Source organism: Etheostoma spectabile, chromosome 2, assembly GCF_008692095.1.
Source record: "Etheostoma spectabile isolate EspeVRDwgs_2016 chromosome 2, UIUC_Espe_1.0, whole genome shotgun sequence".
NCBI lineage: Eukaryota > Metazoa > Chordata > Actinopteri > Perciformes > Percidae > Etheostoma > Etheostoma spectabile.
This window is the reverse complement of record NC_045734.1, coordinates 2,422,614-2,494,702: the sequence shown is the minus strand read 5'-3', so window position 1 is coordinate 2,494,702 and position 72,089 is coordinate 2,422,614. Positions and strand designations below refer to the sequence as shown.

Genomic DNA, 72,089 nt, shown 5'->3' with positions numbered 1-72,089 from the left:
TTTATTTAAATATTTTCTACTGTCCAACCAGTAGAGCACGTCCTGTTCTGTAGACATGGTCCTTATTTATATATTTTATAACTTTATTTATATATTTTGTACTGTCCAACTAGTAGAGCACGTCCTGTTCTGTAGACATGGTCCTTATTTATTTATTCATGTTGGACCAGTCCAATATGACCGTCAGTTACCTTTTGATGTAAGAAAACTTTTTGGGGGGAATTTTACACATGTTTAAAGTTATCAGAATTTACATAGATATTGCATTATTCATAATCAATATTGAAATATCACATTTTGTCAGTATCGTGCAACCCTAGTATGTGTGTGTGTGTGTGTGTGTGACAGAGAGGGAGACAAATATAAAAAGCTTCAAGTAGACCCTAATAATATAATCATATTGTTTCTTCCACTCATTAAAATATCTGACTTTACTGCCACTATCTGTTTCTGCTTCTCTATCATATTTATATGTGTGATTCATAGCCTACATCACATAAAAAACTACCTCTGTCCCTGTTCTGTTTTTAAAGACACAACGTTAGGTTTTTCAATCAGATTGATTGTCAAACTGGAAATGTCCCCGTGTTTCTCCCTCTTCGGGGATTATGTTCCCAGTTTTGATCTCGGACGTCTGGTGACTTGATATCATATCATATTAATGTTAAGCCCACTATGAATAATAAAATATGCCTAACCATGTGTACTGTATCATTGCTACATGCATGACCTTTGCAGCAACAAAAACAAAACGTGTGAAAATCGGTTGAGTATTCAGTGAGGGTGATTAATCAAATGCGCTGACAGCCAAACACGTTCCACTGAGTGGAGCGGGTGACCGGTCCAAGATGGCGGCCCCACGGCGCGTCGGCGCTGTAGGCAGTAGCGGTCGATGCGCCGTCTACTCTTCATGTGTCTATGGCCTGTCTGTTGGTCTAGGTGTTGCATTCAAACATGACCCCCCCCCCCCCTACAAAAGCGGGGCCTTTAGGTACCGTTCACTGCGTATTACAATCACACTGTGTAACTGCATCTCTAAACAACAAATACAGGTTTAGTAGCCCTATATTTCATATGGCTTACACCAGGGTAAACTGCAACAATAACCCTTATTAAGATGGCTTAGTTTAAACTTTGGGCCATGTGAACTGTTTTTTCACACTCATAAGTAAAGACAACAACACATCATGTGGTCCAGACACTAGGGGTGCCAGAAAAAAATGGGTCATTTTGGAAGGCAATGACAAACAAACCAAAAATGTTGTGTAGTTTTTGTCTTGTAGGCTATGACCTGATGTTTTGTTTCCCCACAGCAGAAGCAGGGAATCTCAAAGGAAGCATTACGCCAAGCAGAACGTTGTTCTGTAGGTCATTCATCACTCCCTGTGTAGGAAAAGCCTTTTGTGTTGCTCTTCTAGACCTAGTGTTGCACTTTTGCATGATATTGTACATTTGCATGATCATCCGTTAAACTACTGTAATTCTAAATCTAAATCACATACAGACCTGTGTGGACCTTTAATTTGAAAAGATGATGAATGTAATGTGTTTCATGTTGTGGGTGACTTTCTGTCCTGCTGTGAGCTTTCCAGGATGTCAGCTGTATTGGATAAGGGTGCTGTAGACTTAACCTTCAGCTGTACCAAGAAAAACCCCAATCCCCTCAATGAGTGTCCCATTGAATATTATTTACACAGCATGCATTGTCCTGTGTGCTCTCTCTGTAGGTGGATCCTCTAAGATCATCTGATGCTCTTAAAGGGTCTGGATATTGCGTGGTGTTTTTAGCCTCCCTGCGGCACCAAAGACAGCTCAAGGACTATACGTTAAAGGGCGAGATCGCACGCACAGACACAACACAACACAACACAAAGTAGCATAGTACACACTACTCTGTTGCCAAGGAGGTTGTGTTGTTTTGAAGGTCAGCGGCCTGCTGTGCAGTGTGTCGCCACATGCTCACTTTCTTTCCCCTATACACTTGTGTCAGCTGTGATTTTTAATGCTGGTGTGTGTTTTCTTAAACTCCCTTGGCTTTTCTTAATTACCCTATGCATTATGTATCATGGTCCTTTGTTGAAATAAGATTCCTCAGAATGAGCCATTTCTGTGGATAACACATACATTTTGTTTTATTGGGACCTACAGTAAACATATGTAGATATAAATAGTTTGTAGGTAACTGACAAAGATTCAATATGGAGATGAAACAGTTTATACATTTCATATCACGATTGTGATGACCAAAACTATCAGGGTTTATCACGGCCTGAAGTGTTCAAAAAGTACTGACACACACAAAATCATCAGTTCACCAAGTTTTGAATTGAATTGTGTAAAATATAGTATTTTCAACATTATGCACTATCCTTTCAGATTTCCTTTAGAAAAAGCTGAAAATCTCTAGAGACTTGTCACTTCCTTCTGCCAAACCCACACTGCATGGAGGACTTGTTGAATGAGGTTGATGGTGGACAGTATTAACGGTAATACCATTTAACCGGTGTTTATCATGAAACCAATGAGGTGTCAGCCCTAATTCAGCCATAAACATTTCTATAGTTATATCTGTGGTCATGCCATAGAGACTGGGGAAGGAAGAGACAAAGTTATTTTCATCCTGACAAAAGCCTGTTGGGATGCTAAAATGGCCCGGTTACACCAACCACCATTAAAATGGCCCGGTTTACAACCAACCACTATTAAAATGGCCCGGTTTACACCAACCACTATTAAAATGGCCCGGTTACACCAACCACTATTAAAATGGCCCGGTTTACACCAACCACTATTAAAATGTCCCGGTTTACACATACCACTATTAAAATGGCCCGGTTTACACATACCACTATTAAAATGTCCCGGTTTACACATACCACTATTAAAATGGCCCGGTTACACAACCACTATTAAAATGGCCCGGTTACACCAACCACTATTAAAATGGCCCGGTTTACACAACCACTATTAAAATGGCCCGGTTTACACATACCACTATTAAATGTCCCGGTTTACACATACCACTATAAAATGGCCCGGTTTACAACAACCACTATTAAAATGTCCGGTTTACACAACCACTATTAAAATGGCCCGGTTACACAACCACTATTAAAATGCCCGGTTACACCATACCACTATTAAAATGGCCCGGTTTACACATACCACTATTAAAATGGCCCGGTCATACCATAAATCCGTACCATACACTTAAAATGGCCCGGTTACACCAACCACTATAAAATGGCCCGGTTACACCAACCACTATAAAATGGCCCGGTTGTCAGCAAATTCATAGCTAACGTGGTATGTAATAGCCCGATCATTAACTAAACCCATGTAGAAAAATTAATAAACGGTCCAGCGTGGGATTATAACAAAGTGTGTCTGTGTGTGAGTCAATTGTAGCAGTCTAAAAAATGAGGTCATCACTGCAAATTCTGATTTGAACCCAATTTAATGATGTCATCATAATGACGTCCCCACCTTGCCTACTGCTTTAGTTGATGTGTTGAGGTCATGAATGACAGACATCAACTCATGTCAATTTTCTGATGATTCCTAAGATGAAAAGGAATGAAGAATGCAGAAATCATGAATGAATGCATGCATGAATTGATAATTCATGTACACTTACCATAAAGGGTTGCTATGCCTATAGCAGCAGTTCCAAAGAATTTGTTTAGTGCCATGCAATAAATATATAGTTATATATTGTTTTCACATGTTCAGTGGGGGCATTTTCCAAAAGACTGCTTTAATTCAGAAAAATAAAGTCGGTCCCACACAAAACTCACTCAGTGTCTTAGATATGTAGCCTACATACCCAGAAAATGATTCAAATCTAACTGTAATATTTAGAAAAGAATGCCATTAACACCTTCATGACAACACCCCTTCTGATTGGACTACCTGTAGCACAGCAGTGATGACATCATCACAGAGAGAAAAAAATACTTTATTGAAAAACAGATTGAAACACATCTCAGTTAATATTACAATTCATAAAATAGATGATTTGTCAAGGACATCACACAGTCTGACCAATAGGAGCCTCCGGGAGGAGGTCAGGGCGTAACCTCTAAACCCCTCCCTCGTTTGTAGAGGTCAAAGGTTGAGTGGGCAGGGCGTGGTGAGGGGTGGGGCTTGTAGTTGACAGGCTCCTCCTCCAGTGGGAGGGGCTTCTGTCTGAGGAGATCAGAGGTCATGAAGAGGAGAAGGGAGGGGCCATCTGCTGCCTGGTTGCCACGGCAAGGGGGGGAGTGTGGGGGGAGCCGAGGCTGCAGCAGCTGGCTGATCAGCTGATCCTTCTGCACATCCACACTGACCAATGAGGTGAAGAGAAGCTGAGACCTAGAGACGTTCACTTCTACAGACACACAGAGAGAGAAACTTAACAATGGTAATATGAAACAGTTATGGATGTACTTCAGGTGAAAGTGAAAGTATTACTACCACGGTTCCTGATGATCTGTTGCTAATTTTAATAAAAGAATGGAGATGATCTGTTGCTGATATTAATACCAGACTGCTTGATGATCATTAATATGACCAGATTTTGTCTCTCTATCAGCCCTACACTACATGTGTTCTGTACAATACAAGACTTTCATTTTCAATTCAAATCCCTCCATTTGTAAATCAATAACAAGTTTATATAAAAGGTCATCACGTTGGCAGATTGTGAACCAATTAGCTGTTTGATCAGCTGAAAGCCAGCCGTTTCCCATCATGCCCTGGTTCTTGCAGTCGGTGAAGAGCAACTGCAACACCTGCCTCTCACAGCTGCCCCCCCGATCTCGTGAGGTTACCAGTGCACGTGTGTGAATGGTGTCAGAACAAGTTGGGATCAAGTGGGACAGAGATCTACCCAGCAAGCATTGGGGGGAGTTGGCCGCTGATGGAATCTGAGCAAATCTGCTGACGTAGCTTGGCCCCGTGTGTGATTACCTTCAGTAGCTCTGGTGTTGATCAGGTTTTTGGTCCTCTCAGATATCCGTAGAGTCTCCTGAACGGCCTTCTGGGAGTTAAACTCCGCCCCCTGCAGGAAAACAGGCCGTTACCAGGATAACCAGGTGGCGCCCGGCTCAGTGTGGATTTATTGAGAACTTAATGATAAAGAGTGTGGACCTGCAGGGACAGAAGCTTCGCCTTCAGAGCCAGAGTGGTGTTGAGCTCCGGCCTCTCCATGCATCCTGGGCCAGGATTGGCTACTGCAGCAGGACGCTCCGCCCACTGTCTGGGGGCTCCACCAAACAGAGAAGGAAAAAGGGTTTTATTGATCAGAGTAAGCAGCAGAAATAAATACAATAAACTCCTTTCCTGGAAGAATCTGAGTTGTGTTCTCACTCTATCCCAAATGTTCAGTCCATAGAGATAAAACATATTATAATAAAACAAGTTACTGCTGTTATTTCTTTACCAGCATGAAGCATTAAAAGGACCTATTTTTAGATCGTCACTAATCACTTCCTGTTCACAATGACAAGGAAAACTCTGGAATCCTAATCTTATTTATCTATTCAGCTTTATTTTGTGGATGTATAGGGCGTTCTACTCTGGTTACCAAGGCGACATGCTCGGCTCCTCCTCTGACCTTTGATTGGCTGCTGAGGCGGGGTGGATGTGCTCTGCCCCGGTGTTGCCGTGACAACCACAAGCTCTTCAAAACCCACCTGCAGGAGACCAGACACAAGGATCATGTTATTATTAACCCAGCATCACTATGGAACGCAATTATATTGTTAGCAAATCAAACGTCGATATACAGAGGCTTTCTGCTTTGGCTAGCACCTCATAGATGTTACATTTGGCTTAATGAGGACATTCTCTACTTTAAACTGATACAGGACTGATATTTGACACAAATGGTATTCAGTATGTGATCATCTTCGATGCCAGTCCTTATGGGTGTGTGTGTGTTGTGTCTATATTGTCCCTGTTAGTGATGGCGTTGCATAGTCTGTCCACCGGAGGACGCTCTACAGCGTCCCTGTTGGTAAGGGCTTTGCATAGTCTGTCCACCAGAGGACGCTCTACAACGTTCCTGTTGGTGAGGGCTTTGCATAGTCTGTCCACCAGAGGACGCTCTACAACGTCCCTGTTGGTGAGGGCTTTGCATTGTCTGTCCACCAGAGGACGCTCTACAGCGTCTCTGTTAGTGTTGGCATTGCATAGTCTGTCCACCAGAGGACGCTCTACAGCGTCCCTGTTAGTGTTGGCTTGCATAGTCTGTCACCAGAGGACGCTCTACAGCGTCCCGTTAGTGTGGGCGTTGCATAGTCTCCACCAGAGGACGCTCTACAACGTCCCTGTTAGTGTGGCGTTGCATAGTCTGTCCACCAGAGGACGCTCTACAACGTCCCTGTTTGGTGGGCGTTGCATAGTCTGTCCACCAGAGGACGCTCTAACAGTCCTGTTAGTGATGGCGTTGCATAGTCTGTCCACCAGAGGACGCTACAACGTCCCTGTTAGTGTTGGGTTGCATAGTCTGTCCACCAGAGGACGCTCTACACGTCCCTGTTAGTGTTGCCGTTGCATAGGTCTGTCCACCAGAGGACGCTCTACAACGTCCCTGTTGGTGTGGGGTTGCATAGTCTGTCCACCAGAGGACGCTCTAAACCGTCCCTGTTAGTGTGGCGTTGCATAGTCTGTCCACCAGAGGACGCTCTACAAAGTCCCTGTTGGTGATGGCGTTGCATAGTCGTCCACCAGAGGACGTCTCATACAGCGTCCCCTGTTAGTGTTGGCTTTTGCATAGTCTGTCCACCAGAGGACGCTCTACAGCGTCCCTGTTAGTGTTGCCGTTGCATAGTCTGTCCACGAGGACGCTCACAACGTCCTGTTGGCAACTTTTTAAGGATTGTGTTTTTGTATAAAGGACTATAAGTTTCATATCTTGAGTTTGTATTTTTATACATCTTATCTATCAGAACTTAAATATATTTAGATGTTCCTCTGTTATGTTGTGACAAACCCAATTATCATAATACTGTTTTAGTGATAACTACAAATAACTATTGAAAGGGAAATCTGTTTATTTTTTGTTACACGTTTGTAGATACATTTTTTTTTTTTAAATATACTGGATATCGGCCATATATCGGAATATCAAATTTTTAAATAACCAAATATTTGTATCGGCCTTAAAAATCCTTTATCTGTTGGGCTCTAATTCAGATATCATTCACACACTGTGGCCGAGGCTGCCGTACAAGGTGCCACCTATTCATCAGATACACACTCACACACATTTACACTCAGACAGCACAAATTTAAACATTCTAACAAAGTGAGAGAAGTAACGTTTCAGATTCATTGAATTGATCAAAACTTATGTCATTACAGATTTGTCATTTTGTTTTAAGGATGTTTTTTGGGGTGGGGGAGCTAAGTTAGGGCAACTTTTTTAATTTAAAGAACCTGGTCCGATGCTGTGCTGGCCTTTCGGACTGTGTGACTCCCCGGGTGGTTTTTTTAGGTTCCCCCCCACCCCCACCCCCCCACACCTGGCGGTTCCCCTTTTTCCCCCTCGCCCTTGGGGCGGGGCCACTTTGCTACTGGTCTTTTAGTGGGCGGGGGTCCGGGGTGGGGGGAGTTTGGGGGGGGGGGCTCGGTGCTGACGGTCGAGCTCGGACGCGATCAATGGGAGGAGGAGGGGGGGGGGGGCAGGGGGGGGAGAAGGGGGAGGAGAGAGGAGGGAGCAGGAAGTCATCCTGACAGGAGTAACAACAGTTACAGTTCAGTTATTAATAGATTTAGTGCACACAGTAAATGAATGGCCATGTCTCAAATACAACTCATGGGGGGGGGGGCATGTAGAAGTACATAGAGTAGCCCAGGTAGGATTGGAGCTGGAACACAAACATACAGCGACTTCCAACATATATTTAGTTAAAAGCAACACGGCTGCTGCTGCCAAAGACAGAGATAACTCTCGGGAGAGACAATTGCAGCTTGAGTCAATGCGTAAGTTCACATTTAGCGTATTCATTTCATATTTAATCACAGGTATGTCATTCCTGGTGAAATCTGGAGACACCATATGGTTATGTACATATCCGACAGACTGAAGAACAACGATACGGATCAAATAGGGAGTTATCTGGAAATTAAAGGTGTCAGGGCCTCAATATCATCTCCCGCCGTAAGTTTAACTCGCTTTGAAGTAAAACAGCTTCTTCATCAGCGGGGTCGTCGACTCAAGGACACGTCCTGTTAGAGAAGAAAACGTTTTATAGTCTCAGTCTATAAACCAACCCTGTTTTTTTATTCATGCAGATAACAAACTGCTCTAAAATGCTCCTGATCCAGACTGAATGAGGAAATGAAAGAGTCCTGGGTCAGTGGGAGGAGACTGAGAGAAGCTCAGTTACCATAGTAACTGACTCTGAGGTTAAGTTCCCTCTCTTTCTAAAAACGAGCTGGAGTTACCATAGCAGTTTTGTGACCGCCGACGCCGCCTGCTCTCCTGCCTCCCTAGTGTGTTTCCCTTTCGCACAAAAGAAGAGGTGTGGACGAGTTACCAAGAAAACGTCCAGCAAAAGACGTAAACATGTCAGAGCGTCCCGCCGACTTGTAATATTTTAACATCAATGTACTGGAACCATTTTTAACTCTGATCTCGCTGAAGTGGCGGGCGGCTGTTTCCTGTCGGCTCTCTGCGGGGGGCGGGGCTGCTCAGTTCCCCCCCGCGAGAGAGAGACACAGACAGACAGAACTATTCAAAGAAACAAACATCGCAACTTCATTGCAACAAACGTACAAAAAACATCTAAACTTTTATCGCAATTTTTTACAAAGCTCCATTTTGGGCCACAACAGTGATCAGTAAAGCCATCGTACAGCAGAGCGCGGTCAGAAGAGTTCTTTTCTTGTGAAATGATCATTCTGGAGGCTTAATGCTCTTTTAACCTGAGCAATTCTTTCATTGAGCACATGCAGTTGTCGGAAGTATATCCACAAAACTATCGCGATAACATGCGAGACTAGGGCGAGATCTCACTCATTCACTGTGTTACCATAAAACTTATAGTGATGAACAGGCATCATTATAAGACAATCCTAATACCATCTACATTAATTCAAACTGAAGACGGCTGTGGTGACAACCGTCGCCACGGTAGGCACACAAACCAAAACATACTGGACCCTGTTAAAGCTGGCCTACCTACTGCAGTGGTACTGTTATTTAGAACGGTTTCTTAACTCACAATGATGTCAGTAACCTGAAGAAACCGTAACCATTATCAACATCAGTAGCAACACTCCCACTGTTCCCACTGTCCCAACCCCCCCTAAACCGTCACTAGTCTACAGGTTAACGATCTTGGGGTCATCACAAGTGAAGACCATGACTTCTCGTGATCCAACTTGGAGAATACATCTCCTGGCTACAGGGCGGCGATTGAAGTAATGGGACTGTTTTGCCTTTTCCTGCTGGTTCTTTTCTTTCACAGTTGCTAAGCAGGGCCATTTTGGAGTAAGACTTTTATTGGCCTCCCCATTAACAACTGGGCTGGACTAAAGCCTGTAGTGGAGCAGGGAGTGGACCTATGGCTCATTAGAGCCATCACAGGATCTTCCTGTTTGAGAATTTTCTTAGGGATCTGCACATCTCTCTCACTCTGGGTGTCCGTTACCTTGCGGGTGATGAGGGCTAGACAACCATTATCACTCACTACTTCATCAAGAACGCCAAACCTTGCGAAGACTGTTCTTAGCTTTTGGATGTCCAGCCGTTGTCGAGGTCAGATGTAGCGATCCTGTTCCTCTTTTCACTGACAGAGACGGTCACTATCCACGCTTGGACACGGAGCTGACAGAAATCAAACGAGCCAAAGCTACTTCAGCGCGAGACTACAGCTAGTTGTCTGGAACACTATTTACTGTTAAAGGCACAAACACAATTAGGGCCGTTTCCATGGAGTACATAGTCACTAATATGGTCGGAAACTACCATTTTGAGAGGGAAATAAACCGAGAAGGCATGAACGGCTTTCTGGGGACCATCCACCAGATCAGCGGGCGGGGGGGGGGAGAAGCAGAAGAAGAGCCGCTAGCCTGGCTAATGAAGGTACCACACCCATCACAGGTACAAAGACTCCAACTCACCAACAGCAGATAGATCACACACAAAATGGATAAAAATGCTAGAAATAAACTCAAGGAAGAGCTTTGTGAGGATTATTAGCGTAGCCCGGCTGAACTCACTCACTCACTCACCCCAGAGGGCAGCTAGCTAACGCTAGTTAGCAGCTCACAGGGTAGCTGGGTGAATTTAAAACAATGTCGGAGTTGTTGTCATGTAAGGTCCATGTTCATGTTGCACAGACATTTTAATGCATTTTGTGTCTATTAAGAGGCATAAATACACTCTTTAGATTAAGCCCCCATAATTGCCATTTTAGCTAACAAGGAAATATAGGCGTTAGTTGCAGTAGCTCCATTTGCTAGCACCAACTCGGATCGTTATTTTCTATTGGCAACTCTCGAATAGTATTAGTTATCAAGATTACTTTAAAAACTGGCCTGAGTTTAATTTAATTTGCATCTGTCTGAAAAAATAGCCAGGCCTACCTGTATGGAGCCAGGGACTTCTTGGCCATGTAACACAGCTCTGTTCATCTCTTGTAAATTTATCGCATCTTCTTCTGATTATTATATTTTGGATTTTGGCAGTGAAGACGCTGTTAAGCGTGTTACTGCTTTAGACAGGTCAGATTTAGATCTAAATAATCACACACACACACACACACACACACACCACACACACACACACACACACACACACACACACACACCACACACACACACACACACACACACACACACACACACCACACCACACACACACACACACACACACACACACACACACCACACACCCACACACACAGGAATGATTCACGTTTTTGACATCAGAACAACACCGATGTGTAAAAAATATACAGCAGCCGATATATCGTGCACCACTAGTTACCTGTGATTAAACGAAAATGAATACACTATATTAGAGCTTACGCATTGACTCAAGCAGCAATTTTCTTCCACACCAATTCTCGCTGATCTACAGCAGCCATTTCTTTTTAATTTATTTTATAAACTATATACAGTACATGTTCAAACTCGCTGTACAATCCCCTCCAAAAGTAAAGGAATCGCAAGGCAAATTTCTTTGTTTTTGTTGTTCACTAAAGACATTTGGGTTTACGATGAAAAGATGAATATGGGACAAGAGTTCAGAATTTCAGCTTTTATTTCCTGGTATTTCCATCTAGATGTTAAACAACTCAACTACATGTCACCCTTTGTATTAGACCACATCATTTTTAGGTGAGCAAAAGTAATAGAACAAATGATCTTAAATTAAATAACATTTAATATCTGGTGGCATAACCCTTGCTTGCAATAACTGCCTCAAGCCTGCAACCTATCGACATCACCGAACTGCTGCAGTCTTCATTTGTGATGCTGCTCCAGGCTTTTACTGCAGCTTCTTTCAGTTCTTATCGTTTATTTGTTGTTGTTTTTTGTTTTTTTTTGGGGGGGGGGGGGGCATCTAATTCATGCTCCATTGGCAGTGTGCTTTGGCCAATTGTCTTGCTGCATGATAAACGTCTTCCCAATTAGTTTGAGTGCATTTCTTCGTAAATCGGCAACCAAAATGTTTCTGTACATTCTGACTTCATTCTGCTGCTACATACTCTGTGAATCATCAATAATATTATGAGCCTGTTCCAGAAGCGGCCCATGCATCCAAGCCATGAATTACCTCCACCAGCTTCACGATGAGCTTGTATCACTTGGTAGAGATTTTTGGTCTCATCAGTCCATAGATGGTTCCACAACTTTTCGGCTTATCTCTGTACTTTTTGCAGATCCAATCCGCTTCGATCTATTGCTTGATGACGGTTTGCTCTTTGGAAATGGCATTATTTGTGCTGTCCTATTGTCTTTACAGTGGATTGTGACTCCTTCACCCCGGCACTGTGTGGTGCTTGGCGATGTCAGTTACTGAGTTTTGTGGGGTTTCTTCTCACTCTGACCATTTCTGTCATGCTACTGTTGTTTGCTTGGCGACCAGCTAGACGTCTGGTTGTCGAAACCAGGGGTTTCTGTTCTTTTTCTTAGAGATACTTCAAATCGTTGGTTGCTATGGCCAATGTTTGTCCAATGGCTCTGGTCCATTTTCCTTCTTTTCGCCTTGCTTTTCTCCCATAGACAGCTCTCTGGTCTCCATGTTGGTTTCTCCTCTTTAACAAGAAACGCAGTCTTTACAGGATAGAAGCCTAGACTAGTCATGCAGAGATATTTAATGTTGAACAGTCTCAACCTAAAAGGCAACGCCTGGGCAACAAGAAACGTCTTTCAGTCACATGTTCCAATAGTTTGGCTAACTTGAAAAATGGGTGGGTTCAAACAAAGGGTGACATGTTGTTGAGTTGTTTAACACATCCAGATGGAAATACCAGGAAACAAAAGCAGGAATTCTGAACTATTGCCTTATATTCATCTTTTCATCTTAAACCCAAATGTCTTTAGTGAACAACAATGATATTGGCCTTGCAGTTCCAATACTTTTGGAGAGGACTGTATGTGGCGTGAGCAGTTTGTTTATGGTTGTTACCATGGTGTGACAGGGTAAATCAACTCAGAGATCAGGGGCCCTGGGGGTGTTCAACAATAACAGCCTCGTCTCAACCCGTTAACAGTGTTTTCTGTGCTGGTGACCTTTCAAGAACACAAGTCCATTCTTTGCATTCCTGACATTGTGAAAAAGTATCCAATAGTAATACTACCAAAGGATAGAAATACTCGCTCCTGCATTTTAAATCTTCTATAAGCATCAAGTCAAAGGAGTCATTATGCAGACTGGCTCATTTCAGATTCCTATCTTTATATTATTAGAATTAGTGACGCACCAATGTGTTCACCACTTTAATGTTGCAGCAGGATTATATCACTGCTGGGCATGAATCACAAGTTATTACTTTACACATTTAGTATTTTCAACCGAAATCTTCAGAACTAGTAACTACAGTTCTAAAGGTAACGCTCGTGCAGTAGTAGTACCCGTTCCTCTGATATTATAACGTGTTAACGGAGTACCTAACTGTTACAAGAGTGACGGAGAATACAATGAAATACGCCGGTACTCAATGTTACTTTCCACCACTGTAGGCCTACATATACATATAAACACTGTATATGAAATATTCCTTTCATTCAATCACGTGAGGTGGTTGTGTCTCTCTGTATGCTCACGTTAGCGTTAGCTAGGTCACCAGCTCTATAACACTGAAGCTCCAGTTAGCCTGCAGAGCTCTCTCTGGGTGTTACCATAGATACAGTCTGAAGGTGTTACCTGATGTGGTCCAGACAGAGCCGATCCTCTCAACGTCTGCTAACATAAACCTTTTAATATCCAGACTTTACAGTTCTCCTCTCCTCTTCTTCTTCTTCTTCTTCTTCTTCTTCTTCTGCCGCTGCTGCTGCTGCTTCTTCTTTTTCTGCTTCTTTTGCTGCTTCTTTTGCTGCTGCTGCTGCTGCTGCTGCTGCTTCTTTTCTTCTTCTTCTTCTTCTTCTTCTTTCTTCTTCTTCTTAATTTTATTGGCAGTTGGCAACCACCTTCAGTTGCATTACCGCCACCAAGTGGACTGAAGTGTGAACGAGAGCTGCACGCAGAAAAAAATAAACAAGAAAATAAAAAAAGAAACTCGATTATTTTCACTACATCAATTCCTCTCATGAACTTAATATTGTGATATGCCTTTTTTTGCCTTTTTTTGATTGATTGGTTAACAAAACAGTAAAATACCATCACACTATGGAATAACATAGGGAATGTTCTCTACAATACCATCACAGTATGGAATAATATAGGGAATATTCTCTACTCTACCATTCCAGCATGGAATAACATAGGGAATATTCTATGCCATCCCAGTATGGAATAACATGGGGAACAGTAACAATATCAGTCTGGAATAAAACTCTAATTTTCCTATTAATGCTGCGATTTTCTGTCCCATAAGGAGGCAGGGTTATTAATTAAATGTCTAATCCAGTTTATTTTGAAAGTGCTATTCAATGTGGTGAAATCTAAGTTCTTAGTTTATTCTAACAGATTTTTTGATATAATGTATTCTGTTTTTCCATATAAAGTTAAACAACATTGAGTCAAGCTACTTTCTACAGCTAAAGAGAGAGCACCATGAGTAAGTCTAGGTATACCATCATAGTATAGACTCATCAACAGCTTTCAAAATGAAGCCATGTTCAAGAGAGTCAAAGGCATTTATAGAAACATGAGGAAACTATTGTTGTTGATAAGATCGTTGTAGTCTAGCACATCCAAAAGCAGTTTAACATTGTTAGCAATATGACGTTTCCGCAGAAATCCAGATTGTGACTCATCTAGGACAGAGTCCAGAACGGATTTCATTCTGTTTGCCAACACTTTATAGTCATTTCATTATCTTTATTTGGCTTTGGAAACAGGGTCATGATACCTTGAATCATACTTGTTGGAGTAGCTTCATTATGAATGCTTTCTGAGAAAACATTTAGGTGCAAAGTTCTTTGTCAAACATTTTGTAGAATTCAGAGGTTATACCATCACACCCTGGACATTTTTAAGACTATCAATCGCTTTCAGAACCTCCACATTAGAGATGTTATCATCACATGCATTCCTCTCCTTGTTCTGATCTATAGATCACAGTATATGGATGTGTATGGATTGCTTTAGGATTATCAACTATCTGGTCATCCATTTGTAGTTGTTCGATCATAACAGGAAGGGATCTGTTTTTTATTACAATCTAAAAGAAGTAACTAACCATTTGGATCTAGATCGAAAGTGAGTTGGACACGGACTCAGAGTCATTGTGTTGCTTGTTGGTAACTTGGATTTCATGGTTCCATACACATCCCGGTTTGTTCTGATTCCTTGGCATAAGAATGCACTATGGAACACATATCTTCTGCTTCTTCCATGGCCCAAAAGATGTTTGAAAGAAATAAAAAAAATTGCACTTACTGAATTAGTCTCTTAAGAAGAAGTTAGGTCAGTTTGACTGCACAGAGGTAGCCGGTTGCTCCAATCTTCTGGACAACTAGCTAGCTAACTTGGCTAAAAACACTTGAATTAGAGGCTCTTCTGGGGAGTTGTCATCTTGAGAAGTTATTTTTCCATAAGGTTTCTTCTGTTCAGCCCTTAGTCATATTTAGGCATATTTCACCCTGCCAAGTCATGCAGGAACAATGTCACCGAGACGCCATCTTGCCGCCCTTCATCATGTCATATGTCCTGTTCCAGCGTGGCTCCACTTCCTGGTCGGTATCATCCTTATTTCTTCAAGACCCGCTGTCTGGTCAAAGCCTTTCTTCACAACCAGGTTTAAAGCCTAGGCCAATGCAAATGTGTCTGACTTGCAAAATACTTTGCTTTGCAAGGAACTTCAAGTCCCAGTGTCAAGTTTCTGTTTTTAGTTGGTTTCATGTGTTTGCTTAGTTTTCGATTCCCTGTTTTATGTTGGTAGTTTCTGTTTTTTCATGTCATGTCTTGTTTTACTCCCTGCCTTGTATTTTCTGCCCAGCCCTAAAGTGTTTCACCTGTTCCTGATCCCTTGTTTTTTTGGATCATTGTTGTGTTGTGTTGTGTTCTCTTCTCTGTCATGTTTGTCAGTGTTCCAGTTTGTTCCTGGTCTTGTGCTATCCTCTGTATTTTTGGAACTATCTTTCTTTTCGTTGTGTTGTACCCTTTGGTTCCATTAACGAGAAGTTTGGTTGATGTTGAAACATGCCTTCAAAGGTGGGTGTTTTTAAAATCCAAATCCAATCACAACATGGTCCAAAAGGGCTCACCACAACAACGGGTCAAAAAGCATCCCTCTCTGTTCTCCGTTTCGGTCACTTGGGTGTTTTTTTTTTTGGGGGGGGGGGGTTATTCTATGCAAAAGTAAATAAACTGAACAATACAAGGGTTAAAACCATATTTTTTGTCTTTTTGTCTTCAGGCTCCTCAAAAAAGGAATCCTCCTGTCAAACCATCTTCATTCAACTCTGTGAGAGACAACACATATCCAGTGTGTCACTCAGGTAATATTGAGCCATTCTGATGTAGGATTTTAAAATTAAAAGCTTGAATGTCCAAGTAAAGCTATATTTGAAAAATTTTTCAGGCTGTTAAAGGGACAATTTTAGTCTTTTTCAGGCTACTCTAAAAAGGAATCCTCCTGGGTGAGACAACACATATCCAGAGTGTCACTCAGGTAATATCAGACCATTCGGATGTAGGATTTTAAAATTAAAGTGGAAAATTTGAATTACAGTTCAACTCAATTTACATTTTTACAACAGACTAAGGCGTTAGAAAGTCAAGTAAGTAGGTGCTGAGCCTTGAAAATAGTAGAGCTCTTTCAAGTAACCTTGTCCACCATGGACAAGACAATTGTTTAAAGTTTGGTAATAACCATAGTTCATTGGAAAACTTACCATTTTTCTTACATTTGTTCTCCACATATCTGCTACTACCACTCTAATCATATTCTCTCCATCAATACTCCATAAAGAAACAAACAATAATCATCAATTACAGAGAGCATATGAAGGTAATTATTACTCTCTGTCAGCTTCTCGCTCATAAGGAATATCACAACTCATCATTGTGGTCAGCGAGATTAAACACTTTAGAATATCTCAAGTCCGAAACTCTAGAATTAATCCCTGAAAGTATAGTCTTGGTTTGACTGAGGGTGAAAACTGCATCTCATTCACTGCAGAGTGATTGTCACTCAGGGTTCAGAGGTACAGAAGCTAATTGTTACTCGCTCCAGATGACTCTGAGATGAGGAAATCTATTTAGATCTTTAAGAAGACCGATATGTAGATGGAATTAGATTTACAGTCACTGTTGTCTCAATACTTCAGTTTCAACCTTCTTATTTTCTACAATAAATGCTCCAGTTATTTCTTTGCTTTAATACTGATTCTTAACATTTCTTGAGTTACGACCAAGCTCTTCATTCACAGACCAAAGGAGGGTTGAACCTGCTGCATTTAGACTTTAGCTACTGTTTTAACCTCCACATCTCAATGAAGTGGAAAACACTTAAAGTTCCCATATTCTGCTAATTTTCAGGTTCATAATTGTATTTTGAGGTTGTACCAGAATAGGGTTACATGGTTTATTTTTCAAAAAACACCCTATTTCTATTGTTCTGCACATCACTGCAGATCCTGTTTTCACCCTGTGTGTTTAGGTCTCCGATGGCCCATCACCTGTGGGAGGAACTGCTTGGGTTGGGTGCGCTGCCCCGTGGGTGGCAGTGAAGGTTAGGGGCCTCGACGTCCCAGACCCGGGTGGCAGAAGCTGGCTCCGAGGACATGATATGTTACCTCTCTGTGGGGGAAGGAGCCAGAGCTTGTGGTGGATGTGGAGCCCTACCAGTTGGATCTGATGGGGCTTACCTCTACACACAGTCTTGGTTCTGGAACCATAGTCCTGGATAGAGATTGGACTCTGTTGTACTTTGGAGTTGTACAGGGTGTGGGGAAAATCACAAGCCCCTGGCTGAGCGCCGCTGTGTTGGAGTTTACGCTGGTGGACAAGAGGGTTGACTCCATACGCCTGCGGGTGATGGGGGGAAAACTGACTTTTTGTGCTTATGCACAAGAGCTCTAAGTATTTGGCCTTCTTGGAGACCTTGACTGGAGTCCTGTATGGGGCTTCAGTGGGGGACTCCATAGTTCTGCTGGGGAACGTCCCATGCTCATAGGCGTATAAGGTACCAGAGCACCCTAGGCCGAAGGTCAATGATCAATTTTATATTTGTTTCATCTGATCTGAGGCCCTATGTTTTGGACACTCAGGTGAAGAGAGGGGGGGGATCTGTCAACTGATCACCCTCTGGTGGTGAGGTAAGCCCAAACCTGGTAAGCCCAAAACGGGTAGTGCGGGTATATTGGGAACATCTGAAGGAGGCCCCTGTTCAACAGACTTTAAACTGACACCTCCGGCGGAGCTTTTCGTTCAAAGTTTCAATTGTTAAAGCTGCGGTGGAGAGCTGTGGCCTTAGGGTCTAGGTGCCTCAAGGGGTTGTAACCTACGAACACCCTGGTGGACAACAGTGGTCAGGGAACCCGTCCTACTGAAGAAGGAGTCTTTCCGGGATATGCTTCCCCCGAAGGAGCCAGAGGCAGTTGCAAGGTATCGGCGGGCTGCAGCCTCTGCCGTGAAAGCGGCAATGGTTGTGGGAGAAGAAATGAAGAAGGACTTTCGGTCGGCACCAAGGAGCGTCTGGAAAACCATTTGCCACCTTAAGCAAGGGAAGCGAAGAACCATCCAAGCTGTGTACAGGAAGGATGGGATGCTGTTGACCTCACCTGAGGAGGTAATAGGGAGGTGGAAGGAGCACTTTAAGGAACTTCTAAATCCAGCTAACACACCTTCTATGGTAGAGGCAGAGCTAGAGGATGATGGGGGATTGCCGTTAGTCAAAAAACTCCACAGTGGCAAAGCCATGAGGATCAATGAAAATGGCCCAATCACCCCTATTTTTTAATCTGGTGATCATACTCTTGTCTCAAATTATAGACCTATTGCTATACTTCCAGTAATGTCTAAGTTAAAAAACCCTGTATAACTAGCTAAGTTCCTACCTTGAAACTAACAACTGCCTCAGTGACTGTCAACACGGTTTTCGTGCAAAGAGATCAACCATGTCGGCATTACTACTCCTCACTGAACAAATACGTGGCTCTCTTAACAAAGGTCACATCACTGGAGCTATTTATTGACTTTCGTAAAGCTTTTGACACAGTGAACCACCAGATCTTGCTTAATAAACTTCATTCATTCAATTTGTCATCATCTGTGATAGAAATGCTTTCGTCCTACCTAACAAACAGGTTGCAAGTCGTTAAAATAAATCATGCAAAATCCCAACCTGAAATCTCTGATATGGATGTTCCACAGGGCAGCATTCTTGGACCCTTACTTTTCCTTTTGTACATCAAGGATTTCCCTCAAGTGTGTAATCATTCAAAAATGTCTACTGTATGCTGACGATACTGTGATTTTTCTCTCTGATTCAAATCCTAATGTCATAAATTCTAAATTATCATCTGACCTTCACGACTTGTTGAAAAATAATCATTTAACCATCAATGTTCAGAAAACTGAATGTATGTATTTTTACTCATCCAGAAAATCTAATTTGGTCAAAAAGAAAAACTCCCCACCCAGGGAAACAGAGTATCTGAAATCCCGGCTGGGAAAAATTAGCAACAGGCTGAGAAAAGCCCAAAAAGATCTCGACATGCAGTATTTCATTACTGAAGACATGAAAGGTGAATTGGAGCAGATGAAGGGAGAGAAGGTGGCCCTGAAAAATATTGTGAAGACTCAGAAGATGGAGCTCTGAAAAGAGACAGATGCTCGGGGTAAGTAAGACCACCAACATGAGGTTGGAGAGCTATCTGGAGATGGAGAGGATTCAAGCTCAAGAGCTAAAGGATGAATTGAGCAAGAGGGAGGACGCTCTACTAAAACAGGACAAGGAGGCAAAGGAAATACTGGAAAGATCCCAGGTTTCCCATAGAGCCCAGCTGGAGATGCAGAACAAAAACAACAAGAACCTTGTGACTGCTCTTGAGAATAAGTGTGAACATCAGCTGGAGAGTGAGTGTGTCCTATGGTAGCAGGAGAAAACGTCCCTGTTAAAGGATAGCGGCAAATTAAGAGCCTCCTATATGGATTAGAATGACGAGCAGAGCTTTGTGAGTGACTGCCTCCTGGCTGCTCTGAAGAAGACTAAGCAGCAGCTGGAGAGTCATCTCAACCAGTGGAAGGAGGACAAGGCATCCCTCGTTCAGGTCACAGAAAGCCTGAAGCTGACTCAGCAAGAAAAAGAGTAGGAGTGGGGGAGGAATGAGACTACCGTGAGGTCCCAGCTGGTAGATCTTTAGAGCCAGTTAATGAAAAATCCAAAGAAGAAGAAGTGGAACAAAAAGCTCTTGTCTGGCTGAGGAAAAGAAAATGCATTTGTATTTGAATAGTGTCTGTCTGTCTGTCTGTCTGTCTGTCTGCGTGTGAGTGGGTCTGTCTGTCTGGCTGGGTCTGTCTGTCTGTGTGGGTCAGTCTGTCTTTGAGTGGGTCTAAAAAACTGGCGAGCTCCTGGGGCCAGTTATATAGGTTGTTAGCATCCATCCATCCATCCATCCATTTCATCCGCTTTATCCGTATCGGGCGCGGGGGCAGCAGCTCCAGTAGGGGACCCCCAAACTTCCCTTTTCCCCCCAGCCACATCAACCAGCTCCCACTGGAGGATCCCGAGGCGTCCCAGGGGTTTGGTTGGAGATTTAAACTCTCCACCTAGTCCGGGTCTTCCCCGAGGCCTCCTCCCAGTGGACGTGCTGGAACACTCCTAGGGAGGCGCCCAGGAGGCTCCTTACCAGATGCCCGAACCACCTCAACTGGTCCTTTTGACGCGAAGGAGCAGGGCTCTACTCGAGCTCCTCTCGGGTGACTGAGCTTCTACCTATCTTAAGGGAGACGCCAGCCCCCTCCTGAGGAAAACCCATTTCGTCCCCTGTACCCTGGATCTGTTCTTTCGGTCCTGACCCAGCCTTCATGATGAGGGAGGGTAGGAACGAAAATGTGGAGATCGAGGCTTCCTTTTTGGCTCAGCTTTTTGCACAACGGTGCGATAAACGGAAAGATACCGCACGGCCTCCGATTTCCCCACCAATCTACGCCCATGGTCCCCCAAACCCGGAACAAAAACCCAAAAATAAAAAACCTTAAATTGGGGTAAGGACACCCCCCCCGAAGAAAGCACTCCACGGTTTCCTGTAGAACCAGGCTTCCCGATTTTTGAGGTGCATCCCCATCCCCGCCGCTTCCAAAACTGTTTGAAACCCATCCCGTGAGTGTGAAGGTCACAGACGATGATGCCATCGGACCCACATCATCCGCAAAAAAAGCAGCGGAGATCCCAAGGGCCCACCGAACGCAAACCCCCCCGCCCGACCCCGCCGAATTTGTCCTAAAATTTTTCAAACGATGGGACAAAAACGCAGCCCCGGGGGAGGCCAACCCCCACCTGGAACGGTTGACTTAAGCCAAAAAACCCGACAAGCTCCGCTTGGTATACGAATGGGGTGGCCTGAGAAGGGACCCCCTACCCCAATTTCCCCGCACCTCCCAATTCCCCGGGGGGCCCGGTAAGCCTTCTCTATAAAAAAAACTGTAGAGGGGGATCCAAAAGGACCCCAGGATCCTCAGGTGTCTGGGGGGCCCTTTTCCCCGAAGGGCGGGAACCTTGCCCCTTAATCCAGGTTACTTCCCAACCCCCCGCCAGCCCCTTAGAGACTCCAGGGGGGGCTGGAGTTCCCCGTAATCCCATTGGTTTTTGAAGAGGGGACCCCCCCCCTCTGCCCTCCTTTGGAGCCCAACCCCCCTGTGAAAAGGGGGGTGAAATAAGACACCCCCCCACCCAGGGCTAGTTTTGGACGGTTACAACCCCCGGGCCTTTGAGTTTTTAACCCCAGGACTTCCCCCGGGGAAAAATTGACAAAATCCCCCATCACCCTCCAGCTCGCCTCTACCACAGAGGGGGGTCAGGGGTTTAGGAGTTCACCCCAAAGTGCTCCTTCCACCCCCTTTTACCTCCTCATTTGAGGTCAAAAAAGCCCATCCTTATGAAACAGCTTGGATGATTCCCCCTATTCCCCCCCCTGAGGGGTGGGGGGAAAGGGTTTTTCCAAAAGCCCCTTTTGGTCCGCCCGAAAGCTTCTCCAATCTTTGAATTTCTCCACACCCGCGGCTTTGCCTAAAGTCACGGCAGGGTTGGATGAAATTCCAAAACCCCCGAAACCAAAAACGCCAAACAAGGGGTATGGGGAATTCAAGTTCCCCTGGATGAATTTAGTTGGTTCCCCGGAAAGTGGGGTTGAATAAAAACCTACCCAAAGGGAACCCATGAATTTTTATTCTTTGCGGCTAGTTTGCCCAGAGGGGCTAAAAAGTCCAGGCAAATTTGGGGCCCGGGCCAAAGGGTTTTTAATTTTTGGAGTCTGGGGTTAAACATTTGCTGTTTCTGATCCCAAAAAAACAGGGTTTTCCATTGTCTTTGAATGTGTGTTTGATCTTTAAAAATCCCAAATATTTTAGACTGAAGAGATTTTCACCCATGTTTGGGTCAATAACCTTTTTTCACCCTATTTTTTTCACACGTTGGCTGCCACAGGGGTGGTAGCCAATGAAAAATTGAGTGTTTCAGATGCGCAACTTTTGGTAAACGGGGTTACGCATTTGCTTACGGGCCTGGAAAAATTTGGGGGCCAAATACTGGAAGACATTGATTGACGCGGTTTGCCCGTTTTGCATTTTATTTCCAAAACCCAACCCCAAGAAGTCCCTTGGGCACCCAACCGATATTTATAAGTTTTTATAATGTTTTCCACAAATTCCCTCTTATTTTAATTTGTATTTGGGGCATAAGTACTTTACAGCTGCAACATATGTAAATGAAAATTATCAGCAATAAATAACCTAGGATATATTTAAATAAAATGTATCACTGAGAAAGCTCCTTAACTTGTTTACAACAATAACTGATTAAACAATCTGCAGATTCTGTTTGTTTTTGATGATCAGTAAAGTCATACTTTCTGAAATGTCATCATTAGTTCAGTGGTTGGTTAAATAATAAGAGTTAAGGTTGGATGTTGCAGAAAAAACAACGGACTAAAAATACAGAAACGTGGTTTGATGATGAAAATCTGAAGGATTCGAACGATTCGACTAAATCCATTTTCCCTTCTTGTCTTTTCTGTCTCTGTTTTAAATTTTGATATGTGAATATCAAATGTCTGATGACTGCAACTGAAACTTTGGTGTGTAGTAAAGTCACAAGACACTTTGTGTGTCTGAGAGGAAATCAAGAATCAACGAATGAAAAGAAGAGACGGAGCAGAGTGACCCCCACAGCAGCAGGTGATCCATGTCCAGGTGGGGCATCTCTCTGTGTCCGTCTTCCCGTCTGTCTGCTCTCTGCTCTGATCATCACGTTATATCCTCAGGTTGGATCTGCATAGAGCAAGAGGCGGAGCTTTACTGGAATATATGTCTTTTAGTCCGCGTCTCTGACACTGATGTAATCTAAGTGCTGAATGAACGCAGTCATACAATGTCTCTCCTGCTGGTTGAACCGATACACACTTTTATCTTGTCTTGTGTGTGTGTAAACGAGAAACAACTAAATAAAAGCACTACATATATGTCTTGGTCTCTGTCTAGTTAAACTCCAGTCACCTGCTGGGATGCTGGCAGCTGGATCTCACTGACACTGACCTGGGTGTTGTAGTTTTAGACAGGCGGCCATCTTGGTTCTAGGCTATTGCAACCACCTTGGCCAGACATTCCTCCCATCCAGCACACGGCCTTTTAGGATGAAATTTGACGGAACTAAAGTAGAAAGAGTGTGATTTTGTGTCTCTGTGTCTCTGATGGCTCCATTAAAGACGATGTGTCCACTCTGTGGACTGATGGGAACATCTCTGAACTGAATGTCTCTGAATCTGATGCTCTGATAAGAAGCTGCACACACTTAACAGATTGTAGGACTGTGGTTTCTGACATGTTCCATTAACGCTAGCACAGTCTCCTTGCCATGGGAACATCAGCAGACTGTCTTTCACATGCAGGTCAACTACAGCTTGACTTAACATTATATTGATTGGTGATCAAACTATTGATTCACATACAGTGAATTCACACACACATATACAAACACATACACACACACAAACACAAAAACACATCCACACCCACAGACACAGAAACACACAAAAATACACACTGACACACACACACACACTGCTGGCTGGGGGCTGACTGTGGATTTGTTCCCGGGGCCGTACCTATACACACACACATCAGGTTTTAACAGAGCCTGGTTTAGGCCTTAAATTGCTTACGGGACCTCACCCAGTAATGACGGTTTGCCATTAATGGTACCTGCTCAACTCGCCTTGCCTGGACTCAACTGCGTTGCCCCATCCTCCTTTTTCCATGGCAGACTAGTACCGCCTCATTCCTGAGGCTGATCGTCTTAGCAGGAAACTGCAACGCAACACACACATGTCAAAGGTCAAAGGTGTGTTTTTTTTTTATTTTCGATGTGTTTCCACAGCCAGAAGGCAAATTAGTTTCTAATAAACCTGGAGGCAGCAACATTTAAAAAAAAAGAAATGCTGTCTCCAGTTCCCCGTCTGTCGCTAGCAATGACGACACAGTGATTAGTGACGATTCTCTCTGACCAATCAGCAGTCAGGTTATTACGTCACCTTTTGGTATTGCCTCAGTTCACGTGGAACCTCAACTAAGGTAGTACTACAAAAAGTACCTGTTAGCAGGTACCAGGGACTTTTTTAAAACAAAAAAGGCGAGTATGGTTGAGGCGAGTCGAGTAGATGCCATGCGGTTGGAACCTGGGCCGCTACATGGGACTCGGCCTACATGGGGCGTACGCTCTTACTGAGTGAGCTAGAAGTGACCCTACATGTGGCCTCTTCTTAGCTGAAGTCCGACAACACAAAAAAAACAGCCACTTCAAATAATGTTTGGATTTATGGATGATTTTATTAATTGTTTTGGTGTCACATATTCTACACATTTAGACATCATTACACTCAAATAACAAGACGTATATGCATAAACAAGTACATTGTGTCAACTTACAGATAGAAGTAAAATAAATGAAATAAATAAAATATGTAATAAACCTAACAATAAGAAGGGAATAAAGAGATACATTACAACAGTAATCAGAATGATTAACTGCAGAAATGAGCAAAAATCCTGATAACTAATAAAAGCACAATTGTTACAAAACAAGAAAATTGAGATTATCTCGAAAATTTAGGCTACACTATACATGTATACATCAGACAGAAGAGTAAAATACAACGTCAGCCTTCTGAAAGACCCCAAGACTAGACAAGAGTTTAGCCTGGCACTGAAAAACAAGTTCGAAGTGCTTCAGGAACTACTTGAAACCCTCTGGAAGCTCCTTTGGCACTATGGCATCCCAGCCAAGTTGGTCAACCTGATTAAAATCTCCTATGAAGGCATGTCCTGCAGAGTTATACATGGAGGACAGCTCACAAACAGCTTCCAAGTACGAACAGGAGTCCGACAAGGATGCCTGTTGTCACCTTTCCTTTTCCTTCTCGCAATCGACTGGATTATGAAGACATCCACCAGCGGGCATAGGAACGGAATACAATGGACTCTGTGGAGCCAGCTCGACGACTTGGACTTCGCCGATGATCTGGCACTACTTTCCCACAGCAGATGCAAGAGAAGACAAACGTAGTGGCAACCTTGTCGCAGCAAATCGGCCTAATCATCCACAGGGACAAGACCAAGATCCTAAAGACCAACTCCGCAAGCACAGAACCCATCACCCTGAATGGGAGCCCCCTGGAAGAAGCGCAGTCTTTCACATACTTGGGAAGCATCATTGACCAGCAGGGCAGTACAGACGCAGACGTCAAGGCAAGGATTGGTAAAGCAAGAGCCGCCTTTGCCCAGCTCAAGAACATCTGGACCTCCAGAGAGCTGTCAGTGACCACCAAGATCCGAATATTCAACTCCAATGTAAAGTCAGTCTTACTGTATGGGGCAGAGACCTGGAGGATAAATAAGACTACCATCAGAAAAGTCCAGACCTTCATTAACACCTGCCTCAGAAGAATTCTCCAGATCCGATGGCCTGACACCATCAGTAATACCAACCTCCGGGAAAGGACGGACCAACTCCCTCCCGAAGAAGAAATCAGGAAGAGGAGATGGGGCTGGATAGGGCATACCCTACAAAAACCACCAACCAGCATCACTAGGCAGGCGTTGCGGTGGAACCCACAAGGCAAGCGGGAGAGAGGTCGGCCAAGAAACACCTGGCGATGCGACCCTGAGGCTGACACCACCAAGATGGGTTACACCTGGAACCAGTTAGAGAAAATGGCCCAGGACAGAGGACTCTGGAGAGCTGTTGTTGTTGGCGGCCCATACCCTGGTAGGGGTGACGGGCAGTAAGTAAGTAAGGAATACATGTATTACCAGCAGACCTAGGTAACATGTATTACCTGCAAGTCTAGGTAACATGTATTACCAGCAGACCTAGGTAACATGTATTACCTGCAGGTCTAGGCAACATGTATTTTCTGATACCTTTCAGTCGGGTTTCCGACCACACCACAGCACTGAGACGGCTCTTGTAAAAGTCTTTAATGACATCCACCTTAACACAGATAGTGGCAAAATTTTAGTCTTAGTATTACTTGATCTCAGTGCTGCATTTGACACGATCGACCATGACATATTACTAGACCAATTAGAAAACTGGGTTGGCCTTTCTGGCTCAGTACTAAACTGGTTTGAATCCTATTAATAGAATAGGGATTACTTTGTGTCAATAGGTAAATATACATGTGTGTATACAAATATTACGTGCAGAGTTCCCCAAGACTCAATTCTGGGGCCTCTTCTGTTTAACATCTACATGCTTCCACTGGCTCAGATAATGGAAAACAACAAAATAAGTTACCATAGTTATGCGGACGGCACACAAATGTACATAACCTTATTGCCAGAGGACTATAGTCCAGTACAAAAACTGACTAAGTGCATTGAACAAAGTAATGGCTGGATGTGCCAGAACTTTCTGAAATTAAATGAAGGAAAAACTCAGCATCAAACAACAATGTTAAAAACAACAGACAAAGCCAGAAATCTTGGTGTAGTCATGGACTCAGACCTGAACTTTAACAGCCACATTAAGACAATTACAAAGTCAGCCTACTATCACCTTAAGAATCTATCAAGGGTTAAAGGACCTAACAGGATTTGGAAAGACTTGTCCATGCTTTCATCTTAAGTAGACTTGACTACTGTAACGGGGTCTTTACAGGTCTCCCTAAAAAATCAATCAGGCAGCTACAGCTGATTCAGAACTGTTCGAGTCCTCACTAAGACCAAGAGACTGGCTCACATCACTCCAGTTCTGAAGTTTTACACTGGCTCCCTGTTTCTAAAAGAATTGATTTAAAAATACTTTTGATAGTTTATATATCACTAAATGGTTTAGGGCCAAAATACATTTCTGATCTTTTACTAAACTATTACCCACCCAGACCTCTTAGGTCATTAGAGAAAGGTCTGCATTCTGTCCCCAGAGTCAGAACTCAACAGGGCGAAGCAGCATTCAGTTTCTTTGCTCCTCATTTCTGGAACAAACTCCCAGAAAACTGCTACTCTCAGTTCTTTTAAATCAAGGCTGAAGACCTTTCTTTTTGATGTTGCCTTTCTCTAGATGGTTGTTCATTTCTTTAATGTTTAAATTTCTTATACTGCACTGTAACTTTTACTCTTGTGTTTTATCTGTTTCCATTTTTTTATTTTTTTATTTTTAACTGTTTATTCTTGTGTTTTATCTGTTTTCATTTTTTTTAAACTGTTTTTTAACTGATTTCGTATAAAGCAATTTGAATTGTCCTGTTCCTGAAATGTGCTACACAAATACAAATAAAGCTTCCTTGCCTTGCCTATTACCTGCTGGTCTAGGTAACATGTACTACCTGCAGGCCTAGATAACATGTATTACCTGCAGGTCTATGTAACATGTATTACCTGCAGACCTATGTAACATGCATAACCTGCAGGCCTGTGTGACTGTGTGACATGCATTACCTTCAAGCTTAGGTAACATGTATTACCTGCAGGCCTATGTAACATGCATTACCTGCAGGTCTAGGTAACATGTATAACCTGCAGGCCTAGATAACATGTATTACCTGCAGGCCTATGTAACATGTGTTACACCACTCACACGGAGACGCTGATAGTAGTGTATAAAAGTTCAGTTTATTCCTTCATAGTAGGATTGTTCACACAGCGAGTTCGAGTTCACTACCGCGGACACACACCAAACGTGTCTCTCCTTTTCTACACGGCCTCAACTTCTCTGCCAAAAGTGTCTTCTTCTTACAATGTATTACAGTAAGTTTGAACCACAAACCACTACACAGCTAGCCCCCTACTGGCAGGATGAAGAACTGCATAATTTATAATAGAACTACATACTTCAATGCATTATTAAACAGAATGCAGCTAAATTATGTGTTGTCTGTAAACCAAACAAAATACTTTCGATAAGGTTAATTCCAGGTGCTACACATGCATTACCTGCAGGTCTAGGTAACATGTATAACCTGCAGGCCTAGATAACATGTATTACCTGCAGGCCTATGTAACATGCATTACCTGCAGGTCTAGGTAACATGTATAACCTGCAGGCCTAGATAACATGTATTACCTGCAGGCCTATGTAACATGCATTACCTGCAGGCCTATGTAACATGCATTACCTGCAGGTCTATGTAACATGCATTAACTGCAGGATCTGCAGATTGGATCTGCACATGCTGCCATGACACAGACCTAACTACAAAAACAAACAATTCTTATGAAATGAGATGAAATGTGTGTGAAACCAGCCTATGACTTTGATTCCTTCACTGTATTTCTTTAGTCTCAAACACCAACATATCGTCACCATAGCACCAGGTGTTGTTCACCAACCTGGATCTACAAACAGCTGGGGGCTCGGAGCTTTCTGGAATTTCATGATAAAATCATAAGCAAAGAATTTAATGGTTAATCCTATGATTGTCTATAGTTGACTCACACTTTTTATGTGTTATAAATGTAATTTCAAAAGAATGTTTTTAAGTTTTTACAGCTCAAGTGGTGTTTGTGACTTGACAAAACCCTGGTAGTAACTCAGATCACGTCACCAGTACATGCAAATAACTTTAGTCTAGAGGAGAGAACCATCTGGAAGGGCTGTGAAACTCAACTTGACATTCAAAAGACCCTTTTCTTTATCTGAGTTATGACTTGCTGGAAAACCTAAAGAAATAGATATGGCCGCATGGGAAGGTTTGGCCTGGGTGGATGCTAGAATGGTCTGACAGCACCGGGTCGAGTGCGGTACCTATTTTAAGGTTTTCCACCACCCTTCCTAGTTATACCTTAAAGGGAAACTACAGTTTTTTACCGCTTCTTTCTAGGGAAATTGTTTTCTCTTTGGCAATATTTTAAACCCGTTTTGTGGTTAGCAGAGTTGATACTTGACCAATGTCATTCAGACACAAAAACACAGGAACATATGGTCCAGGTTGAAAGAAACAATAGTTACCATTTAATTATGCTTGCGAAAGGCAAAGATCTTTGCACATTTTGAGAATACGAGGGGGTTTCAGTGAAAATAAAAAAAATATAAAAATGAGTTGGAAGCTTTTCCAAATCAAGGTGTTCTGTAGAATATGTGACCCAAGTCTGGTGGTCCTGGGTCCATCCTAAGGACCCTTACTGGTTCCCTAAAACAGGGTCCGGACTTTTGGGAAGAATAATGCTTGTTAGTAAAATTTACTTTTAAAAACTCATATTTACTCACAGATGGGCCCAAGAGACCCCAGACTTTGAGCACAAATACCCAGGATGTGCCATTCAAAATGAATTGAAGTTTTGTAAGGGTAAATACACAGGAATTATTCCAAGTGGGGATTAAAAAGGTGAATAAATGCTTAACCTCCATGAGCTCCTTGGAGGTGCTACTCTGCTCCCTGAGCTCCTTCCTCTTCAGTCGGCCCTCCTTCCGCTGCAGGGACCTAGATCATAATAATCTGGCTCAATCTTCTTCTGTCTGCACGGCAGCTGCCCCCTGCTGGCCTGGAGATAAATCTTCTTCTTTCTGCGTGGCAGCTGCCCCCTGCTGGAAAGAAGTGACAGAACACAGATGTGACTTCGTGCATCACTCCTCTCTTTAGTTCAACAAACAGAGTCAGTAGTGGAGACAACAGAGAGAGAGAGAGAGTTTTTACCCTGCAGTAGAAGTAAAGAACAATGTTCTCCACCAGCAGAAACAGCAGCAGGACGGTCGCTCTAATGATTAAAGGCCTCAGTTCTGATGGAACACATGGAGAGTAAACACATCACACAACACCGTGAGTCCAAAACACTCCCATTAAACACAAACTGACCAGACATAAAAGATCAATTCAACATGGACACTTATCTCTCACACTTAGTATGCTTCGTATTGACTTTATATCATACCATGGTCAGAGCTTTGTGATTGGTCACATTAGAAGGTGATTCTCCCAGTGAAACACCTGGCTCACTTCATCAGAGAACCAGAGTTATCCTTGTAACCAAACATGCTCTGTCCTTCAGTTAATTCGCAGCTGATTTGTATGAGTTTGGTTCCTATCTGACACGTGTAACACGATGACAGTAGTCACAAAGTCAGTCCAGAAACAACATGTTGATCATTTTCACTCAATTTGGACAAATCGTCTTCTCCATTTGTGTAAACACCTTACCCATGATGCTGAGTGAGAGCACACGGCTCTCAGAGGAGAAGTTATGAGAGAAAACATTGAGCTGATAAACACAGCTGTAGTTTCCTTGGTGGAAGGGCTCGGCAGCAGGAAAAAGGAAGTGGGCAGAGTGATTGACAGCTGGCTGGGTGGTGTTGTGTGCTGAGTCGGAGGAGGTGACGCTGAGCTGGAAGGAGCCTCCTGGGTACTGTGGATGGATGGAGCAGCTGATGGTGAAGTTGGAGCCCCAGAACACCTGGAACCCCTGCTGCTGGTCCTCCTCGGAGACCCCGACCATGGAGGAGGACACAGAGATGTTGGGCGGAAGCAGCAGGTCTGGAAACACAGAGAAAGAAAGACAGGCAAGCAGGCAGACAGACAGGAAGACAGACAAACAGGCAGTTTGAAGCTTCCAGAAACGGTATTTACATAATTAAGGAGTTGTAATGGTGAACAGTAATAATAATAATAATAATGATAATAATAATAATAATAATAATAATAATAATAATGGTAGCAGTAGAGTATTAAACACATTTCAAGCCAGTGTTATTGCACAGAACACATATTATTGTCCAGTTTCAACCTCACTAAGTGTCTGTCTGTCAGACACTTAGAGGGAGGAGTTAAAAAAGTTTGATGGCCACAGGCAAGAATGCCTTCCTGTGGCACTTTGTTGTGCATTTTGGGAAAATATGTCTTTCACTGAAAGTGCTCCTGTGTATGAGCAGCAAGCCATGGAGTGGGTGTGAGACATTGTCCAAGATGGCATGTAGTTTGGACAGCATCCTCCTCTCTGACACCACCGACAGAGAGTCCAGCACCACCCCCACAACGTCATTGGCCTTGCGGATCAGTTTGTTGAGTCTGTTGGCGTCCGCTACCCTCAGCCTGCTGCCCCAGCATGCAACTGCAAACAGGATAGTATTGGCCACCTCAGTCTCATAAAACATCCTCAGCATTGTCTTGCAGATGTTGAAGGACCTCAGCCTCCTCAGAAAATAGAGACAGCTTTGGCCCTTCCTGTAAAGGTCTTGAGGGGTCTTGGCCCAGTCCAGTTTAATGTCCAAGTGCACTCCCAGGTATTTGTAGTCCTCCACAATGTCCACACTGATCCCCTGGATGTAAACAGGGCTCACTGGTGTCTTGGCTTTCCTTAGATCCACAACCAACTCCTTAGTCTTTGTCACGTTGAGCTGTACATGGTTCTGCTCACTCCATGTGACAAAGACCCCACCACAGCTCTGACCTCAGCCTCATCCCCCTTGCTGATACATCCAACCACAGCAGAGTTATCAGAAAACTTCTGAAGATGGAAGGACTCTGTGTGGTAGTTGAAGTCTGTGGTGTAGATGGTGAAGAGGAAAGGAGAGAGGACAGTCCCCTGCGGGGCCCCGGTGTTGCTGACCACGCTGTCTGAAACACAGTGTTGCAGGCGCACATACTGTGGTCTGCCAGTCAGGTAGTCAACAACCCAGTACACAAGGGGCGGGGGATCCACCTACTTGCTGTCAGCTTCTCACCCAGCAGGGCCGGCCGGATGGTGTTGAAAGCACTGGAGAAGTCAAAAAACATGAACCTAAACATGCTCGCTGGCTGGTCCAGGTGGGCGTAGATGTGTTTGAGCCGGAAGATGATGCCGTCTTCAACTTAAAGTTGGGTCTGGTAGGCGAACTGGAGGGGGTCCAGGAGAGGTCTGACCATGGGCCGTAGCTCTTCCAGAACCAGTCTCTCTAGGGTCTTCATAATGTGGGATGTCAGTGCCACGGGTTGGTAGTCCTTAGAGTCACTGGGACGTGGCGTCTTTGGCACAGGAACAAGGCAAGATGTCTTCCACAGTACGGGGACCCTTTGGAGACTGAGGTTGAATCCCATTTCTCCATCTTACCTTGTTTCAAGGGCTAAGGGGTAGGGGTGAAAACATACCCCTATGAAATGGGACACCACTTGGTTACATCACCATACAGTATTGATCACCCTTAACTCTTGGTTTTAAGGGCCAAGGGGTAGGGGTAAGGGGTAAAGGGTAGGGATAAGATGGAGAAATGGGATTGACCATCATATCCTATTAATGACACTGGAACATTTAATTGGCATTAAAGGAACTGCTCTAAGCTGGTTTAAGTCATATTTATCAGATCAATCTCAGTTGTAGACGGTTAGCTCCATGGTATAACACTGAAACTCGCAAATTAAAACAAATATTGCGGAAACTTGAGAAAATTTAGCGTTCCACCAAACTAGAAAATTCTCGTTTAATTTGGCAAGATAGTCTTAAAACGTATAGGAAAGCCCTCCGTAATGCCAGAGCAGCGTGCTAATCGTCATTAATAGAGGAAAATAGGAACAACCCCAGGTTTCTTTTCAGCACTGTAGCCAGGCTTACAGAAGTTCACAGCTCTATTGAGCCAAGTATTCACATAGCTCTTAGTAGTAACGACTTTATGAGATTCTTCAAGGATAACATTATAACTATTAGAAGCAAAATTCACCAAGACCTGCCTTTACCGGACTTATCTCTAACTCAGGAACCTTAGAAACAGTTGTAAATCTAGATATATGTTTAGACTGCTTTGCTTCACTTGATCTTTATCAATTTAATTCAATTATTTCTTCATCTAAACCATCAACCTGCCTCTTAGACCCTATCCTGACTAGGTTACTTAAAGAAGTTTTACCCTTAGTCAACACTTCTCTACTAGATACAACCAATCAATCTTTATTAACAGGCTATGTACCACAGGGACTTTAAAGTAGCTGTAATTAAACCTCTTCTGAAAAAGCCCAACCTTGATCTAGATGTTTTATGTTTATAGACCTATATCCAACCGTCCATTTCTCTCTAAGATTTTTGAGAAAGTAGTCGCCAAACAGCTGTGTGACTTCCTGCATAGCAACAACTTATTGGAGGATTTTCAGTCAGGATTTAGAGTTCAACCTAGTACAGAGACAGCACTTATGAAAATTGCAATAGACTTCCTAATTGCATTAGACAAAGGACTTATCTCTGTACTGGTGTTATTAGATCTTAGTGCTGCATTTGATTCCATTGACCATCATATCTTATTACAGAGATTGGAACATTTAATTGGCATTAAAGGGACTGCTCTAAGCTGTTTAAGTCTTATTTATCAGATCGATCTCAGTTTGTTCATGTTAACAATGAATCCTCCGTGCACGCCAAAGTTAGTTATGGAGTCCCACAAGGATCTGTGCTCGGTCCAATCCTGTTCACTTTATATATGCTTCCTTTAGGCAATATTGTCAGGAAACACTCCATAAACTTTCATTGTTATGCAGATGATACTCAATTATACCTATCAATCAAGCCGGATGAAACTAATCAGTTAGCTAAACTTCAAATGTGCCTTCAGGATATTAAAACCTGGATGACCTGTAATTTTCTAATGTTAAACTCAGATAAAACTGAAGTTATTGTTCTGGGGCCCAAGCACCTCCGTGACGCATTATCCAATGAGATAGTTACTCTGGATGGCATCACCCTGGCCTCCAGCACCACTGTGAGCAATCTTAGAGTTATCTTTGATCAGGACATGTCCTTTACTTCACACATAAAGCAAATTTCAAGGACCGCCTTTTTTCACCTACGTAATATTGCAAAAATCAGGAATATTCTGTCTAAAAATGATGCAGAAAAATTAGTCCATGCATTTGTTACTTCTAGGCTGGATTACTGCAATTCTCTATTATCAGGCTGCTCGAAAAAGTCCATAAAGACTCTTCAGCTGATCCAGAATGCTGCAGCACGTGTTCTGACAGGAACCAGGAAAAGAGATCACATCTCTCCTGTTTTAGCTTCTCTGCATTGGCTTCCTGTAAAATCCAGAATAGAATTTAAAATCCTTCTTCTCACCTACAAAGCTCTTCATGGTCCTGGCACCATTTTATCTTAAAGAGCTCATAGTACCTTACTACCCCACCAGAGCACTACGCTCCCAGAATGCAGGGTTACTTGTGGTTCCTGTGGACACCGTCTCCACATTTAAGAGTAGGTTTAAGACTTTGCTCTTTGATAAAGCTAATAGTTAGGGCTGGCTCAGGAAAGTCCTGAACCATCCCTTAGTTACGCCGCTATAGGACTAGACTGCTGGGGGACTTCCCATGATCCACATAGCACCTCTAAAATTGAATTGAAAATAGTTAGGGAGTGAGGAGTTGCAGCGTCCGCCTAACCCGGCCCACCTGCTTCTCGTCATAGTTGTCAGATTTATCTATCACATAATCAATAATAGAATAAAACTAGAGGGAGGCAGGGCATACAGCCCGATCCGGTTGGGGAGAGTTCTAGCCTGACCAGGTTCCTCTCTTTACCCTGTCTCTTTTAGTTATGCTGTAATAGTTTTAGACAACTGGGGGACTTCCTTCCTTCGACACACTGAGCTCCTGTCTCCTCTAACTTTCTATCTTCCCATTTTGTGTGCATCCATGTCCCAGAAATGCTTGTTACTAACCTAGCTCTGGGGAGTCATTCCCCGGTTTCCTTGGATCAGGGAGGCTCCAAAATCATGGTAACAGCTGTCGCCATGGTCCAGCTACACGTTCCGTTCTGCGATGCCCTTTTACATCCTGCCACAATCTGCGGTGCCCTGCTACGTCCTGCTGTGCCTTGTAATGCCGCACAGTGCCCTGCTATGCCACAAACTACTACAAACTATTAGTTTTTGGGACTGTTATTGCCACTCTTCATTCTAACCCCAACCAGTTGTCTGACACCGTCTACCAAGAGCCTGGGTCTGTCCGAGGTTTCTTCCCAAAGGGGAGTTTTTCCTTGCAACTGTTGCACTGTTGCTTGCTCTGGAGGAAACTACTCTGTTGGGTCCTTGTAAATTCTGGAGAATGGTCTAGACCTACTCTATCTGTAAAGTGTCTTGAGACAACTCTTGTTATGAATTGATACTATAAATAAAATTGAATTGAATCATTCACTTAGACACAAAGACACATAGGAACATATGGTCCAGGTTGATAACTCATTACACAATAGGAACATCATGGATCATCTGATCTGAAGAGGTTACTGGATGTTTTCTGTTATGAGGTTGTTTGGTTGTTTATTGAAGACACTTTGAGTTTGGACATTTCGAAAAGAAAAGGACGTGAAAAACATTTAGATTTTTCCTACTTTTTTTATGTATAATATATATATAGATATATATATATATATATATATATATATATACATATACACACACAACACACACACACACACACACACACACACACACACACACACACACACGTACACTCACCTATAGGATTATTAGGAACACCATACTAATACTGTGTTTGACCCCCTTTCGTCTTCAGAACAGCCTTAATTCTACATGGCATTGATTCAACAAGGTGCTGAAAGCATTCTTTAGAAATGTTGGCCCATATTGATAGGATAGCATCTTGCAGTTGATGGAGATTTGTGGGATGCACATCCAGGGCACGAAGCTCCCGTTCCACCACATCCCAAAGATGCTCTATTGGGTTGAGATCTGGTGACTGTGGGGGCCTAAAGTGTGCCAAGAAAACCTCCCCCACACCATCACACCACCAACACCTGCCTGCACAGTGGTAACAACGCATGATGGATCCATGTTCTCATTCTGTTTACGCCAAATTCTGACTCTACCATCTGAATGTCTCAACAGAAATCGAGACTCATCAGACCAGGCAACATTTTTCCAGTCTTAAACTGTCCAATTTTGGTGAGCTCTTGCAAATTGTAGCCTCTTTTTCCTATTTGTAGTGGAGATGAGTGGTACCTGGTGGGGTCTTCTGCTGTTGTAGCCTATCCTCAAGGTTGTGCGTCTTGTGGCTTCACAAATGCTTTGCTGCATACCTCGGTTGTAACGAGTGGTTTTTCAGTCAAAGTTGCTGTTCTATCAGCTTGAATCAATCGGCCCATTCTCCTCTGACCTCTAGCATCAACAAGGCATTTTCACCCACAGGACTGCAGCATACTGGATGTTTTTCCCTTTTCGCACCATTCTTTGTAAACCCTAGAAATGGTTGTGCGTGAATATCCCAGTAACTGAGCAGACTGTGAAATACTCAGACCGGCCAGTCTGCCACCAACAACCATGTCACGCTCAAAATTGCTTAAATCACCTTTCTTTCCCATTCTGACATTCAGTTAGGAGTTCAGGAGATTGTCTTGACTAGGACCACGCCCCTAAATGCATTGAAGCAACTGCCATGTGATTGGTTGATGAGATAATTGCATTAATGAGAAATTGAACAGGTGTTCCTAATAATCCTTTCGCTGAGTGTATATAATTAGTGTCTTGTATTTTAAGTTTGTTATATAATATATATTTTTCTTGTATGTTGTTAAAAATAAAAGCATTAATCTGCTCATTCATTCATTCATTCACCTCAATTATATGCTTACCTGAGCAGGTGAGATTAAGGAAGAAGGAGGAAGACAAGATTGATTCTGCACACTCCCTCAGAGTGGATCCAGACTCAACACAGTCAGACCAAATCAACCACACAGATCTGTTTGATGACTCTTTTCTCTTAACTACAGAAACAGCAGAGCCGCAGTCTAACTCTCTGCAGGCAGCAGCTAATGCATTCAGGGTCCAAGTAGAGTTATTATTATAGATATTGCCTATCACCGGTCTCCATTCTCCGTCATGTTTCACCTCCAGTGTTCCTGCACAGCGACTGGCTCCTCCCACCAACCTGACAGGCTCTGAACAGAAACCAGAGAGTCATCAGCAAAAGAACAAAGTGAGTATTATTAGAACAAAAATTAACCAACTCAGAGCTGCAGCTCCTCTTCTACCTGAGCAGGTGAGTCCAACAGCTTTTCCAGGTGAGCAGGTGTTTCTATCTGAGCCTGAGCTTCTACAGTCCAGGAGAGCAGACTCATGGCCTCCACACTGGAACTCTTTGGTCCTTATTAGAGGCTCCACTTCTCCATAGAGTGCCCCCTGGAGGACTGAAGGAGCCCCACAGCCAAGCTCCCTGCAGACCACCTCTGCCTCCTGCTGGTCAAAGTCATGTTCACACACCGAGGACCAGCGCTGGGTAGACTGGTTAGTCTTCACCTCCAGTCTGCCTGAGCACAGACTGGTCCCATTCACCAGCCTGACAGAGTCTGGAGAAATGATAGAAGATAACATAGAGAGAAAAGAGACACCAGACACAGACCAACAAGATGACATCATACAACAAGTCACTGATTCAAACTGGACTCAGCACCGCTCCAACAGAATCATTAACATCAGAACTCATCTTTAAACCATGGTCCCACTACCGAAAGTGTGAATTTGGTGACGCGTTTACATTCAAAGTCAATAGAAATATGCATTTGTGTCAAACTGTTTATTTACATGGAGTTTGGTTGGTTTAGCAAACACCTTTTGAGAATGTTTTTATGTTTAAAAAAAGGATGTTACCCTTTAACAGAAATTCTTTCCATAATGTTGTCAGAGACTTTTATTAATCTGAGTCTGTGAGCATATATCTATATACACACACTGCATGAAGTGTGCTATGTAACCCATGTGTTGTTTTGATGTATGAACTAAATATTAGAAACAGCTAAAACTATATAATAGGTGTTAGGTGTGACCTTTGGCACACTTTTAAGTGCGCTAAGGGTCACACATACTATAACAGAGGAAAAATAAAGATCATGTCTTCTGCCGTGGCCACCTGTGTGATTATGTAATGGCGGAAATACCCTGATTTTCAGAAGGGAGGGTTTTTAGCCTTGACTATGACTATAAACATGAGTTGATGTGGACTCTTTTGCGCAGCTTGTCATCTCTCTCTGCTATGCTCTTCTCACCCACTTGCCAGGTTTTTTTTTTATTCTCTGATTTTTGACACTTTTTGCATTTAGGGCAGAAAGGGAAAAGACTTTTACTGTAATTTATACTTGCTTTTGATTATTCACTAAAAGAATAAAACCACCTGAGCTCGTTGTGAGCTAGGGGACCCAAAAGGGATTTGTATTCCTTGATTTTAGTCATTTAATTCCTCTCTCTCTCACCTTGGCAGTCCCCTTGAGGGTAGTTACGACTCCTCTTTAACCGCCTTGGTGAGTTGCTGCCCAGCAGGGATCAAAATTGACAGTCAGACCTCCTGTTATCTCCTAATGGGAGTGCATTTCCCCATCCGCTCTGCCGGTCAGAGCTACCGAGCGACCGATAAAGACCAAACAATCGGACCGGCCACCAATAAAGGCTAGTGGGCAACCTTGATAAGGATGGGACCTCCGGTGACCCTGGGAGGAACGGTTCCTGACCGTGAGTACTAAAGAAAAATCACTGGTTGTAAAGTTCCCTTCAGGCAGTGCTTAAAATATACAGGGGGACATAAGCCTTCCAGTTGTGGATGTCTTGGGTAAAATCAGAAAAGCCTTACGCCTAGCCTCCGGTTTCCCTGATCCGGACAGGGGCCCTATAATTTAGCAAGAGCGTGTGTCTCTAGTAAAAAGAAATAAAACTTTAATTCTAAAATGTTAAATTAGCAAATCGTTGTGTGCGGATCGAGAATTTAGGATTTATACAATCAGGAAAGTATCAAAAGTAACTCCTTTTAGTACAGACCAAAACATCCTCCCCGCTGACATTAGTACTGTAGAGGACGCAGTAGGGGATGAAATATAAGGAGTTAGCCCTCGACCAAACAAGAGCAATACGACGACTCAGTAACTGTCACTCCGTTCAACAATAAAAGCTGGACAATTCCTAAACTCAGCACAGAGCCACTTCAACATAGTCGTGCGACAGAAAACAGATTGGAGAGATAGTGTAGCTGGCTGTCTGGATTTACCCTGCAGAGATCTGAGTGCAGCTAACCATAGTCCTCAGAAATCCACTGTAGTTTAAATTCAAACATAAAGAAAGAGGAAGGAAACAGAAACTACATGCCTCCAGGCTGAATTTCTTGCAGCACCAGAGCAATCCTGGAAGTGGAACATCAAGAATATAGACTAGCTTTATTTAACGTTAAAAAATTACAGCTGTAAGTTATCGCACCACGGTGACGGGCTTACCTGAGCAGGTGAGATCAAGGAAGGAGGACGAAGAACCTGATTCTGCACACTCTCTCAAAGCAGATCCAGACTCAACACAGTCAGACCTGATCCACCACACAGATCTGTGTGAGGACTCTTCTCTCCATACTACAGCAACAGCAGAGCCACAGTCTAACTCTCTGCAGGCAGCACCTACTGTCTCCAGGGTCCAGTCAGAGAAGTACCTCACTGGTCTCCATTCTCCATCATGTTTCGTCAGCTCCAGTGTTCCTGCACAGCGACTGGCTCCCTCCACCAACCTGACAGACTCTGAACAGAAACCAGAGAATCATCAGCAAGATAAGTGGATTTAATTAAAAAAGCTGAAACTGTAAATATGGATTCTTTCTTAGTCTTTTTTGTCTGTGTGTACCTGTTGAGGTGAGTTCTCCTTCAGCCTGGAGTCCTGAGGAAAAAACCAGAAGGTAAACATCAGTATAAAGCAACCTGATTGGATCACAGCCGTGGACAGAACAAACTCTCTCCAGTTGTTATGGGAAGAATCTTCTAGCAGCTCAGAAACACCTGAGTGAACTAATACTAGTAAAGGAAAGCATTATGTTAACTGGGTTGGAATACAAACGAATAGTGTCTCCAATGAAGGAAGTAATGATGACACAAGGGAAAGGAGTAATTCTTATTGGAGGAGACTTTAATCTTGTCTTTAAACCTAACATCGACTCTACGGCCACAACACCTGAGGAACTATATCAGCTGCATGGACATTACTGAACATGGACAGTTAGATATACTAAAAAAAAGCCTTACTCATCATTACAGTGCATCTTTGAAGAAGAAAACACTGACACATCACTACAATACAGCCTTCAAAAGCATTAGCCTCCATAGACTGTAGAGAGGGGGCGGATAACTTCTTTGAGTTGGTGTGTGTGGGGTATTTCAGGTTATTGATTTGAATGCCGTCAGAGCCGATCTGCGCAATTGTCATGTAATATGACCTTGTAATGAAACATATATTTTACTATTATTATCCCAGAGCAGTGTCTGAACCAAGTTACCTGTTCTTTCCTCATGGCTCATTTCACCATATATGTTTTGTTAAAAGTCACTACAGATATGACTACATTATTCTGATCATGCATGAAAGTAGGAATAATGAATGGGCGGATTGGCTCTGAAGGGATATTAATCAATTACCTTAAATAATCCACTAACCCCCCCCAGATGAGTTACTTTCCCTCCTTCTCTGCAGTCTCTGTAGGCCTTTCCTTTTGAGATGATGTGTTGTAGTCGTGTCTCAGTGTTTTCTTTAAAGATTTACTGGAATGAGAGTAAATCTGCATTCAGTAACTAAATGTTTCCATGTCCACAGTAATGTCCCTGCAGCTCATTGGCCTGTCATGGGACATTCTAACAGCAAAGCTAAAAACTGTAGTTGTAAACTCAGAGAAAACATTTAGCTTCTGAAATAATCAAAGAAGCTGAGCATACACACACTCAGATACACACAGTCACACAGACACTATGTGAGTTTTGGGGGTGAGGATTGCTCTTGGACAGTGAAGGTGCATTTAATGTCTTTCAGTAATGAACACGGTGGTTCTCTTGTCCTAAGTCTCCTTCAATCCTCTCCTTCACCACAAGGAAAAGTGGTTTTGAAAGGACTTAAACTGCAACAAACTCACACACACACATTAAGTGAATGGGTTGCAATAAAAGTACCAAACATATAACAGCACCACTATCTGATGTGCCCTGATGCTATGAACTACTACAAACTACCATTTTTAGTCACTGATCCATTATCTTTTACTTTGACTGTTATTGCCACTATTCAGTTAAACTCCAACCGGTCGTCAGACACCACCTACCAAGAGCCTGGGTCTATCCCAGGTTTCTTCCTAAAAGGGAGTTTTTCCTCATCACTGTCACACTGCTTGTTCTGGAGGGAACTACTAGAACTGTTGGGTTCTTGTAAATTATAGAGTGGTCTAGACCTACTCCATCTGTAAATTATAGAGTGGTCTAGACCTACTCCATCTGTAAATTATAGAGAGATCTAGACCTACTTCTAAATTATAGAAATTGAAATTGAATTTCAGAACCTTTATATCATATTTTTAAATGATCAAAATGCACATTTTTTTCAATACACATAAACCTAAGATCACCTGTTTGTTTAACAAAGATCAGCTCTTCAATATGACACAACATCAGACTACTACTCCTTCAACAAGCAATCCCCAATGATGAGTGACTGTTGCAGTATTCTTAATGCATAGTTGTTACTATGGCAACAGAAACAATATTCCATGTTTAGAACTTGTAAGTCTTAAGAGAGCGAGATTCAGTGTCACCAAAAGCATGGAGCATGAACCAATTAGACTACATTATCTATGGTTGTGGCCATGGGACTTGTCTGAGAGGTATGGGGGAACGTGGTAGAGGACAAGGCCACGGACCAAGACAGAGGCCGTGACAGCAAAGAGTGTCTAATGATATCTATCATATCATAAATCATGGCAGGATGACGGAGGGGGCTACAATGATTCAACCAAAATTCAGAATATCAACCGTGGCCTCAATAATCAGAGCTCCCGCAATGAGAACTGGTAAGCATGAAACAAACACAAAAAAACACAGAAGACAGAAAACATGAGCCGTGACAACAGCAAAGCAAATAAACAATAAAACAGGAAAAAAACAACACTAGAAAGCCACATTCGTGACCGCCATGATTGACACATGCACCAGTGTCAGGCCTGGATTCACCATGCCCAAAGGTTTTTTCCAAGATGTTTGTCTGATGAAAACATCCACTGCGATGTGATATATATGTGCAACAATTAAACTCAAATGTCTTTATTTGTGTCCCCTGGCATGACTGTTCGTGTTTTCAATAATGTGTAATGTTGTAAATGCAGAGCTGCAAAACTGCTTTTTGTTGTCTGTAAAGCAATGACAAATAAAGTATTCTATTCTATATGATATAGAGATATACAGATAATACGTATTACAAAGGTCTTCATCATTCCATCTTTCTGAGTGTTGGAACTGCAGCAAACAGTCCTGAAAGTACTTTGTGAAAGTGGTACTAGTACTGCATTTCCCTGTTTAACACAAGTATATGTGTGTTTATTCTGTCATAAACATGTTCTTCTGTTTTCTTCATCTGGTTGGGAGCAGATATGGATGAGATGTTTTTTTTTTCGTTATTTGAAACTATACACTCACACTAACCTCCACAAGCTTTTATTTTGGTACTTTAGCATTTTGAAATTCCATATTAGTTAAATATTTAGTTTCATCCAAAACATTTAGAGTAAGATTTAAATTTAAGATTTAGATTTAGCATTTAGATTTAACATTTAATATTTAGTTATATACATGTACGTATATACATTTAATACTTGCATTTAACTATTTAAAATATCTCTAAATTGACAAATATTGTTGTATATGTGCAAAAATGTGACCCTCAAAAATTCATACCAGTTTTTTTAACATTGTTGGAAGCTAAATGTGACAAACAGTTGCTGTTATTTTCAGCGTGAGCCGCTTTTCAAACAGCACCCCATACTAAAACACCCTGTTAATACTGTCTTCATATTGCAGTCACATTTATTACTTATAAGCAATTAACTAGGAATTTATTACTGACTTTCTAAACACATTTAAATCAGAAAAGTTAAACTCCAAATATTAAATCTCACTCCGAACAGAAAAACACCCGGCTATATTCTTCAATTTTTCATTCTGGATCGTCTCTGATTACTGTTACAACAATCTACAGATTCTGTTTGGTTCTGATGATCATTAACGTCATACTTTCTGAGTCATCATTAGTTCAGTGGTTGGTTAAATAATTAGAGTTAAGGTTGGATGTTGCAGTAATAACAACGGACTAAAAATACAATCAGAAACGTGGTTTGATGAAAACTTGAAGGATTCTAATGATTCAACTAAATCCATTTTCCCTTCTTGTCTTTTCTGTCTCTGTCTCTGATTTAAAGATTGATATGCGAATATCAAATGTTTGAACACTGCAACTGAAACTTTGGTGTTATTAAACCACAAGAAACTTTGTGTGTCTGAGAGGAAATAAAGAATGAATGAATGATAAGAAGAGATGATGTTTAAAGCAGAGTGGTACCTGAGCTCCACAGCAGCAGCAGCAGCAGCAGGTGATCCATGTCCAGGTGGGGCATCTCTCTGTGTCCGTCTTCCCGTCTGTCTGCTCTCTGCTCTGATCATCACATGTTATATCCTCAGGTTGGATCTACATAGAGCAAGAGGCGGAGCTTTACTGGAATATATGTCTTTTAGTTTGCGTCACTGACACTGATGTAATCTAAGTACTGATTGAAAGCAGTCATACAATGTCTCTCCTGCTGGTTGAACCGATACACACTTTTATCTTGTCTTGTGTGTGTGTGTGTGTGTGTGTGTAAACAAGAAACAATTAAATAAAAGCACTTGTTAAACTCCAGTCACCTAAAGGATTGCCGGCAGCTGGCTTTCACTGACACTGACCTGGGTGTTGTAGTTTTAGACAAGCGGCCATCTTGGTTGTAGGCTGTGGCAGCCACCTTGGCCAGACATTCCTCCCATCCAGCACACGGCCTCTCAGGATGAAGTTTGACAGAACTAAAATAGAAAGAGTGTGATTGTGTGTCTCTGTGTCTCTGATGGCTCCATTAAAGACGATGTGTCCACTCTGTGGACTGATGGGAACGTCTCTGAACTGAATGTATCTGAATCTGATGCTCTGATAAGAAGCTGCACACACATGACAGATTGTAGGACTGTGGTTTCTGACATGTTCCAACAGATTAACATTAGGACAGTCTCGTTGCCGTGGGAACATCAGCAGACCGTCTTTCACATGCGACTTAACATTATTTTGATTAGTGATCAAACTATTGATTCACATACACACTCACACACACACACACACACACACACAAACAGATAAATGCACACACAGAAACACATACACAAACATACTCACAGACACACAGAGACAGACACACACACACAAACATATACACACACATATACACAAATCTCGCACACACGCACACACACACACCAGCACAAACATACACACACAGACACAAACATACACACACACCTTCAAATACACAAACATACACACACAGACACATACATACACACACACACACACACACACACACACACACACACACACAACACACACACACACACACACACAGACACAAACACACACATACACACACAAACACAGACAGACACAGAAAAATACACACACACAGACATCCAAACCGCCACACACAACGCACACGCACACATACACACACACACACACACACACACACACACCCCACACACACACACACACACACACACACACACACACACACACATAAACATACACACACAGACACAAACATATACACACACAGACACACACACACACACACACACACACACACACACACACACTTTATAAGGTTTTAACAGAGCCTGGCTTTTACGTTTGATAGAGGAAACACCCTACCAGCCTCGTCTGGGAGTGGACGATGCTGTCATCTATCTTCTGCAGCAAGCTCATTTGCACCTGGATGGCGGTGGAATAAAGGAGCAGAGAAGTGTGTTAGACTGCAACTCTGCCTCCTGGTCCCAAATATGGATTGTCAAGGATTAGGTCCACTAATAAACTTGTCAAGATTTCTAGAAATGAGTGCTGCTCCATCTCAAGTGGGATGAATGCCGTCTCTGCGAATCAGACCAGGTCTTCCCCAGAAAGACTGCCAGTGATCCACAAAGCCCACATCATTATCTGGACACCACCTCGATAGCCAGCGGCGAAATGATGACATGCGGCTATACATGTCATCACTGGTTAGATTTGGCAGGGGTCCAGAGAAAACTACGGTGTCCGACATTGACTTCGCGTATGTACACATCGATTCAACATTGATCTTTGTGACCTCCATTTGGCGTAACCGGGAGTCATTAACGCCAACGTGAATAACAATCTTACTGTATTTACGTTTATCCTTAGCCAGCAGTTTCAGATAAGACTCAATGTCGCTTGCTCTAGCCCCCGGGATGTATGTGCTATGATGATGATAATAATAATGACAATGATAATAATGAGTTCTCCTGTACAAGCGTCTATTTAAATCTCTTTATCCAGTTTGAATATTCAGTTTGTTGAATATGGTTTGTGTAAATTTCCAATCTCTGGCGGGTGCTCTCCAGTTAAAAATGTACTTTGTTATCCTGTTAAAAATGATATTGTTTAATTCACATGTTGTGTTTCACCGATTTATGGCTGCTGGCTTTGCTAAATTCAGGTTTCTCAGAATGGAGCTGCCGATAACCAGAGTTGATTTCTCAGTGGGTGTGTTGCTGAGTGGGGAAAATCTGTTAGAAACGCTAACAGTCTGGTGGCGGTCCGTGGCCTTTGAATGCTTACGACTAACTCGTCCTTGCACCGTCACCCAGGCACTATGTCCTTGCTGCTCAGGAGTTGCTGGAGGACGGCTACCATAGGCTAACTCAGGTTCAGGCCGGCCCGCGCCAACTACCGGGGGGGGGGTTAGCTACAGTAACTAACGGCTGATCTATCATGGTGCTGATCCGGACTTCTAACTCACTAAGCCTCGCCTCCATGTCTATAAACACATACACATACACATACTATTGCCGTTAAAGGATGCAGAGGAGTAACTAAACATCTCACACATCGAGCAGGAGAAAGTAGGAGAGAGAGACATGGCTAACTGCTGAGCTAAAGTTGCTGGCAGCTAAGCTAAAGTAGGGTAGCGTTAGCTACCAAGCGTTCAAAACAACTGTTATTTAACAAAAGTCACTGAAAGATGTAAAAGAAGTGCTTATGCCTATTCCCCGTTGATGCGAGCTCTAAGCGAAGTAAATGTAGTTTAAAGCTTCAGTAGGTAACTTTTGTAAAAATGTATTTTTTACATATTTGTTAAAACTGTCACTATGTCCTGACAGTAGAATATGAGACAGATAATCTGTGAAAAAATCAAGCTCCTGTGGCTCCTCTCTGTCCTCTTACTGTCACTAGCAGAAATACACCGCTCCCGGTCAGAAACAGCCAATCAGAGCAAGGAGGACTGTCTTAGCGTGTCAATCACTCTCGTGTACGCGCCGCTCATACCCCTCCCCCGCACAGCGCGTGCCGTGTTCAAGCTAAAGATTGCCAGTGTGCTGCAGTTGTGCTAATCGCGGAGAAATAACTTTTCAGGAAAACTGCCAATTTCTCGAGTGACACCTGCTCAGAAAACAAAGACGGGCAAACAGAAGAAGACCGATGACAAAAAGCGAGCTTAAGAATTAAACCGAGCCCGAAATAAAGCGAGGGTCACATCGAAGCGGCTTTTCAGAGGTGGAGGGAGCTACGCCTCCTAGAAGGATTCAACACGGATTCAGAGCTAGCGTTAGCCACATTTCTGCTGACATGTAAGTATCCCTGCTGATTTATTTCATTTTTTAAGAACTACACAACTAAGATATCGAGGGTTACAGTACACTTTCAGTACACTGGTGATAGCGCAAATCTCAGTTTACTCTGTAGCTTGTTGCTAAGTCTAACAGTTAGCTTGTTAGCTTGTGGCACAGCAGGAATGTTGTAGCAGGTGAAGATTAACTTTACTTGCTAACTCCTTCACCCTCCGTTAAGCAATATTGTTTCGATACCTACAATTAGTAAGCCAAAATGTTTTTTTGTCAATCACAACAAATGTAGCTATGGTTAAAACAACTTTAATTGTGACGCTGTCCCTGTCGAAGTTGGCAATGCAGAATTCTACTTTGATTATTTTATCTTAAACACGTTTTCTTCCCCTCAGGATGTAATTTGTAAATCAAAGTCTGACACAAATTCTTTGTGCTCCTTCAACAGGTCAGACATGGCCCCGGACCCAAGAGGCACGTGAAGGAATCGTCTTCAGTCCAAATCAAAATGTTCACGTATTCCTGTGCAGGAGTACTTTCTGAAAAAGCTGATTTATTTTTACCCATATGCAAAATAAAACCAAAGACATATTTCTAAGATGTATTCCTTGGCTTATTGAGCTTCCTCACTGATTCATCATCCTACTGAAAGTTTAGATCCAAAAGGTAATTCAGTAATGTATGTGTAAAGTGCTACTTTTGTGTCACAAATGAGCGATTACATAAAAAATCATTTAAAACCTTTCATTGAAAAAATTTACAAAACTTTTAATAGAAATATTTTAAATAGCAATTTTTTTATATAAGCTATACCCTACTCAGAGTAAATCCCTGTATTGTCCATGAGATGTGGAAAGCATCGGTGGCCCTGCTTACTAGCCTGCGCGTTCACGGCAGGCCCGCGTGGGGGAGGAGCTGTGGAGGGGGGCTGTAGCGCAGCAGAGAGCAAGGGGGAGGGACTGTAAGGTGTGTGCTCGTTCAAATTTTTAGGCTAAGTCCACGTTTCTCAGATCTCCTACTGCAGCTTTAATGCACAACCCTTTTCTCAAGTTTCTAGTCACTTAACCAAATATGGCTAACTGCTGAAGCTAAAGTCGCTAACAGCGAAGCTAACGTACTGTAGCGTTAGCTACCAAGCTTTCAAAGACTGTTATTTAACTAAAGTCACTGAACATGTAAAGAACTGTAAGTGCTTAGGCAGAACTACTATAAGAATACGCGATAAGCGGAAAGTTAGCCGCTGTAATAGCAAAACTAACAAATTGAACTAGTATTGAGTGAGCAGCAACATGCTATCAACACACAAGCACAGGAAACGGAAATGAGTCAGGTACCGTAAACATCTGGCAGTGTGCAACAGTGTGTGACCAAGAGTCCATGGTAGAACTTCAGACATTACCACAATTCACACTCTGAGGTGAGAAAATCTATTTAGACCTTTAGTAGATGGTACAAGATTTTTATTCACTGTTGTGTCAATACCTCAGTGTCAGTCTACTTATTCTCTACAATAAATGCTCAAGTCATTTCTTTGCATCAATACTGATTCTTAACATTTCTTGAGTTGAACGACCAAGCTCTTCATTCACAGACCAAAGGAGGGTGGAAAAAGAATATCAATGTCAGGATATTTGAGAAAGCCTGAGTTGTGTCCAATAAGTGCAGTGTATTAATTTAAACTGGATCACACCCTACAAACAACCAATCACTGGACATCATCTTTTGATATGGGGGGGGGGGTGTGTGGAACATGGATGTTTCAAACAATGCAACTTTGAAATGTTATCGTAGGAAAAGCAAAGGTGTACAAAAAGTGAATAACGGTTAAAATCAATTTCCATTTTTACATTAGAGAGAAGGCATTATAAAGTCAGGAAAGTAGGTACTTAAAGGTGTTTAATTGATTATTAAAATTAGTATGATTGTTTATGTTGACTGAGAGACTGTTTGGCTTTATTACTGATTGAGTAGTAAACCATAGCCAGACCTCAAACAACAGGAGTGTGATATAACAATAATGACGACATTTATAAATAGATTCAAGCTCTACCGATTCAAAATCTATTCAAATTCTCTCTTCTTTTTTTTTCTTTTGTAATGGCGTTTCTAGCCTACTATCACATGGGAAAAGTAACTCAATGTACATAATCTGTATAGTTTTTGTAACTGAGAATCATTTTTTGAATTTGTTTTTATTTTGAATCAAATCGTCAACATATAAATCACAATCTCAATCAATTGAAAAACGTTAAAAACTGTTAAAGTATCAATTTTGGCCATACACATAGTTTGCGGATTTCTGGATTTTATTGTCTCTAATGTTGAGGAAACCTGAATCAGCGATGCCGCCCTTTCTGCCAACTAACGGCAGGATTTCCTGAGGAGGGATAACAAGGATCTGCACGCACAAGAACAAGAATACAAAAATAAACACGTTGCACTCTTTCCAAGACTCCTTTTTATTGTTATATTCTATATTGTTTGTCATACTTCAATTTATTCGGACATTTTCAAAGCTTTTAATTTTAAAATCCTACATCAGAATGGTCTGATATCACCCACGTTTTGTTTTTAGAGCAGCCTAAAAAAAGAGTTGAAATGTATTTTATTTTTAGAAATTTTCAACGCCTTTCATTTTTAAATCCTACCCAAATGACAATCTGGGGGTGGTGTACTAACACCATGAGGTGTCTAAAAAGAAATGAATTGATCGCATTGTAGATCTACTAACATATACAGTGGGGCTCGAAAGTTTGGGAACCCCAGGTAAAAAGATTTTTTAATGTGCATAAAGAAGCCAAGAAAAGATGAAAAAATCTCCAAAAGGCATCAAATGACAGATTAGACATTAGTATAATATGTCACAAAAAGTTAGATTTTATTTCCATCATGTACACTTTCAAAATAACAGAAAACAAAAAAATGGTGTCTGCAAAAGTTTGGGTACCCTGCAGAGTTTATAGCATGCACCTCAAAATCCACGGTGTAAACTGAAGGTTTTGCCATGGCCTTCACAATCTCCAGACCTCAACATAATTGAAGCTCTATGAATAGACCTTGAAAGAGCAGTGCGTGACAGACAGCCCAGAAATCTCAAAGAACTAGAAGACTTTTGGAAGGAAGAATGGGTGAAGATGCCTCAAACAAAAAATAAAAGACTTTTGGCTGTCTACAAGAAACGTTTCCAAGCTGTGATACTTGCTAAAAGGGGGGGGCAGTGCAAGGTATTAACGCAACATTTTATACGAATGTCTAATCTGTCATTTGATGCCTTTTGGAGATTTTTCCATCTTTTCTTGGCGTCTTTATGCACATTAATGAAAAAATTTACCCGGGGTGCCCAAACTTTTGAGCCCCACTGTATGCATAATTTATGATATGAGAAGTATTCCCTGACTAAATAAAAGTAGCTAAAGTCATCCCATTATATTAATCTGGGGACTCACATACTTTCAGTAACTAGACAGGTGAAGACAGGTGCCAGAGGCAGAATGGGGACAGGTGGGAGACCACTTGCCAATATATGTAATCACATGGGACAATGTGGCATTCCACCATTCCTGTTCAGACACAGCCTGGTTTGACCCCCACCCGACGATGATGTCCTTCTTCCTTTCCCCTTACTCCCCTTTCCTCAACCCCGTAGAGGAGCTTTTCTCAGCCTGGAGAGAAGGGTGTTTGACCGTCGTCCACAGGACCAAATGTCCCTCCTAGATGCAACGGATCATCACAGCTGAACACTGCCAGGAGTGGATGAGGCATGCCAAAAGATTCTTCCCAAGATGCCTTGCCAGAGAAAATATCAGGTGTGATGTGGATGAGAAAATGTGGCCAAATGTAGAAGGCCGGGCATATTAGAAGTTGAAAATAATTACATGTGTTAGTGTCTACATGATGTTATTCTATGACAGACTTTAATGTTCCTGTTGGGAGAGAACATGTGCCGGTGTCTGTATGCTGTTGTTCTATGACTGACTAAATGTTCCTGGTGGGAGAGAACATGTGTTAGTGTCTGTATGATGTTGTTCTATGGCTGACTAGATATTCCTGTAGAGAGAACATGTGTTAGTGTCTGTATGATGTGGTTCTATGGCTGACTAAATGTTCCTGTTGGGAGAGAACATGTGCCGGTGTCTGTATGCTGTTGTTCTATGACTGACTAAATGTTCCTGGTGGGAGAGAACATGTGTTAGTGTCTGTATGCTTTTGTTCTATGACTGACTAAATGTTCCTGTAGAGAGAACATGTGTTAGTGTCTGTATGATGTTGTTCTATGGCTGACTAAATCTTCCTGTAGAGAGAACATGTGTTAGTGTTTGTATGATGTTGTTCTATGGCTAACTAAATGTTCCTGTAGAGAGAACATGTGTTAGTGTCTGTATGATGTTGTTCTATGGCTAACTAAATGTTCCTGTAGAGAGAACATGTGTTAGTGTCTGTATGATGTTGTTCTATGGCTGACTAAATGTTCCTGGTGGGAGAGAACATGTGTTAGTGTCTGTATGATGTTGTTCTATGGCTGACTAAATGTTCCTGTTTGGACAGAATGTGTGTGTGTTTAGGAAGAATTATGGGATTTTGAGACATGCACGACAGTGTTTTGGTAGACTTAGTGTATTGTGTTAGTGTATTTCTTGTATTTTGAAAATTAGGGTTGGAGTTTAGTTTACAATGTGTGATTTTGAGCATGAAGTTAACTGTTTTTTCAGTGTGTTGTAGGTGTGTTGGTGCTTTAAGAGTTTTAGGAAAATTGTCATAGCAATTGGAAAAAAAACTAATGTGCACTGAAATCTCTAACTGATAAATCTCTATATAGATTTATACAGGTGTTAAAACATTGTACTGAACTCTGTCCCCCTCACATTTGGAATCATGGCTACAGCTCTGCATGTGTATCAGGTGAGGATCATATTTCAAAAATGTCTCACATTGGACACACCCCAACATTACTATTCACCACAGGAATGCACACACGTCATTCTGAATCCAAAGGACTGACAACATTTCAGTCAGAACTGAAGTACATTTTGCGTCCCAGATGGACTCTCCGACCAAAACAGGGAAGGTTTACCTCCAATCACACAGAACCGACAAAGTGAGTACATTGCAAATTCGCCCATTTATGAGACATAAGACATAGCATTGAATATACAGGTTGGTTTATCGAGCAGCGGATAATACTTGCTTCTGTTACGATTACAGGAATAAAATTACAATAAAAAACAGCTGTAAATTTCATTTTGTCTTAGTTTCATTCAGGTTTCACAGTTAGCTGAGGAAATGAAATGGAAGCCATTTCTCAGCCTTTCTGTGCTTGGTTCACAGGAGATTTCAGAGCAGGAATCCAAAGAAACAAGTTGAAACAGTTTTCACATTCCTGTGCCGCTCTTTCTTTGTCTCTCACTCCCTCTGTCACTCTCATTCATATAGATTATATATACACAGTATACAGAATAGCATTGTTTTCAAATGTAATATGTGATGTTTATTTCTTTTTATTATTATTCGGGACATATGAAATGCATTTCTGGTGGCAGTGTGTACAGACACGTTTCTCTCTTGGTCTCCACAATTTTAACCCTTGTGTTGTCTTCCCGTCGACCATGCAACTTTTTGATTTTATGAGGCTAAATTTTAAATTTTTGTCGCTTTTGTTGTTGTTTGTTTCCAAGTTTTTGAAGCTTTTTCAAACATTTTTGTTACTTTGTTTCAACATTCTATTATAACTTTTTTTCTTCAAATGCTAGAAAATTGAATAAAACACCCACATGCAATGAAAGTAGTGAACTGATCCTTTATTTTATTTTTGTTGTTGATTATAACATTATTAAAATGTTGTTCCTGTGGTATAGTGCTGGGACTGGGGAGATGTGGCCGAATGCGTTTGTTCAACCTACTTTGATGTGGCCCAGTTCTTGCATTGAGATCTCCACATAACCTTAAAACACTGTTCACTGCTTCTCCCCCCTTAATTTACTGTTAACGGTCAAATTTGACTGGACAGTTTTAACTGCTCCTATTTTAACATCAATACCAATAACCCAATGTGTGTGTGTGTGTGTGTGTGTTTGTCGGCGTGCGTTTGTGTGCATGCATGTGTGTTCGAACATTGGGGGTTCACATGCACTAATGGCAGGAAAGTTGAGTATATATATACATACATACATACATACATACTATACATACTGTACATACCTACATACAGTACATACATACTGTACATACTGTACATACCTACATACAGTACATACATACTGTACATACTTACATACATGCATACATACAGTACATACATACTGTACATACTTATATACATGTATATATACATCACAGTACATACACTACTGGTACACTATATACAGTATATATACATACATACATACATACAGTACATACATACTGTACATACTGTACATACCTACATACAGTACATACTACTGTACATACTTACATACATGCATACATACAGTACATACATACTGTACATACTTATTAACATGTATATATACATTACATACATACAGTACATACATACTGTACAACTTATATACATGTATATATCATACATACATACATACAGTGCATACACACTGTACATACTGTACATACCTATATACAGTACATACTACTGTACATACTAACATACATGCAATACATACATACATATTAAATATTGTACATACATACATGCATACATACATACATACATACAGTGCATACATACATACTGTACATACATAATACATACATATATATGTACATACATATAATACATACATATACATACCTACAGTGCATACATACATACTGTACATACATATATACATACATATATACTGCACATACATATAAACATACTAACTACACACATACGTACATGCATACATACATACTGTAACATACATACATGCATAAATACAGACATACATACTGTACATACATACATACATACTTACATACATAATGTACATACAGACATACATACTGTACATACATATATACATACTTACATACATAATGTACATACATACATGCATACTGTACATACATACATACATACTTACATACATACTGCACATACATACATACATACATCATGGCAGAAAATCTCCTGTACTTTTTCTATTATTTATTTTTGACACTTTTGTTAATCCAAAGATTTCTCAAGAATTCTGTAAAATCACATCATAGCTTTAATTCTAAAAATAAAACATATGCACTTTCTATTGACAATGTCTTCAAAGTTTAAACATAAAAGCTTGTACTGCCAGATGTAGCCTCAGTTTTCTGAAAAATATTGTATTTTTGAAAATCAATGCTATGATACACCAATGGCTGCTATGGTCACAAGATCAATTTAATGTTTTAGTGTGCTAAACCGCTCCAACAGGAAGCAATAAAGCCACCATAATAACTGAACAAAAAGTAAATTAACATGTTTAACTAGGGTTCTTCCTCTTTCTGTAACATCATGGAAGTGGATACCTTCAGTGTGGAAACATTATTAAAAGGCTGTTTCATGGCTTTTGTTAAAAATAGCTTAAAAGACTAAAAGCACAATTAACTTAACCATTAAAAATGCTTTCTGTGTAGAATATGGTTTTAACAGGAACAATAGAATAAAACCATAAAAAGATTTTCAATATACACCAGTGATGAGTCTGAGTGTGTGTGTTGTGTTGTTGTGTGTGGTTGTGTGTGTGTGTGTGTGTGTGTGTGTGTGTGCGTATGTGTGTGTGTGTGACAAAAGGCTGTTATGAATGTGGGGGGACACAGTCCTTAACTCGACTGTAGCCAGTGAAATCCTGATTTGGGTCATACACATTAACCATGTGTCTCTGCTCTTGGCAGAAATGGAAGCCCGTGTGCTTGTCTCTTTTCCCCCCCAGTGACAGTGCAACGGGGCCCTGGGATCCAGGACTGAGGGGGAAATTACTTTTCAAAACCCAACGTCCCTTTTTTTTCTAAACCAACTGCCCCCTTTTTTTTTTTACTGGCCCAATTCCCTTCTTCTTTTTCTAACCCAACTGTCCCCTTTTTTTTAAAAACCCAACTGCCCCTTTCTTTTCTAAACAAAAGTCCCTTTTTTTTACAACCCAACGTCCCCTTCTTCTTTTAAACCCCAAACTGTCCCCTTTTCTTTTCTAAACCCCAACGGGCCCTTCTTTTTTTACAAACTTTTTTTCTTTACTTTTTTGGGGCATTTTTGGGTGCATCCAAAAAGTGAGGACTTAATGGTCTCATTAAATTTTTTTTTTTTAGCTTTTCTCCTTTTTAAAAACCCTTTTTTTCAGTAAGTCCCTTTTTCTCCCCCCAATTTGGTTTTTTTAGCGACCTGACACACCACAAACAAAAAGCTGACTGCCTGCAGGTTTTCCACCACGCCCCCTTTTTTGAAACGGGCCCCTTGCAGGGGAAAAAGGAGAAACGAACGGGGAATGTTCTTTTGTTGTTTGAAGGACATGTTCTGTACCCTTTGAGAAGCTTTTTCAGGGGCGGGGGGAAGGAGTAGGGTACTGGGTGAGGACAGCTGGCCCTTTTGGTAGGCCTACGGCCCAGAGATCGGGGAGGTGCAGGGACTGGCATCTGTGTCTTTTCTATCCTCCCGGCTTTTATCTGGTCAAAGGGATTTTCAAAAGCGTCCCCATTCGTTTTTGTGACATTTTGAAGTTTTTTTAATTACAAATACAAGGGAAACTTTAATTTTAAAAGTGGCCCTGCACAAAAGTTTATTCTAATATAAAAGAAAAAAGTTTTTTAAATTTGGGTTTCCTGGTGGGATGAGTGGACTAGCCTTATTGTTTCTGACAATCACATCACTAGACTGTGAAATAGGCTATACTGAGGAATAATGACAGCCTCCCTCTTCATTATCCCACTTATTACAATGCTACTGTCAAAAGAAATGATCATATGTCAAAGACCTTTAAAAAAAATGATTTAATTGGCTATGGTAAGCCGTAAGCAGGCTTGCAGTTGCAGTAATCATTTCTATGGTAACAGCGAGCCCACTATGAGCTTGATTGTTAAATGAGGCCCATTGAGGTAGAAAGTTGAAATTTTGGGGCTACCAAAAGGTAGCTCATCTGGCATATATATATATAAAATATATATATATATATATATAGAGAGAGAGAGAGAGGGGAGGGGATGAGAAAGGTTACTCCTCGACGCAGCGGCCGCAGGTTGGACTCCGACTTGCGGCCCTTTGCTGCATGTCATTCCCCTCTCTCTCCCCTTCCATATCTTCAGCTGTCCTATATAAATAAAGGCCTAAAAATGCCCCCCAAAAATAAAAATGTATATATTTTAAAAAGGAAAGTATTGTGGATATGAAGAGAGCCTACCCCAATACTCTACAGCTTGCCTTGGGTGGGAGGACGACATGGATCCCTGGTGGCTCACCGGGTAGAGCATGTGCCACATGTACTAAGCTCAGTCCTTACTGCAGCGGCCCAGGTATGAATCCAACCCCCAGCCCGTTGCTACATGTCATTCCCCCTCTCTCCCACCTTTCACGTTGTACCTGTCCTGTCTAATAAAGGCCACAAAAGAAGCTCGTCAGTGGGAAGAAAAATGTGCTACCGTTTTGTGTTCTCTTCTTTAGTCTGGAGTCTTTTTGCCCTCAGCTTAGCGTAGCATAGCTTAGCATTGCTTTCTTGCTCCTCTTCTGTGTCATTACCTGTTATGTCAGCCAAGTTGGCTTCTCTGTCTTCACTTTTCTTGCCTTATATGACCTCTTCTCTTCCTCTCTCTTTTGTGGGGTTCAAGACTATGTGCTGGTTTACTCAATAAATGGTCTTAATCTAACCGTCCTGTGTCCATGCTGTGTCCTCCAGGTGCTGGCGCTGAAGGTGATCATATGTCTGCTGTCAGGAGACACTATCAGCCTCATGTGGACAGGAAGGTGAAGGTGCTGCGACTGTCCGAGCTGATCAGCGTCCTCAGACTCCCCCCGAACGCTGAAGCCTGTCCTATGGTCAGCCTTTCTGCTGCTTCCCAGGTTTATCAGTCTTGAGTGACAGTTAGATCCTGACTCCAAGCGTTGCTGTTTGCAGGAGAACATGTCGGCGTTTTGTGTGGAGACCCAGGACAGAACCATGGTGTTCGCTGCGCTAAAGGACGACTGTGTGGAGTGGGTAGAAAAACTGTGTCTCCACACGTTTCAGGTGAGAGGAAAACAGAATTGACATCAATAGCGTTAACGAATCAGTTTGTATACAACGACTGGTTAGTCTCACATAGCCTGATTTTTTTATTCCCAGTAAGTAAGTGTGCACCATTGTAAATGGTCCCAACCAATCTTCACATGCAATGTGTGACAAATACATCAATTTTACGTAAATTATGATTTTTTTCTTTCGGACATACTGAGCAATTATTATTGTGTCACTTATTACGTCGGTTATGAATTCTGTCTTCTGACTACATTGTAATATTTTAACAAGTGAAACAAGAGCAACATGGTACAATAAGAATAAAGAAATAAAAAGCATGAAAACATGTCATGAATAAATGTTGAGGAAAGTAGCAGTTATAGTTGGAAAATATCTATAAAGACTAAAGCAATACAGTTTCCCTGAAAAAACATGCAGATTGTCATGAAAGATGCTTCCAACTGAAATATATTTTGCAAAATACCGTGAGACTGGGTTGGCCATCATGCAACTCTTCAATTTGGCTGCAGAAGAGACTACAGAAGTTAATCAGCGCTTGTCCGGGAGGATATGGGGGGTGCTTTGAGGAAAAACAACAGTGAAATCCCAGGGCTGGGACGATATGCTTTGGTCCCAATTGGATTCTTTCCCTATACATGGGTGCCAATTGAATTTGTATCTTGATTTATTGCAATTCTAGAAATATTGTGATTCGATAGTACTGGGATTTTATTTTCCTTCACAAAACAAAAACAAAAGTTAAATTAAAACACTTCTAGAGACAACATATAATGAGACGTTTCTAAAAACCGATAGTTTTCTAATTAGAATGACATTCTGTCCCTCAGTCAGTGTGACATTTATTTACTTTGTAAAGAAGAACTTAACATGGATTTTCGCTTTGTCTGGAAACAGATATGCTGTAGAAAATATTTAGCTCAATCATTGGTAAAGAAAATATCTATTCTAGGGAAAAGTATTGATTTAACAAAAAATTGTTGCTAAAAACATCACGATACTACGGGAGTCCTGGAGATGACATGGATGGAGAAGAAAAAACTGTACTGGGGACACACATTTTTGCGAGATCTCGGCTTTGTTTTGCGATATATTGAGTTCAATTTGCGATATCTGGAGTTTCATTTGTGAGCTCTTGCAAATCCAACAAACAATAAGGCTAACCTTAGCTAGTAGCGCTAGCTAGTATCTAGCTAGTAGCACAACCTTATGATTACATCTCTTTGGTCGTCTATCGTTTATTTAAATTTAAGTGTTGTAATTATAAAAAACATTTTCGTTGACTGATGTCAACGACTGCAGGCTAACCTTATTAGCTAGCTAGTATCTTGCTAGTAGCATGACATGATTACATCTCCTTGGTTGTCTAAATACATCCATTTTTTATTTTGATACCCATGGAAACGATCAGGAACAAGTAAACACAATGTTTAACATTACTGAATATTTCATTCAATGAAATGTAAGTCGTTATGGATAAAAGCGTCAACTAAATTACATGAATTATGAGAAAAAACTTGACTTGTAAAAGACACAAGAGAGAAGCTCATAAACGCGCATGTTGCTACAACAAGACAAACTAGCACAAGCTACTAAAGGTTAGCCTGCAGTCATTGACATCAACAGGCAACAACAATGTTCATTATAACACTTCACTTCGGCATGTATTAATTAGTAATGCTTATCAAAAATAAGCGATGGATGTGTTGGATGGATGTAGACAACCAAGGATATCTAATCATTATGTCATGCTACTATTAGCCCTACTAGCTAAGGTTAGTTTTGTTGTTTTTTGGATTTGCGAGACCTTTCTGTAGATTATTTATTATTATTAAGGTTCTTTGGCAAAATCCAGTATCTAAGTTTTGATGTAGCTACTGCTCATGGTATCTCTGCAACCCCCCCACCAGAGAGGTGTAGCCCCCGGCTCTACTCAGCTTCACATGGAGGAGAACCAGATCTATGCCTCAGCAGATGAAGGTAAACCTTTTGTTCCTATGCTATGCCTTTATCTTCTTTCTCCTCTCCTTTGTTATCGTAACACGTAGCATGTGAATAATAAAATATCACTCAACCTTTTTCTGTTTTCAATGAATTTGTTTTTAATGTTTGAAAAGTTATGCAAAGTGAGCATATTTTTCTGGAAAAGACGTTTCAAAATGGCTAAGGTCACCGTTGAAAAGACAGGGTGACAGGTTTTTATTTGAAGCCTGCTTGTGTTAGCCCCCAGATTCATTGATTAACATTAACGTTAGTCTAGCGTTACATACATAATGTAGCTAACAAGCCTGAAAATGACAAAAATCAATGTTTCCTCCTCAGGTAGCGTTCCCACAGAGCCATGAAATCAACAATCAACTGGTTTATTATCTCTAATGCACCTTCAGTTGTAGCACTCGGGATTTCATTAAATGGGGCAATGACAGGAAAGGTTCATCTTATTTTATTTGAACTTGTGTGTAACATTATTATGACCAGTTTTTACTAATTTAGTGGCGGTCGGTGTAATGTTGACATAGGTCAGCCAGAAGAAAAAAAACAGTTGTAGGGATGTCCAGAGGTGACTGGGTGGATAAATAAATTACTTTTAATATGCTTTAATATTTTACTCATTATAGGCTAAAACATGAAGTTCTTCAATTTCCTCAGCACACGGTGCACACTTGATCTTGCTTGGTCTTGCAGAGACCAGACTGTCCTTCTCAACCATAAGGACCATATGCATAGAACTGGCTATGTGATAGAAAGAGAGCTAAGAAATATGAATCCATTATAACTAAATCGTTTGTATTACCATTCCAGAGTAATTGAAGACACAATGAAAGAAATAATATTTCTATCCTCACCTTTCTAATGAAATATGACCATTATAAGCAATATCTAGTTAACAATGATGCAACTGAATGTCTTTCTCTGCTACTTTACTACAATTTGGTGAAAGTAAACTAAAATACAACATTAAGTTCCGTTTTGACCCGGTATTAAAATCAGCTCTGAGACAGCTCAGTACAAGTGTGAATGCATGGAGATGGGATCACTGAGAGCCCATTCAGAGGGGGTCTTGGTCACATGGGGCTGCATTCCCAAAGTGGGTACATTAAGGGCGGTTGGTCTCATCATCTGGCCTCAAGGTGTTCATCAATCAGACATGCAACTAATTTAAATAGCAATACGATATAATTCAATAAGCATCTATAGGGCCTGAACTATAGACTCTGCAATTAATTTGATTTTTTTATGATCATTTTCTCTGTTTTGAAGCCATATTTTGGATGTTCCATTAAAACAGTTGTAGTGGTTCAAGGAGAGTGGTTGGACACATGTCCAGTGAGAAAGACAAGAGGGCGAAGTTCTGAAGCTGTCATCATTGGTACACAACTAGCACACACTCTCCGAGATGTGGTTGTTAAAGGGATAATTATCAAGAAATGATCTATCAATATCTATCAAGCTAATCAATATCTGTAACTCATCAATCACCACAACTTAGGGCAAACCTAAAGGTTCCCTGGGCAAAGATGTGCTTATGTTCACAGTTTTGCACCAAAATGTTTTGCATGTATCCTTTTGGCCTAATTGTTGAATGTATTCCCATCCTCGTACAAATATACAGTATACATATATACTGTATATCTCTTTTTTATGTATGTGGTACACACTATGCAGTCCCACATTCTACTTGTTATTCATGAACTTTTCAAGGATCAATAGCAATAATAATAATAGTAACACCTCTCTTTTGTCCAGCCTCAGAGTTCTGGGTAATGGTTCAAAAGACTGAGGCAGCGACACGCTGCGGCCTGCAGGGGTCGTACTGGCTGGAGGTGGGGCGAGAGGCGCTGCTACTGAGAGAAACACAGAAGAACATTGTCAGAGAGTGGCCGTATAAACTGCTGAGACGATATGGGAACGATAAGGTAAAGTTTTCAATATCAAACAATCCCAAACAATCCAACTTCCCCTTTAAATGCTCAATGAATACTTAATTATACCGTTTTACAAGGGTAGGCATTACAACTGGGGTGTTGCCTTGGATTGCTTTCCATACTTGAGTTTGCTATGCTCATGTGTCTCTTTGTGTTTCATCACCAGCTGGCCTTAACCATCGAAGCAGGACGACGCTGTGACTCTGGTCCTGGAACATTTACCTTTGAGACACAGCAGGCTGAGAAGATATTTGCCCTAATTCAGAGTACCATCAAACAGAAGACTCTTACTGTAGGCAACCAAAACCAAGAGGGTCAGAAAGTTATGGTAACCAACATACGGGCTCATTCCCCGCTCCCCAGAGTACCAGATGTGACTAGTATTGCTGTGAATCTGGAAAACAAACTGAGGACACAGGACAGTAAATGTGCTGCTGTAGAAGAGAGTGCACGTGCCCAGGAAGATTTGGTTGGTCCATCAGAGAGTGCATTGGTGCAGCCAGTGCCAATCACCCTCATGCCTCTTCCACTGGTGCCCACACATGGCAGCCGCTCCGGAGGACACCTCGATGGCCAATCAGAAGCTATATATGCTGACCCAGCTGATTACATCCAACCTGTACCAAAAGCGCAACCGTCCGTTGCTCTGTATGTAGACGCTGCAAGTGTTCTCCCGCTCAAACCCCCCAGCTCCAGAGAATCTGTCACTCCGTCTCCTAACCTCTCTATTTCACATCCCTGCTTCCCCTCCGATACACCAGATTCAGTCTATGCAGAGGTCTACGACAAAATCAGTCCGGCTCAAAATATACAAGTTGCAAATGACGAACCCATTTATACTGAGCCAATGAGCAAGGGGGAGAAATGTGATAAAAAAGAAGGCAAAGCAGACCCGTTTGCACACCTTTATGCTCATGTCTGGAAAACAACCCCATCATCCAACAACGCCATCCCTTCCTGCGCTTCTATGAGCACCGCTGACGCCACAGCCAAGTCTGTTGATGATGTCATCTACGAAAACCTTGGCAGCATTTAATTTAGTTGTCAAGTGTATATATATATATATATCATGCTACAATGCCTAAACCAAGTCTATGCAGAGCCTGACATTTATTTTTGTACAATGACTGTAAAGAAGAAATAGAGTAAGCACAGCTCCTGTATGGATTGGCTTTCTGTTGTGTATCTGTATACAAACTATTGTTCATTAGTTCTGAAGAAAACAGGGCTGTGTGACTGGCTATTCATTAATAAGCAAGTAACCAAAAAAATGAAATAATAATAAATAATAGTAGAACTTGTAACAACCATGGTGTGCTCACCAACACATCCTAAATAGAACCATCATGCTAAGTGTTGCACTCGATTAGCATTGCTGGGCTCATGGTTAGCAGGTAAAATCGATAAAAAAGCAGAACAAGAGCTAATGGAATTCATAGTCAATAACCCTCATTTATATAGAATTATACCTAATATTTCAGTTAAAAAAGCAGAAATTATGAATTATTTTGACTAATAGTCAGACAGAGGAATGTACAGATGAGTTTAGTCAGTGATCAATTGTATTTGCAAAGAGTCCAATTCATTTTTTTTTTTGTGGTAATTTGCTTAAAAAGAAACCCATATTTCAGATATAGACATTTTTTAAAGGGGTCAAATTTGACCCGAGGACGACAGGAGGGTTAATGCCATAAAGTGGCAACTATATCTGAAAATGTTACATGTATGTATGTTGGTTTACATATGATGTTCTTCTGCTGTAGGCCTATAAGTATCCTATAGTCCTTTCATTTGAGATTATTTTTTCATTAAACTGTGTATAATGATGCATAAATAGTGAAGATGCTTGTGTGTATGTATGTAAATCCTCTCCTGGCTTAAATTCCACCAATTCTGTAACCACTGTGTATATCATGTTTTTATTGTTGGTTGAAGCAATTTCCCACAACCCAACCCAATTTTTGCAGTGTGTAATTAAAGCAAATACTATATTAATTAATTAAAAAAAATACCAAAAAATAAAAAGGTTACGAACAATAAAGTGAACTTTCAACACTTAAAACAGCTGTCATCAAAGAGTCTCTATTATGCTTTTGTTTTAGATTTTTCCCATCTTCTAGATGTAGAAAATACAAAAAATTAAGCATTATTTCATTTTTATTGACTTTTTAATTGCATTTACATCGTGTAACATGCCATCGGTTTCTCACATGTGACAACCACATTGTGTGGTCAGAAAGGGACCAACCTTAACCCAACTCCTGATCACCTATGGGACATAACACACACTGGGTCTACCCAAATGCTGGCTCATTTCATCTGACCCAACCTACTTCTTGGTATTAACTCTATTGCTGTGGTAAATATTACCCATTTTCTCGGTTGTTGCCTCATTTACTTTTTTAATTTATGTAATATTAATAGCAAATTATATAAATATTGTGTAATTTACACCACCGTGGGTTTATTTTCACCTCTACACTTCTCTTCTTTTTCATTATTACACTATATTATATTATATTATATTAATATTATTTTACGTTATATAATTTGTGATACATTTGTTGCACAGCATTACAGTGGTCAAACCAAACTGGCTATTAAATAATGAGAAGAACTATGACCACCTTTTGTATAAGGGCCAGCAGTCAAGAATGGAACAACTTTGTTGCAGCTGCTAACAATGACATCATTTACTGTTGCTGGACCAGTTCAGTCTCAGCCTTGAGAGAAACAGGTGTTCCTGAGGAGAACCAGGCAAGAATGGCAGAGGACAAGGTGAAGTACACAGTCTAAGTCAATATTCAAAGGCATTGCCTGCTAATGCTAAATTGACAAATGAAGAAGTATTTTGGTCCAATTTGTTTGTTGTAAGTCTGCAGAATCATAAATATGATCCAGCTGGACATTGATAATGGCACATAACCTGTATTTACCTGCACAAGATGGACATAAACGGATTTATATGACCTAAGTTAATAGTGGTAACTATTAAATTTGGTTGGACACACACCCTTGTTGTTAAAAACAGATAAACAAAAACAGCTATGACCAGCGTACATATTACATTCTCAGTCACAGAAATAAGCAGAAACTCAAAACACTCATGACTCAACTATATGTCGCCGTGTAGTTCAGTCAGTTAACTATAATTTTCTACTGGTGTGAGAAAGTTCTCAAAGTGTAATGAGTGTAACATTGTTGTGAAATATAAGTCAAATGTGAAGCAAGTGAGCTGCATAGTAACATATTGTTGCAGATTTTGGTCACAAGGTGGCAACAATGACTCTTGTCACAAGAATAAAAAGGAGTATTTTTTCCTTCCAAAATGATTCTTCAGTGTTCTTCAAGTTCCGATATGGGCAAATTAGAATGCTGAAAAGAAGACAAAGAAAATCAAACAGAGATTCTATGTACAAACAAGTAAGAAGGCCTACTGGAGGGTGGAACAAGAGAGATAGTTGTAAGCAAAGGTGATACTGTATTTACAATTTTTGAAAAAGGGAAAACGCTTTTTTTGTCCAACGGTACATCGACGAAAGGCAAAGTAGAGGACTTTGGGTTCATCCTTTCTGGCATTGATTCTGAGGAGCCCCTTGAGTGTCACAGTTGGAAGTTTGTTAGAGAAAACTAATAACAAGATCCTCAGACTCTACCTCTGTACAAAGCCAGAAGATTGTAGTGATTCTGAGCTTAGTGATGAAACAACAGACATGTCCTTTTCACCTGACACATGCATCTCCATCCTCATCCAGCCCATCACTGCTCTCCCCCACTCCTGTCAAAAGACCTCAAACTCAAAGGAAGAAGCCTGACCAAAACCATGAAGTTTCCAGAATCTATGTCACTTGTCACTTTTTATTTAGATTTGTAAGAGAAAGAGATGAGAAGGGCCTATTCCTCAGGTACTGTACCGAGTCGGACGTGTTCCTATAAAAGACCGTTAAAGTCACATTGTCACATTGTTAGAACAAAATCTATCTCTGTGTTGAAGAGTGGAGTGTGGGTAATGGATTGGCCTAATAAGGCTCTGCTTGCTTGGACAGCAAATGAAAACTGCACACACACACACACACACACACACACACACACACACACACACACACACACACACACACACACACACACACACAACACACAGTTTTATGTAAAAACTGTTTGTGGTTGATATTTTCCATTGTTGTTCAAATTAAATTAAAAGATTTAATTAAATTACAGTGTAATGTTATGCAGATCTTCAAACCTGGAAGAGTTTATTTGTTGCCAGTACTGTTCTATGTTGTCAGTGTCAAGTGTGCTATGTATTCATTTTGTAAGCACACTTAAAGAAATATTTGACTTAAGTAGAACCAGTTTCAGCAGTCTTACCTGAAAAACTCAAAACCCTACCAGGAAAACTTGTAGTTTGTTGATTAGATTTTAAACACATTTTTTGTTTTTTAACTCGTATTTTGGCCTATTTGCATTTCATTTATATGCCAATTTTAAGAAACAATTTTGTTTTGCTTCATTTGATTTGACAAATAGGACCCTGCACTTTCCTGTAATTTTCACTGTCTTTTTTAATCTGTGTTAATGTGCTGACTAAGATTTTGTTAGTCCATTAGTCAGTTCTACCATGCTGAATTAGTAATTTCCTGGAAGATTAAACCTCAAAATCCACCGTGGCTTACATCAAGAGGCGTAAACTGAAGGTTCTGCCATGGCCTTGACAATCTCCTGACCTCAACATAATCTCACTATCATATCTGATAAGCATGATATTTAAAGAGGTTCTTTTGAATTATTGCATGTGGACAACTCAGACTTTACAGATTTGTTGTTGAAATCAACTAATCAGTCAGTCGATCCATTCTATGTCTGTTAGTTGGCTTAGATTGTCTTTAGTCGAGGACAGCCCTGCATTACAATGACTTTCAAGATTTGTTACACTTAAGGGACACAGACCCTCATTTTTATGTAAATTTGTCTCTTGGACCCAAATCTGAGAATATTTTTATTAAACCTATATATGATTTTTTCCAGAATTCCATGACTGGAAAACCCTAAACCCCTTGCTGGTCCCAAGACCCAACATTCTTAACCTGGTCTACTACCCAGAAATCGCATTATCTTAATAAAACTTTTCAACACAGCATCAACTGATGCAATGTGCCAATGATACTTTTGGAGAGGCCTCATTGCTGGAAATGCCATCCTCATTATCATCATAATCGTTATTAGAAGCATGGACATTGCACCTGTCTGTATGCTACAACAACATAAGTGATGAGGCTCTGCCAAAAGTGCTGTTATTAATGGCCTCAGGTCTTTGGGAAGTCGTATTGCCTCTGTAGCGTTATGACACTGTGCTATGTGTTGTTCTCTTACATCAGCATCTAACACAGCTCATGCAGTTCATGGTCACAGGGATTGTCTGTTTTACACAGACAGATCCCACACTTATATACTGTGGTGGATGCAAATAATCTTGTTCGTGATAGAGCTCAGGTACCTTGTACATCAGACATGGCTTTCCATGATAATTAGCAACACAAAAACAGGAGGATTTTAATACGTATGATGATTTCTTTTGCAAATGAGTACATGGAAGAAGCCACCTTAGCCACATTACACTGTATATATTAATTATATATCATTGTAGCATCATAATGGGGAAATGCAGTATTGTTTTATGCTATGGTGGAGTTATCAACAGAATAATACTGTGCTCCAGCTTCAGCCATAGTAGCCTTCATAATGAAGACAAGAGTATTGACAACAGGACAAAAAGGCCTACATATTGATGCCAAATAAGCTTGGAGAAGAAGAAATATGTAGCTACAGAGCGAGAAAAAAAGAAGTTTAGACACATGTTAAAAGGGTGCTCTTTGGTGGGGGACACAAACATTCATATAAGAAGAGGAAACCAAAACCTGGATACAATCCAAAATAATATTTCCATCCATCCATCCATCCATCTTCATCCGCTTTATCCGCTGTATCGGGTCGCGGGGGCAGCAGCTCCAGTAGGGGACCCCAAACTTCCCTTTCCCGAGCCACATCAACCAGCTCCGACTGGGGGATCCCGAGGCGTTCCCAGGCCAGGTTGGAGATGTAATCTCTCCACCTAGTCCTGGGTCTTCCCCGAGGCCTCCTCCCAGCTGGACGTGCCTGGAACACCTCCCTAGGGAGGCGCCCAGTAGGCATCCTTACCAGATGCCCGAACCACCTCAACTGGCTCCTTTCGACGCGAAGGAGCAGCGGCTCTACTCTGAGCTCCTCTCGGATGACTGAGCTTCTCACCCTATCTCTAAGGGAGACGCCAGCCACCCTCCTGAGGAAACCCATTTCGGCCGCTTGTACCCTGGATCTCGTTCTTTAGGTCATGACCCAGCCTTCATGACCATAGGTGAGGGTAGGAACGAAAATTGCCTGGTAGATCGAGAGCTTCGCCTTCTGGCTCAGCTCTCTTTTCGTCACAACGGTGCGATAAACAGAATGTAATACCGCACCGGCTGCTCCGATTCACCGACCAATCTCACGCTCCATGGTCCCCTCACTCGCGAACAAGACCCCAAGGTACTTAAACTCCTTCACTTGGGGTAAGGACTCACTCCCCACCCGAAGAAAGCACTCCATCGGTTTCCTGCTGAGAACCATGGCCTCAGATTTAGAGGTCCTGATCCTCATCCCAGCCGCTTCATACTCGGCTGCGAACCGATCCAGTGAGTGCCGAAGGTTACAGACTGATGACGGCATCAGGACCACATCATCCGCAAAAAGCAGCGATGAGATCCCGAGCCCACCGAACTGCAACCCCTCCCCGCCCCTACTACGCCTCGATATCCTGACCATAAATATTACAAACAGGATTGGTGACAAAGCGCAGGCCTGGCGGAGGCCAACCCTCACCTGGAACGAGTCCGACTTACTGCCGAGAACCCGGACACAGCTCTCGCTTTGGTCATACAGAGATTGGATGGCCCTGAGAAGGGACCCCCTCACCCCATATTCCCACAGCACCTCCCACAATTTCTCCCGGGGGACCCGGTCATACGCCTTCTCCAAATCCACAAAACACATGTAGACTGGTTGGGCATACTCCCAGGCCCCCTCCAAGATTCTTGCGAGAGTAAAGATCTGATCCGTTGTTCCACGACCAGGACGGAATCCGCATTGTTCCTCCTCAATCCGAGGTTCGATTATCGTCCGAACCCTCCTTTCCAGCACCTTGGAGTAGACTTTACCAGGGAGGCTGAGAAGTGTGATGCCCCTGTAATTGGCACACACCCTCTGGTCCCCCTTTTTGAAGAGGGGAACCACCACCCCGGTCTGCCACTCCTTAGGCACCGTCCCAGACTTCCACGCAATGTTGAAGAGGCGTGTCAACCAAGACAGCCCCTCCACACCCAGAGCCTTCAGCATTTCTGGACGGATCTCATCAATCCCTGGGGCTTTGCCGCTTTTTTATAGTTTTTGTTGCATTTGTGGTCTCATGCCTGTGTTGCATTGATTTATCATTATTGTTTTGTCTATCTCTTCATTTATTTTTTCCAAATTTTTTCATCATATCTTTTTCCTTCTCCCCCTCTTTCTCTGTCTTTCCTTCCTTCCTCATGATATAGCCATCTTAATGAAAATATGTATCCCATGTAGGCCTATGTGAACCCAGTATTGAGCTCTAAGATAGTGTTGTTCTATGTTAAAAATTGTACTAACGAAAGCATAATGTTTAGGTCAGTGGTTGATAGAGAATCAGAGCAGTTAAAATAAATTGATGTTGCATTTTAAGCGTAATCTATAATTACAAGTGCACACCAGGATATCAGGACTGATTCTCCTTTAATAGGGTAGTTATCTTTAAACTGTCAATCAAAGGCGTATTCACAAACGTAATGCTAATGAATCATATGTGATTCATCAGCATTTTAATTGATTCATCCTTAGTTGTGACACAGCTTGTAAAGTTGGATTTGATATGAGAGACGAGGTTTAAGTGTTTTTTTAAGTTTGATTGACAGATGAAGCCTACAGGTATAGACAGGTGTACAGACAGATATACACACAGGTGTACAGACAGGTATACAGACAGGTATACAGACAGGTATACAGACAGGTGTACAGACAGATATACACGTTACAGACAGAAATTGACAGACAGGTGTACAGACAGGTGTAAGACAGTGAACAGACAGGTATACAGACAGGTGTACAGACAGTATACAGACAGTGTACAGACAGGTGTACAGACAGATGTAGTACAGACAGGTACAGACAGATTACAGACAAGTGTACAGACAGGTGTACAGACAGGTTACAGACATACGAGTATACAGACAAGTGTACAGACAGATATACAGACAGGTGTACAGACAGGTGTGCAGACAGATATACAGACAAGTGTACAGACAGGTGTACAGACAGGTATACAGACAGGTATACAGACAGGTATACAGACAGATATACAGACAGGTGCACAGACAGATATACAGACAAGTGTACAGACAGGTGTACAGACAGGTATACAGACAGGTATACAGACAGGTATACAGACAGGTAGACAGACAGGTGTACAGACAGGTATACAGACAGGTGTCCAGACAGGTATACAGACAGGTATACAGACAGGTATACAGACAGGTGTACAGACAGATATACAGACAAGTGTACAGACAGGTGTACAGACAGGTATACAGACAGGTATACAGACAGGTATACAGACAGGTAGACAGACAGGTGTACAGACAGGTATACAGACAGGTGTCCAGATAGGTATACAGACAGGTATACAGACAGGTGTACATACAGGTATACAGACAAGTGTACAGACAGGTGTACAGACAGGTATACAGACAGGTATACAGACAGATATACAGACAGGTATACAGACAGGTGTACAGACAGATATACAGACAAGTGTACAGACAGGTGTACAGACAGGTATACAGACAGGTATACAGACAGATATACAGACAGGTATACAGACAGGTGTACAGACAGATATACAGACAAGTGTACAGACAGGTGTACAGACAGGTATACAGACAGGTATACAGACAGGTAGACAGACAGGTGTACAGACAGGTATACAGACAGGTGTCCAGACAGGTATACAGACAGGTATACAGACAGGTGTACAGACAGGTATACAGACAGATATACAGACAGGTATACAGACAGGTGAACAGACAGATATACAGACAAGTGTACAGACAGGTGTACAGACAGGTATACAGACAGGTATACAAACAGGTAGACAGACAGGTGTACAGACAGGTATACAGACAGGTGTCCAGACAGGTATACAGACAGGTATACAGACAGGTATACAGACAGGTGGCACAGGCGGCAAATTGATATTAAAGCTGGTTCACATCAAAACAACATGAAATACATTCCTGCGATGTAGGCTACTATATTGACGATATGGACAATGGAGGACAATGGAGGACTCACTTTGATAATCTTAACAAAGCAGAATTGGATGAGACCCTTGTCTATGAAATCCCCATTAAAGTCTCCAGTTGCCTGGGACTCCTGGAAGACGTCCCTCCAATAGCTTGTTCAGTCTCCTGTAGACCCCCCCCCCCCAGCTTTCAATCCATTGATTTGCTGTACTGCATCCTTGGAACACACACGTCCCATCTATATCTATAGTTTGATAAGACCTCTGGGTCGAGAGAGGGTTTTTTCAGGAGAGGTCTTATCACAGCTACTTTAACCCTCCTGTTGTCTTTGAGTCAAATTTAGGTAATTTTTGGCAATTTTATAGCATTTGCAGAAAAAAAATGTGTGACAAATGTAAAAAAAAAAGAAAAATGTTAAGAAAAAGACAAATGTCAATAAAAGTGCCAAAAATGTGAACAAATGTGAAAAAAATGACAAAAAAAGGCTGAACAAAGTGACAAAAATGTCAAAAAAAGTGACAAATGTAACAAAAAAAGCTTTAAATAATCGGGGAAAAACCCACAAAAATTTCCAAAGGCTCAGAAAAAGGCCACAAACATTGAAAAGTGACATTGGTGGAAAGACACAAAAGGGTAGACAAAGACAACCAAAACGATGATAAAAGGTTTTTCATTTGAAATTTTGACCCAGAAAACAAAAATTTGCAGGTAGGCGAGAAGACAACACAAGGGTTAAATGACTTAAATGAAGAGTTTGCTCGCATCCAGATTATATGACGCGAAAACCCATCAATGCATCCGTTTATTCCAATGCCGAAAGGGGTCAGCTTGTCATAGGAGTCCATATGACATAAATAACTGGTCCCTGGGACACTATGACATCTTCTCCCAAGTCTTGTTCCTCTCCGTTGCTGAATGTCCTCTGGGTCAAGATGTGACTGAACCTCCTAAACCATGTCTCGAGTAACACACAGCCCAGCCATTCTGCACCTCTCGTGCATTATTCAGTAACCATGAAGACGACCCGGTCCTCTTGTCTGGTTGCTAATGAAGTTAGCCATCTCAGCATGATCACTTAATTGGGCCAGTCTTCTCTTTAAATGACAAGGACTAATGTGCCTGTGTTAGACTTTGATTGTCATCCTGATGCGTTGCTCAGTAATGCGATCTGCCATTTTCACTTCCCCGGGACTCACCTGGACCAGAGAGTGGCAGCAGCTCTTAAAGGCTGAAATCAGGACCATCACATTAACCAGCCATGAAAATGATCCCACAAAAAAAAGAGTAATGCTGTGCCACAAATCATAATAATAAACACAACAAATATCAAAGCACTATATGGATCGCACAACCTACCGGTAGGCTACAGCTACAGCCAGTGGCTGTAACAACAACACTTTATTAATGAATTTGTTAGCTCGAGAAAACACAATTCGTTATATCAAGATAACAAATTAATAAGAGATAACAGTGCATCAAAAAAATCCAGGGCTGCTCTTGGCTTGCGTATGTTCTAACAACAGAGTGGACTTTTTTAAATTTCCCCTCTGGAGATTAATAAAAAGTATGAAATTTTTACTTAGATTTTTTTGGGGACTGTTTTATTGAGAATGTATTGTTTTAATTTTCCCACCAGATGGGGCTGTTTATCTACTAAAATGATGGA

The 72,089-nt window shown here is 41.6% G+C and overlaps 3 protein-coding genes and 1 non-coding gene across 4 annotated transcripts; 1 reads left to right on the top strand and 3 right to left on the bottom strand.

Annotated features, from left to right (window-relative positions):
• Positions 1-3,963: 3,963 nt before the first annotated feature.
• On the bottom strand, positions 3,964-7,741 carry ppp1r35 (protein phosphatase 1, regulatory subunit 35). The gene is given in 6 exon segments (XM_032525925.1): positions 3,964-4,369; positions 4,951-5,041; positions 5,131-5,246; positions 5,567-5,675; positions 7,509-7,624; positions 7,627-7,741. Coding segments are annotated over 6 exon segments (822 nt in total). The 5' UTR covers positions 7,715-7,741; the 3' UTR covers positions 3,964-4,067.
• An 8,796-nt stretch (positions 7,742-16,537) lies between these two features.
• Positions 16,538-16,747, bottom strand: LOC116670781 (small nucleolar RNA U3). The gene has a single exon (XR_004327120.1). It is a non-coding gene; the product is annotated as a small nucleolar RNA U3 (small nucleolar RNA).
• A 12,070-nt stretch (positions 16,748-28,817) lies between these two features.
• LOC116695569 (uncharacterized) lies at positions 28,818-43,728 on the bottom strand. The gene is made up of 6 exons (XM_032525900.1): positions 43,617-43,728; positions 39,876-39,908; positions 39,482-39,772; positions 30,460-30,792; positions 29,959-30,041; positions 28,818-29,806 (listed from the first exon to the last, which is right to left on the bottom strand). Exons 1-6 carry the CDS (start codon positions 43,669-43,671, stop codon positions 29,717-29,719), a joined length of 885 nt encoding a protein of 294 aa, XP_032381791.1. The 5' UTR covers positions 43,672-43,728; the 3' UTR covers positions 28,818-29,716.
• Positions 43,729-51,891: 8,163 nt separating this feature from the next.
• On the top strand, positions 51,892-63,030 carry LOC116695529 (docking protein 1). Its single transcript, XM_032525835.1, has 7 exons — positions 51,892-52,028; positions 54,785-54,858; positions 56,771-56,912; positions 56,992-57,102; positions 59,019-59,088; positions 60,856-61,025; positions 61,201-63,030. Exons 1-7 carry the CDS (start codon positions 51,972-51,974, stop codon positions 62,068-62,070), a joined length of 1,494 nt encoding a protein of 497 aa, XP_032381726.1. The 5' UTR covers positions 51,892-51,971; the 3' UTR covers positions 62,071-63,030.
• Positions 63,031-72,089: the final 9,059 nt, after the last annotated feature.

What these genes read in the sequence shown, in the direction of transcription:
- LOC116695529 (XM_032525835.1), top strand. Translation starts at nt 51,972, where the DNA reads ATGGACTCTCCGACCAAAACAGGGAAGGTTTACCTCCAATCACACAGA. An exon ending in AATCACACAGAACCGACAAA is followed by an intron (nt 52,029 to 54,784) that starts GTGAGTACATTG and finishes TGCTCTTGGCAG; the next exon opens with AAATGGAAGCCCGTGTGCTT. An exon ending in GACGATATGGGAACGATAAG is followed by an intron (nt 61,026 to 61,200) that starts GTAAAGTTTTCA and finishes TTTCATCACCAG; the next exon opens with CTGGCCTTAACCATCGAAGC.
- LOC116695569 (XM_032525900.1), bottom strand. Translation starts at nt 43,671, where the DNA reads ATGCCCCACCTGGACATGGATCACCTGCTGCTGCTGCTGCTGCTGTGG. An exon ending in GCTCTCACTCAGCATCATGG is followed by an intron (nt 30,042 to 30,459) that starts GTAAGGTGTTTA and finishes GTGTTCCATCAG; the next exon opens with AACTGAGGCCTTTAATCATT. An exon ending in TTCTTTACTTCTACTGCAGG is followed by an intron (nt 29,807 to 29,958) that starts GTAAAAACTCTC and finishes ATTTATCTCCAG; the next exon opens with GCCAGCAGGGGGCAGCTGCC.